General features: G+C 42.0%; 3 protein-coding genes and 1 long non-coding RNA gene across 4 annotated transcripts; 3 read left to right on the top strand and 1 right to left on the bottom strand.

Annotated features, from left to right (window-relative positions):
* The first annotated feature begins 14,321 nt into the window (after positions 1 to 14,321).
* LOC306920098 lies at positions 14,322 to 15,129 on the top strand. Its single transcript, XR_013789615.1, has 2 exons — positions 14,322 to 14,501; positions 14,870 to 15,129. It is a non-coding gene; the product is annotated as an uncharacterized lncRNA (long non-coding RNA).
* A 3,912-nt stretch (positions 15,130 to 19,041) lies between these two features.
* syap1 (synapse associated protein 1) lies at positions 19,042 to 45,111 on the bottom strand. Its single transcript, XM_079497880.1, has 9 exons — positions 44,763 to 45,111; positions 40,760 to 40,878; positions 35,562 to 35,628; positions 33,164 to 33,237; positions 31,927 to 32,066; positions 30,446 to 30,585; positions 28,550 to 28,605; positions 23,052 to 23,208; positions 19,042 to 21,136 (listed from the first exon to the last, which is right to left on the bottom strand). Exons 1-9 carry the CDS (start codon positions 44,956 to 44,958, stop codon positions 21,006 to 21,008), a joined length of 1,080 nt encoding a protein of 359 aa, XP_079354006.1. The 5' UTR covers positions 44,959 to 45,111; the 3' UTR covers positions 19,042 to 21,005.
* Positions 45,112 to 45,650: 539 nt separating this feature from the next.
* LOC306920301 (putative phosphatase phospho2) lies at positions 45,651 to 54,431 on the top strand. The gene is made up of 6 exons (XM_079497012.1): positions 45,651 to 45,725; positions 47,922 to 48,002; positions 49,615 to 49,709; positions 52,370 to 52,533; positions 53,304 to 53,447; positions 54,167 to 54,431. The coding sequence occupies exons 2-6, from the start codon at positions 47,932 to 47,934 to the stop codon at positions 54,422 to 54,424; spliced, it is 732 nt and encodes a 243-aa protein (XP_079353138.1). The 5' UTR covers positions 45,651 to 45,725; positions 47,922 to 47,931; the 3' UTR covers positions 54,425 to 54,431.
* A 6,650-nt stretch (positions 54,432 to 61,081) lies between these two features.
* LOC306919703 (lipoyl synthase, mitochondrial-like) lies at positions 61,082 to 62,152 on the top strand (the record flags this gene model as incomplete). The annotated part of the gene is made up of 1 exon (XM_079496257.1): positions 61,082 to 62,152. The coding sequence occupies one exon, from the start codon at positions 61,082 to 61,084 to the stop codon at positions 62,150 to 62,152; it is 1,071 nt and encodes a 356-aa protein (XP_079352383.1).
* Positions 62,153 to 72,089: the final 9,937 nt, after the last annotated feature.

Below are 72,089 nucleotides of genomic sequence, written 5' to 3'. Positions count from 1 at the left end.
GTCCATCTCTATGGCTCTGAGAGTTTTTGTGAGGGTTCCAATATCGCCGTTCAGAGCCTCAATCTTCTCTTTCATGATCTGACCCTTCTGCAATTCTTCTTCTCTCAGTGCAGCAATGCAGGCCTCCTCTTCCTCCTTTAGAAACTGACGAAGCTTCTTAAACTGTTCCTTAATTTGCCTTTCTGTGTTTTTGGTCTGGACCGTAATGTGTGATTCCGTTTGGTCACAGTTTGCCTTAACTTTATAAAAGACCTTCAATTTATCCTGCAAGAGCTCCTTTAAGACCTTTAGGAAGGTCTGACACAGGTTCTTCAGAGCCATGTTAGAGGGTGGATCACGCATTGAAGATATTTTCTTACAAAGTGGACATTCTCTGTTTCCCTTCTCTCCCCACTGTGCATGTAGACAGGCTTTACAGAAGCTGTGGCTACATAACAGGAGAACAGGCTGTCTAAATATGTCTTTACACACATGACAGGTAAAATCTTCGGAATCCTCAGCAATACTGGTATCCATTTAGGCTGAGCAAAGCTCTGAACACTATTCCTCAAGGCAAGGAGATCCGCGGGTCAAGCCGTCTTAACTGTCCCTTCAATAATCGCGTTTCTTGTTCTTCAGTGTTAAGACAGGGTTCTGTGGCGGGCTTTTTTCGGCTTCTCTAGAAATATACTGGTTTGGAGTGGTGTGAACGTCACAGTGACGTCACCGCGGTTGCGTGCACATTGTGATGCGTGGGTCAGGCCAGGGTTACACCTCTACACCGAGGGCATTTCCATGTGGATTTACACTCCAGTCGGCTGGAGCCATGTGGACCTCCATATTGGGATCATTGTGTCGATGACCTCATATCCACGATATTTGTGTGGAACTCCTTATTTGAGCAAAAGAGTATTCACAATTGCCTACTGGCAGCAGTACACTCAAGAACTTTGGCACTGATTAGCCCCGGAATGACAGACAGACAGACAGACAGACAGACAGACAGACAGACAGACAGACAGACAGACAGACAGACAGACAGACAGACAGACAGACAGACAGACAGACAGACAGACAGACACATGCTATTCTACACAGCTTGTCCCTTATAGCCTAGGTGCCATGTTGTAAAAATGCCAGGATATAGAGGGAAGAAAGGGGAGATCAAACACTTCATCCTCTCATGCGTCGGTTTCTAAACTGCTCAGAGAGGTCCTGTACGCATGGATGAACATTATCTTGATTGACAGATCCCACAGGGGACTCCAGCTGATTTCATTCACCTGTGTGACTGACTCCCATAGCTCACTTGAATTCCTTCACACACAGCTGATAACCAGCACTGTTGGGCTGCTTGTCTGTTGTGAGTCTAAATGAAGATGGCGGCCGGATGGTGCATTGCAAACCTTCCAGTTTTAAACTTAACAGCACACTAAACCAGTGGTTCCCAAAGTGGGGTCCGGGGACCCCCAGGGGTACCTGAGGGAGTTCCAGGGGGTCCCCAGCTAAATGATAGTTTGGAACCGAATGTACCCTTATGGGTCTGTAACTCTGAGAGTGTACAAATAGAACAAAATGGTTCCATTTCTACACTCTCAGAGTTAGATTAACATTGATTTTACAATATAATTTGTTGGTTCCAGAGATAAAGGTTATGAAATGGGGGGTTCGTAGACTAATGCATGTCAAACTGGGGGTCCTTGAAATTAAACGGGTTGAGAATCACTGCTAGAGCTGTGAAAATCTTCTCTTATGGGGGTCCTTGGCGTATGTTTTTCAAATGGGCGGTCCGCGGGCTGATTAGTGTCAATTTGGGGGTCCTTGATATTGTGAATACGTTTGGGAACAAGTGCACTAAACTATGTAGTTGGAAACATTTGAGGTGAGATGGGCAATGAAGTGACAAACACTGCAAACATGCAGTGACGGCACTGCCTCACTTTATTGCAGTGCTAGTGAGTGTGAACCAAGCCCCCAGTAAGGCTATCCAACGTTGAAGCTGCCACTACCTACTGGCGAAATTTGGAATTGCAGCACTTTCATGGAGGTTGACGGACGTTCATGATGTCACGTGCGTAAGGGCTAGGCTAGGCTAATACCTCCGCTCGAGCCATTGAGTTATAATTATACTTCCGGCAGTCTTCTGGGTGCTTCAAAACGCCACTGAGCAACTTCTATTGAAATGAATAGCGGGGGGGTGGGGCCAACGCTCCGGTTCGGTCTCTATCCTTGTATTACTCTATGGTGTGAACGCAAGGCTGTCGTTTTACGTTCCATAGCCCGAGGGGACAACAGACTGAGATTGGCTGCCTGAGACACAACCAGCCTCTGCTTGGCCAGGATTTCACAATAAAGGCTGCCAATGATGTCTTTAAGGCCCCGTTCAGACTGACAGCCCAAATCCAAATCTGATTTGTTTTTTGAGGGGAGCTAGCCCATCCTATGTCCACAAAACATTGTCCTAACACAAACATCTATCGTTTCAGACCCCATTCATTTAAAAATCACACCCGTGAGAAGTGAGGGCCGGCGCTTTGTGTTGCCATAAATTTACGTCATATTTGGCGGACATTTGACCTACAGTAATTTATCTTTCATTGTCAATGGCAAATTGAGACGTGTGGGGACAAAAGCTCTATAGGTTTCCAAAAATAAAAAAAATCACAACCGTGTGAAGTTAGGGGCGCTCTTATCATCATAGGTCATCATACATCATCTAATTCATTTCCGGCCAATCACAGTTCCTCACTTTTGTCTTCAATGTTTGTGTTTACACACTTTTGTCTTCAATGTTCAGCCCCTCCTATATTCAGGTATAGTTTAGATTTTCCTCTTACACAAACCCATTGACAATGCATGGAGAATTCACGTCATAATGTGGACGAGCAAATCGGCTATTATTATACACAAATTCCCATTGACAATGAATGGAAAATTTACGACATATGTGGATGAACAAATCGACAAATTTTGTCCTATACACAAAATTAAAATTCCCATTGACAATGAATGGATGATGTACAATGATAAGAGCGCCCCTCACTTCATGCCCCCTGGCATGAATTGATTTGGAACTTTTAGACAAAACAAAAACGGTCTAAAAAAAATAATTTGTCCGTGGGCTATAGTTGCTGCGAGAGTGATGTCTAGCCAACACCAACTCGGGATTCCTGGATCGCTGCCCTCCACAAATTCCTATCCAACATCAGGTTCTTGAGCTTTGCAGTGTTGTCAGCCAAGCTGTCGCACCGCAGCACGTCTACATACAGTATAGGTGGTACGCTTCTTTCCCCTCCGGGCTTTGCCCTGGGTTGGCTCCCATAGGGTCAATTTACTTGCCTCAAGTTATGGGTGGCTGACACAGTGTCCTGCCAGCCTCATCCTTCTCTCTCTGACTTTGTCTGTGACGCGTGGTAGGTCCCCATAGAGGTCCACATTTCTGATGCGGTCCGTCCATGTGACACCTAGTGCCATTCGTAGCATTCTTGTGTAGACTCCATCCAGGGCTTTTTCCTGTTGTACTGTGAGGGTCCATGTCTCGGCCCCATACAGCAGTACTGACTCCACAGTAGCTACAGTATGAACAGCCGCCTCTTAAGGTCTTCTCCCATGTCTGATTTCCACACTCTCCTCATCCCGTGCAAGGCTTTCCAGGCAAGTGCTCTCCGAACCTTCAGATCCTGTTCAGTTGAGGCAGTCCAGGCCCCGAGGTATACTTGAAGTCCTCGACTCGCTCAAGCACCGTCCCGTCTGCAGTGGCAATGGTTTTGTCCTCGGTGTTGACTGTCATTACCTTTGTTTTCTTGGCATTGAGCTTGAGGCCGATCGTCCTGCACTCCTTTTCTATACTGCCAGTAGTAGCTCCGTTTCTTTCTCGACTGTATCCGAGATTAGGGCGATGTCGTCTGCATAGTCGAGGTCAGTGACCTCGACTAGGTCGCAGGTTTGGACCTTGGCTCGAGTCTGGCTGTAGCTTGACTCTATCATCTGGACCAACTTTTCTGAGTGTCACCCTGTAGGACGCCTGCAAGAATCTCAAATTATTTGATGTCACCGTCGCAGGTTTGGACCTTGGCTCGAGTCTGGCTGTAGCTTGACTCTATCATCTGGACCAACTTTTCTGGAACTCCGTAGGCACATAGAATACTCATGAGTTTCTCAGTAGAGGGTCTAAGATTGGTCTAAGACGATTGAGGATCATCCTGTTAGCAGTCTTGGCAACTTGTGAGTCATCGCCTCACTGTTTGTTTCTTTTAGGTGTGTGTTTAAGTTTGGTTGAAAAGAATGCATGGGTCGTGCCATGATCCACACACAGCCCACAACACAGTCCTATTGAACCCTTTCACTTCTGGTTGATTGGGTTTGAGAGTGGGTGGTGTAAGTGCTTCGACAAAAGCAAAGCATTAGCATTTGTCACGGACCCATGAGTCACACACGCACGCACGCACGCACGCACGCACGCACGCACGCACGCACGCACGCACACACACACACACACACACACACACACACACACAGTGCCACGAGGAATTACAGGCGTCACAAATCACAAAGCCATATAGAAGAGGGCTTTCAAGAATGCTAATTGCATTTTGACACAATAACGGTTCCATAAAAAACCTCCACGCTGACAAGTGAGCGCCTTTAAATGTGCTTCTATTTTCCCCCTGACCTGCCCTGGCTTCAATACTTTCATCTTGCATCCTAAGTGGATTTACGGGGAGAGAATTCTCCGCTAAGTAATAGCCTGATTTGATAAAGCCCAATTATTCTAAATGTGTCTGTGAGAGCAGGGGAGGCCAGCAAGGCTTCTTAGATTCAAGTGGTTCTGGGTGAAGGAGGGATGAGCACTCATAGATCTGAGACTCTGTCCTCAAGTTCATAGAGAGCTTAGAACCAAAAGTAAATCCCTCTCAGAAGCCATTGACAACTATACCAGAGATACTTTATGGTTGAAATTCCAGCTCTGATAAGGCCTCTTTGTACTGGCTTTTTTTAAGAGGCCTAACCAATTACCATTACTGTATATCAGCTACAGTAATTACGCTGGACGTATATGTTAGTCACTCCCTTCCCTAAATAATCCAAGCATTCTAGTCTGCTCCACCTCCTGTAAAATGGTGCATTTGGGTAAATGGTGCATTTATATAGCGCCTTTATCCAAGGTGCTTCACCCATTCACACACACACACATTCACACACCAATGGCGGTAGAAACCATGCAAGGCACCAACCTGCACATCAGGAGCAATTAGGGGTTCAGTGTCTTGCTCCTGTCTCTCGAGAGTGCCGCATTTCGCCTGCAGATCGGCTACTTTCATCACTTGATTTGTCCTAATTTTGATGCTACTGCTAAATAACACTTTAACTCTCTGCCAGACCAAGCGAGGAGGAGCCGATTCAGCTCTCAGTATATCCACATGGGCATGCATGGAACTTGAGGACGTGCACGCATTGTATAGCAATATCATTGCTGTCGGGAGGAAACCACCTAACTCAATTTTCTTTCTATTATTTGTATCCCAGTGTGAATTATCTAATGTAATCCTGGGCTCTACACACCCTCCGCCAACCTGGGGGGGGGGCGGACTGACTGACCTCATGCTTCCTTCTATGCATGAGGAGTCCAAGCTGCTTCTTTTCACCTGACAGGGAGGAGTTTCCCTGGTCAGACTTAGCGGGTGGAAGGAACACGTTATTCCGACCAGTTCCTTTCCCCTCCATCAGGCGCCCCGGCTGGCCAACAGGGGGAGGTAGTTTAGAGACCAGGATTACTGCATGTTTTATGTGAGGGTACCTACCATAAGGGACACGGGGAGAACACAATTTTTGTTTATATTAGTGTAGAATTTCCTTTCACAAACATTAAATTCCACTTCCAATTCCATCAAGACACTGTCTTGTCTGTCACATCACATGCAAAAGCAGAGACATTTCTGTGGCTACCAAGGTGTGGAGGGGGGGTTAACAGGCCCACACGTGCGTTCCTCGGCCACGCGCGTGTGCAGACAGCATTTCATTCACAGAAAACCGCCCAATGATAGATTTCCGATTAACTGTTAACTGTTAAGTTTAATTGAAGAATTTCTTAACGATCGATTCATCGATTAATGATGAACTATTAACATCCCTATACAAGCAATTCACTTTACAGAAAATAGAAGCCCAAAGTCGCTTAGAATATGCAGACATGGCAACTGGCAGTGATCAGCTTGGACGCGGCGCTATATGCACTTGCTGTTGGCCGTGATTGCACAGCTGACCAAAAGAGCATATTGCTCAAAAAAAGTTGAACATTTTCTCAACTTTTGAAAGTGCTCTGCTCAGCCCGAAAAAAAAAGAAGCTGTATAGGGGATATTAAGAAGATTTTTTTCTAAGGTGCCCTCTGAACACAGCCTGAAGGTTTACAACTTACAGAAACTACCTACTATTATTACATTTATTATAGATTGCAGTTGGCTTTTTCACTAGTTAAAACTTGTGTAACTGTGTAGTAGCAGCAGCAGTGCTATACAGCATGGGCGGCATGCCCAGTTCAAGCTGGGGGGCACATGCGGCAGCAGACTGTTGGCTCGCATGACGCCCCTGTGTATTAAATAAAGCTGAACTCTCCGTATGGAGGCACTTTAAAAAGGTGCGAAATCTTTTAGCAAGCAAAATGTCAATAACCGAAGCCTGCAGGCATGTTAGTGTTGTAACAGAGCACCAGAGCACAGCTCCAGCACTTCTCTTTTTTTTTCAGCACTTGCAAAAACGTGTGCAGTATTGTAAAGTAACTTAACTATAGTACACTTGTGTGTTGTATTGTATCTGTAGCTGCATGACGGGTCCTTGTGGTCCAAGACAAATTTCTCCTTCGGGAGACAAAATAAAGAAACCTTGACCTTGACCACTACATTTACTCAGTTACTGTAGGCTACTGCCGTACTTAAAGGACCACTTCACCACTTTTCAACCTATCTTCATATACTAGTCCTCAGTAATAAACATGATAAAATGGCTACCATTTTTTTCTACTCGGTCTGTGTCTCATAGGAGGACTGTGGGCAGTTCAGAAACCCGTCCACCAGTGACATCATCGATGGGGAATCCAAGCTATTAGAAACTGCAGGCTTTCTAGTACTGAAAGTTGCAATGCGAAAATGGAAGCCATCGTTCTCATGATAATACAAATCTAAACATTTTTGTAAAAAAATATTGTTTAAAAAAAACTGCCTAACGATGATGTCACTGGTGGACGGGTTTCTGAACTGCACACAGTCCTGCTATGAGAAGCAGACTGAGTAGAAAAAATGGTGCCATTTTATCATATTAGTGAGGACCAATTATATGAAGATGGGTTGAAAAGTGGTGAAGTGGTCTTTTAAGTAAAATGTATTTTTTGAGGGGCGCTAGCCCCTCCTATACAACTTTTTGTCTTTAACCCATTTTGGGCGGGAACCCCTTTTGGTGTTTTACGTCCTATGTGGACGAGCAAATCGGCTTTACTAAACACTTATTTATATACATAAATTCAGTTGTCATCTTACATGATCATGGTGAAAAGATGAGTTTTTGTAAACATTGCATCATGGTTAAAAGAAAACATAAGTTGACAAATTAATTCCTGAAGAAGTATATATTCATTTATTTTTATTAGATGATGTACGACGACAAGAGCACCCCTCACTTCACATGGGTGTGATTTTTTTTTACTTTACTTAAGTACTACAACTCTGAGGCAAATCTTGTAGGCTACTTTTACTCCACTACTACTAAGTATTTGAAAGCGACACGTTGTGAGCTTGTAGATCCGCTATTTTCAAAAGATTTTGTATAGCCCTTTACGTAAAATGGAACATTCTGCATAATGAGTAGCCTACTTTGGTACTTTGGGTATATTTTGATGCCATTACTTTCTTACTTTTACTCAATTACATTTTTTTAAAGAAGGAAAACAGAAGTTCTTCCACCACTGTCTGCACTTTTATATCAACTAATTGTCAATGAATGCACCAAATCAAAATAACAAACAATGAATATTGTTGCTGTCGGGAGGAAACCTTGCATGTTAAGAACGCTTTTATGTCTTCTTTCAGGAACCTGTGACATAAAATGATGACATATTATGGAGATACAATTGGGTTTTTGCCTGGCAGTGACAATATGTAATTACATTTCTATTAACCATGTGTAATGGATATTTAGAATAGATTGCCAAATATATGCATTATTGTGTAATTCTCTGCCTTCCATTCAGTCTCATTCTCACCAATGTGCTCATTCACTGTAGCTGTCAATCTATCAGCTGACCTGACTCCTCCACGCTGTACTTATTTGTGTGTCGCCCATATCTTTAGCACAGATCCTTCTAAATAAATTCTCAATACTTCACCCTGAAGAACTTCATCTTCATCCTTCATCTTTGGAAGATTATTTAATCTACAACACATGCATTCATCTGTGGGTCTATTTCCTTCAACAACAACCAAACTACTATCCCCCAGCCATTATCAGCCCCAGTGAAATGGCGATGTCTTTGCCCCGAGGTCGTTTAATACTAGAGCAATGACAAAATGTGCCTGGCAAAACTTTATCTCATACCCATAACTGTAGTATATTCATTTTATAGGAGGCTATACTCCACCATTTTGCTTCAGTACTCTGTGGAACTATGCAGCAAATATCTCATGCATGGTATTTATTTAATATATTACTATTATTTTCCTCCAACAAGAAAAATGAAGTAATTTCAATAAAATAAACATACAGTTCTTCCTTGCCTGGGGAAGATGGTAAATGCAGCCGCGAGCTGATGGATTAGCATTACTTTCAAGTCAACAAGTCCAGAACAGCATCCCGCAACTATCTCCCTGGGCCGCTGTGCCGAGCTCTGTCTACAGTGTTTGGAGTGCAGGGATGTGCCCAGTCAGCGTATAAAAGTGAGCGTTTTTTTGGGTACCGTAATAGTTTGTTTACTCTACCTCTTCACCTCAACAGTTCCCCCTGGAAACTATAGCTGTGCATTGTTAAACAATGTGTGTGTGTGTGTGTGTGTGTGTGTGTGTGTGTGTGTGTGTGTGTGTGTGTGTGTGTGTGTGTGTGTGTGTGTGTGTGTGTGTGTGTGTGTGTGTGTGTGTGTGTGCGTGTGTGAGAGAGAGAGAGAGAGAGAGAGAGAGAGAGAGAGAGAGAGAGAGAGAGAGAGAGAGACAGACAAAGTCAATAGCAGTGAAAATAGCAGATTCAGTAGGATTATCTCTAGACCAGTGTTTCCCAACCTTTTTTGTCCCAGGGCACACTTTTCATAGCCTAAAAATCTCAGGGCACACCTAGATATACGGTGTATAGGCCTATCTATATATAATATATACAGTATATATATATATATATATATATATATATATATATATATATATATATATATATATATATATTCATATATTCATATATATATATATATTCATCATTCAATATTTTGAGTAAGTTCATGGTTCCAAAAAACTATTTTAGTTATTTTTCGTTCTTTCTTTTTTTATTACCACAGTACCACAGCCCATAGCCATATAGAACCTCAGACTTTATTGAATAAAAACACTTTGGGGGATTTAATAATACAAAATTAATTCCTTTAAAAAAAATACATTTTGGAGAAAAAATAGCTCATATGCAATGTGAAATGCCACCTAATTCTTAATCCTTTTCCTCGTCTTTATTATGGGCCAACTTGTGAAAGCTGCATTGTGAAGGGTCTCAGTTCTCACAGCCTGCATATTTCCACGTGCTGAAAATAGCTGATCGACAAGCTCACAACGCGTTGCGTCCGCTTGTAAATCAGCCATTTTCAGCATGGAACACGTGTACGACGAAGAATAAATCAGGCATCACTGCGCTTCTGTGGAGGGAGGGAGATATATTGTGTTGGACAGCTATTTTTCGTGGCACATTATGTTTAATCACAACAACGTCACGTTTACTTTACCTCTATGTGTCTGCTGTCTACGTGCATATGCGCGAAATGTAGCGTCTTCTGGATGCATCTCTTTTGCATTGACATTTCAATGGCCGAGGGTCGTTAGAGTCTATTGTTCCGTCGTTATCGCACGTCTAATGGTTAGATGTGTGACAACAACAACGACGCAACAATAGGAAGCCTGCAGCCCAATAGCTATAATATTGCTATCGGGGGAGGGTTAGTGTTATTTTCGGTCAAATCAGGCGGCACACCTGGACACATCAAACGGCACAGTAAAGTGCCGCGGCACACAGGTTGGGAAACACTGCTCTAGACTGTATAATGGTCTTCAGCAGAACACAACTGAAAATACGATATATGTCAAAGAAAAATGGGAAAGAGAAGGGAATTTCACTATAACTGAAGAAGAATGGGAGAAAACTTGCAAAGCGCTATGGGAGTCAACATGTTCAAATACGTGGAGAGAATTTAATTGGAAAAATCATATACGGTATTTTATAACACCCCTGCAAAAAAGATACAGAGGTACAGGAGTAGACTGCTGGAGATCATGCAATCAAAATGCAGCGAACCATTTTCACGTGTTTTGGGAATGCCCAGTTCTATAGATTCATATAAGGAAATTCATGATCATTTAGAAGCGGTGTTTGGGATCAACATCCCCTTTCAGTTTGATATACCGTATACCTAGGAAACCTCCCATATGACTTATTGGATAGTAACGATAAAAAAAATATTCTGACCCTCCTGGTGGCTAGCAAGAAGGCTATCACTAGAAAGTGGCTGCAACCACAAGCACCCACAGTAGAAGAATGGATCAAGATAACTCATGATATATACATGATGGAAAAATTTACATACTCACTCAGATCCCAGGAAGAAAAGTTCTTCTGGATTTGGACTAAATGGACTGAATATATCGCACCTGTCCGATCAGACTTTTGCTGACTAAGGGAAAACAAAGTATTGTGTTGCTATCGCTCATCCCATGCCTCTCTCTACTCTTATTTTAATTTTATTTTAATTTTAATTTTATTCTCCTTTCCTTTCTTTTATTGTATCTTGCTGAATGTATGACCCTGTATTTGTTTTCAAATAAGTGTAATGTAAGTTTGTGAAAGTGTCTCCTTTCCCCCCTTTTCCTTCAGAGCTGCCCAGATGTTCGTCTTTTGTTTTTCTTGTTTGTTTTTGTTTTTCTCCAGAGGAATAAAAAACAAAAGAAAGAAAATGTTGTAACTTGGTCACCATTGAGAACAAATATACCTGTGAGAAACGAGCACAAACGACTGTAATGCACTTGACCACATGATGTAAGGTTGTTCACTATGCTTGTACACAATGACCAAAATAAAAACATAATTTCAAAAAAAGAAAATAGCAGATCTTGTAGATCTGCAATCTTTCCCATTTGTCATTATGTTGATGGCTCACCATACTCCCCACTTTTGAGTTTGGCCAGCCCATCACTTTCTTTGCTTGGTTAGAATTTAGTTACTGTAGGTCTCAGTTTTTCTTCTCCTACCCTATATGGCATGTTAGTACTCTAATGTATGTGCTAATAAAAAACCTATACTTTGATATGTTTACCTGAATTTAAAATAGAATTCATTGCAAGTGAGACCTGATTTTGTCCTGTTATCATGTTATGACCAGTGGTGTTCGAGCCAGGTTTCCTGGCCGTAACAACTAGAGATGTACTGATACCGATACTGGTATCGGTACTTGGGCCCGATATACCACCCTCAAGTATACCAAAACATTCCATTGACACTATAGGCTGAACGAATGCAACGGGAGCAAGTCTGACCCAGTATTTACAACACTGCAGCAAATCGCCAAAAAGAAAACGATCTACAAGCATAAATGAAAATTATTGACAAGTGTAGATCTGTATCTATATTTATATTCGGCAGGCAACACTATCAGATGAATAAATGATGTATTTATTATTTGGATGGTCCTCCCTGACATGAGAGACAGCAACTGCATTGGCACCTGTTATTGTATAAAGCCATTATTGGAGATTGTCCTAAATACATCTCATAATTTCTGAAATGGGACTCTGAACCCTACGACACCCGATCAAGTCATTTCCCCAAATTCAAGGTACCAAAAGTTAACTCTGAACTTGGTAGATCTGCTTTTAGCTTCTGTGGCCCTAATACATGGAATGACCTGCAAACTACATTAAAATTTACCACATCATGGTACCCCTGAGTCTTATACCTTTTGTTTTCCTTTTCCTGATCTTCTGATGTATTGTGATGTTTTTTATATGATATTGTATTACTCGACGACATTGAAAATGAGTTTAATTAAATACAACTTGAAAGAATGAATGAATAAATGTATTGTTTCCCTCAACCATAATGAAACAAAGTCAGCTATAGGCCTACAAGGCAAACATTTTTCCTTGAAAACGATGAAAGGTAGACAATACTAGAATGTGTCTGAATAGAACAAAACGTTTTATTGCTAATAAATTAGATATTTTCTCAAAATCGTTTCAGGCTATTATTGTTGTGGTAACAGTACAAGGCGCAACAATGGAATTAAATTGGAAAAAAGGGGAGACAAATAAATGGTTATTTAACAAAAACAAAAAAGTACAAGTACTATAGTGAAAAAATCTAAGAACAAATCTTATCGGGACATCTCTGGCCGTAACAGTTGTGTTCCTACTATCAACAACACTACATGTTTAAGGTAGTGGTGCTGGAGAGATTAGCTGTCACCTAGCCTTAGCCTAGTGCATACACTTATTTTGGTGTCATTAATTTAGCTAATTCAATGCGATACAACAGAATTGCAGTACAACCTTTGGAATGTCCTTCCTCCAATGGGATAAGTATGCAGTAAAATCCTCAGTGTTGTTCATTTACCCATTGAGGATCATTCTCGCAAGAAAATACTTAATTGGAAAACAACTCATTCTTATTCAAACCTGTGCTTTTGTGGTTCTTGCACTTCATGCTTAAGCATTACAGTTCAATACATGACATTGAAAAGGTGTAGACTGGAAAAAAAAACATTACTGGGCATTACAATGATTTGGCCACAAGATGGCAGTGCAGACTGCAGTGGAAAACATGTTGATGGGACAATTAAGTCAGGGCTGTATTTTCCGTGTCTTAAGTACCAGGTCTTATTACTTAACTTAAGACCTGGAGGCGTGATCAATGCCATTTGGCTATTCTGAAGGCCTATACTTAAGGCCTCCAGGTCTTAAGTTAAGTAATAAGACCTGGTACTTAAGACACGCAAAATACAGCCCTGTTAGTCGCGCTGGAGAATGGACAAAATACAACAGAATGAACAAGCTGGTTGCGAAGGTCAGTCAAATGTTTCATTCATGCTGCCAGCAGCAGCCCAAATCATTCAATCCCTGAGTATTTATTTGTGTATATATTTCTTTTCAAATCCACCAACTGCAACTACATTGTGTTTGTAGACTCAACCACAGAACCAGCATCCATCCCAGGCTATGCGATGTGTATTGGCCATTTCCATATTCCATACAGCTCTTAGCCTCTTATACAATTAAACTATTTACGGTTCCATACCATTTAGTGCAGCACCGGTTCTGAAACGTTTGCATTTCAAGGACCACCATAACAAACTCTGAGTGTAGGCTACAAATGGAACCAAATGGACCCATTTGTAACCTCTGAGTTGCGCACGTGTAAGAGGCTGCCCGTCTGAATGGACATTAACTCTGTTTGCCCCTCGGGGCACAGGTCTCCACCAGGGCAGGTGAGGTTGTGGCCTGGCTAATAAGCCAGACTAATATCACACAACACTGCAGGCATTGTTTTTTGCCAACGGCTGATTCGGTCTGACTTATTAGCCAGGCTAGAGCCATCTAGCTTTCTATCTATGATGTAGGCTACCAATGAAGATAAGCTAATACATGCTCTGTGCTCATCACCTGTGGCCAAGCAAAGAGGAACCTGGTTGTTATGCTGTTTGCACCAAGCACAGATGATTGCGTTTTCTGCTTATAGGCTAGGCCTACTTCATCGCTATTAAACACAGTTGCCGTTTTTGTTTTACTGTGAAATCGATGCTCTGACAATTTGTGTAGTAAATGTGTCTTATTATATTTCAAACAGACACTCTTCAGAAATTAATAAATATGGACAGTTTCTTCACACTTCACACGCAATTCCCTTTTGTGTGTTTTTTGGTGAATGGCTTTTTGGTCAAGCATGAGAAATGTATAAACCCAGTCAAAACATCTAATTCATTCATATCAGCCACCGTCCATTCATGCTCAGGTTTACTGTGGTTTGATTGTGAACCCCAACGAATCAGTGTCAGTGTTGGCCGTGCAGCCAGGTGAAAGCAATCCAGCCTAAATGCACAAAGCTGTTTTAAATGGAACTTGTTCCATTACCTCACTACTACTGCCACTGTCTGTTGCACCGGTTTGATTCAATCCTGCATTTACTGCAGGCTACAAGTGATAGAGTGATGAAGGCCCCTGTTAAAGGAACTAGGAAAATGAAACAGCCACAGAAGCTGAGAACAAGGGCTCACTCCACCATCATCTACAGAGCTCTAAAAGAGGTCAGTATGCTGCGCCATTTTTAACCAAAGATTTGAAAGTTGTTTTAAAATCTATTGCATCTTAACGCATTACATTGTAGATGGGCTATTTTATAAAAAAATATATATAACCGTGAGAATAGAGGGTACAGTATATGCATGCATAAAGTGAGTGGCAAATCAAGCGGCAAAGTGAGTTTAACGTTGTTTAATGCAATCAGATAGGACTTTTCTGTTTGGATGTAATATGGGCTTCAAGGCCAGAAAGCAGTTTTTGCCACTCGGTAGGCGTTCCCACATAACTTCCTGGACACACATACATTTTTTTTATATTTTTGAAAATGGGTTATTTTGTTATAAAAACGATTGTGGAAATGTCTCTTCTGTAGGGCGGTTCTGATGGGACTGGAAGAGTCTCCCTGGCCGGCCAATGTGGCTCATTGATGCCAAAAAGGGTTCTGCTTCAAATGGTGGCTCTGGAGGCTTCCCGTCTGTCTAAGACCAACAGGCACAGAATCATCACTCCACAAGGGATCCATATGGCTGTGACACTGGTGAAACGGAGGCTGACATGCCGGCCTGCAGCATTCTTTTAAAATGTATTTTTATGTAAATGTCATGTGTATTAAAAATGTATTTTAATTAACAATCTGTTTACTCATTACTCTATTAATTCATGGTAAACTATAGGGCTCTTTTAGTGTGTCACTAAAGCAGTGTATTTCTATTTGGCCTTTTGACTCTAAGGCTTTCAGCTTTCGGGAAGAAACCAAAAATACACAGTGAAGAGTGAAATATTTGAATATTATAACCACACCCGGGGGTCTATTAAGAGTAATGTCAACTCCATAGACGCATACAAAACTATGGCACTCCATCTTTAAAGTACCAAAAGGAAATGTACTCATTATGCAAGTTTTCAAATGTATAAAAACATTGCAAAAATGCCAGATCTACAAGCTCACAATGTGCATTGTGAGCTTGTAGATAGGCTATTTTCAAATGGTCAAAATGTAGTGTATGTTTTGTAATAATCAAAGTAACTAAAGTTTTCAGTTTTCAAGCTTGCAAGCGTCGTGGTGTGAGCTTGTGGCTCGGCAGTGGTATACAGCCTACTTCGATTGATGATATAGTGTAAAACTCATTATATACAGTTATAACTACATCTCAACTCATAACAAAAAATAAAGTGGCACGTCAGTACAGTTTATACAATGTAAACATATTTGAAGCATCGCATCCGCATGTAATAAAATAGACCAACTGCAGGTGCCAGGGGGTGTCACAGCTGCCATCTAGTGGGCGAGTAGATGCTTGCACATTAAAGATTATAACATCCTTGTAACATTCCTTGTGCTCGTGGCAGAACGACTGTACCACAGGCCACCAACCCAGTGTCCGGTTCAAATGCACGTCAGTTGCACATCGTAAAATGTATACTTCCCCTGCAGCGTCTTCGTGTCTTGAGGGCTGCACGCGACGACTGACACAGGGTATAATAATAATAATGGATTATATTTATAACACACTTTACATTCCATGGAATCTCAAAGTGCTACAGCAAAATAAAATAAAAGCAGAAGAAACAACACACCATTAAAAACATCTAATAACTGGGCCATGGCTCAGTGGTCCAGGCACCTTGGCTGGCAATCCAGTCTGGCAGTGTGCCGCGGGTTCGGGTTCGGCCTTTACTGCATGTCTTCCCCCCATCTCTCTCCCCATTTCCTGTCAGCCTACTGTCTGTCCCTCCATAAAAAATATAAAATAAAGGCGAAAGCCACAAAAAAAAACATTTAAAAACTTCTAATAAAACAGGAACATTTAAAACATAAGGGCAAGGCTATAAAATGCTTTGGTAAAAAGGAAAGTTTTTAGTCCTCTCTTAAAAGTGTCAACCGACTGTGGGGCTCTCAGGTGGGCGGGGAGAGCGTTCCACAGTTCGGGGGCGACCGAGCAGAAGGCCCGGTCACCCATGGTGCGTAGGTTTGTCTTTATGGGTTTGAGGAGGTTGGTGTTTGAGGAGCGGATGGAGCGGGTAGAGGATTGAACTGTGACAAGTTCCTTGAGGTAGGGGGGGGGGGCATTGCCGTGGATGCACTGGTGGGTTAGCAGGGAAATCTTATATTCAGTCCGGAATGAGATGGGGAGCCAGTGGCCTGGGTCGGCATATTGGTCTGGTGGAGATCTGCACTCCGAGGAGCACACTTTAGTACAAACTGCCATCAGTATAAATTGCCAATTTTGCCATATATCATGTATATAATTTGGATGATTTCACTGACACTGCCAGTGTTTGTACCAATACTGCAGGAAGATGGTGTGAAGCTATTTCAGGTAAAATGATCCACCAAAAATAACACTATTGGGGATGTAATAATTACAATTTGCCTGATTTTTAATGGTACTCCAACTTTCAACCCCTGAATTTACCATGATCCAAAATGTATATGTTAAGAAGCATGTAATGTGTCAAACTAGGGGGTTTTCATGATTCTGAATCCATTCCAAGCATTAGTTTAGCACAAAAACACATTTGGGAGAGTGGTTATGGGCTTATGGCTTAATTTAGCCCAAGGAGTGTTTTTCGTGCCAAACTTGAAAACCCCCTAGTTTGACACATTAAAGCAATTAAAAAAATATATTTTTTTGCCTAATAAGTTTTTAATGGTACTCCAACTTTCAACCCCTGAATTCACCATGATCCATAATGTGTATAATACTCAATTTTTAATGTTATTTGTATGACCCAAAGGATCATAAAGAAACCTTGAACGATTACTATTGCCATTTATTTTGGGTCAGGCCCTTTTATAGCGTAGATTGACTGGCCTACAAGTGAGATCACAGGCTCATTAACCCTTTCAACCCCAGAGCAGCTCAGATCTGCTCAAATTCATTCATTTATCATTAATGAACCCAAATCATTCATGGTTTGTCTATTGATTGATTATGAGATCATTGTTTCCACTTTAAAAATGCCTTCTAAATAGTTGTCATGCTCTCTCCTATCACAAGTTTACAGGTGTGAGTGGGTGAAATCATTTTCCATACAGGCTACTCAAGAATTGCAATTAGTATATGAGGAATATGAAAATATCTAGACGTAGTTAGACAACTCAGCAACAAATATGTATGATTCAAATCTATGGGAATGTTGCATATACAGTGCCATTTGACACACAATCAAGCGAGCATGATTGTGTGCCAACTAACCAAAGACAAACTTGTGTAGCTCAAGAAATCCACTCAGCAATAACATAAGCTTCATTCACTTTGGAATGCTTGTAAGCTACCTGCAAATATAATAGGTACAAGCATTCCTTTGTCCCTCTGTCAATCACACTCCTTAGTCCTTGCAGATGGCAGACAGGTAGGGGTAGGTTTTGAGGAGGTGATGCATGCATGTTCTTCTCCTTTTTGCACTAGGTATGTTGGTGTGTGTGGTATTTAAATGGTGTACGAGTCACGGTGTACCTCTATTGTCTTGTATTGTATTTGTATGCTGTAGTGCGGGTCCTTGGGGCCAAAGACACATTTCTCCTTCAGGAGACATATTAAAGAAACCTTGATGGATTAGTGACTTGAGTTGAATATTTTCTCAACCTGCACATTTCACTCCATTATCATGTCCAAAACTGTGTTTTCAGGATTCAAATTCAAATACAGCTGTAGCAGCTCAGCTACTGTTGATGCTTTGGTGTGACGCTGCCTGCACTATGTTCAAGTAGGGCAGTGGTTTTCAACCCTTTTCATATCAAGGCCCATTATTTTATTCTGCATTTGAGCCACGTTGCCACGGGCCACCATTTGATGAGATTTAGCCTATCAGACCCAAAACTAAAGAACATTTTGTTGTCGGATAAAATGTCCATGCTGTATCTAATAACCATTAGATAACAGGCATACGCTGATCAAAATAACAATTCTTCTACATTCTCTAAAATGGTAAATTGTGCATTTATATAGTGCCTTCATCCAAGCCGCTTTAAATACATTGTGAATGACATTCACCCATTCATACACAGATGGTGGTGGAAACCATGCAAGGCACCAACCAGCACATCAGGAGCAATTTGGGGTTCAGTTCAAACTGGCAACCTTGTGGTTTGGCCACTCTAGCCCTGAGCCACTGCCACCCCTCTAAGTGTGTAGACTTCTTATAAATTAAGTAATGCAGATGTTTAACAATTTAACTCTTGAGAACATACAATGAAGATAAGTGTCCATTTGGTTACCACCTCTCCATTTAGTTGGGGACCACCTGGAACCCCATCAAGGACCACTGGTTGAAAACCACAGAAGTAGGGCGTTTGTTTATGAAGAACATAAAAGTTAGAATATGGAGGCAAGAGTCTCTACCCAACAGTGACAATATCCACCTGTGCAAAACTGTGTAAACTTTGTGTAAACTTCACAATTATGCACCCACAGAATTCTGTCCATAATAAGAAAAGGAATATTTATTAAGAGAAAGTATCAAACAGAAACCTCAAATATGCAGTACACAAACTATCAGGAATCATTCAAATACGTTTTTTTTTCTTTTTTTAAGAGGACATACCTATGCAATTTATGGCAATTTATTTTAGATAATTATGCATTATTGTGCATTGTCACAATCCCCTTTATTTACATACACTTAGCTCTAGTTTCGTCAGTAATTAAACTGTACAAATCACCACTAATAGAAGTTGAAATAAAGATACATTTCCAAGTCTGTCTATGATTTCAGACAGGCCCCTCTCTACCAGAGTAGAACGTCTGGGACTGGTACTAAAGCGCCATCTGCAGGCTTCCCTCTTTAGCACAACGGACTAATGTAAACTAAAGTGCAGTGGTTCTCTTAAACATCTTTTGTCCATTTCAAAGGAACCCCCATACAAATGTATATACCCCTCATGCACAAATGGAACCAAATGGACCCATAAGGAGGTTCAATCTGTACACTCTCAGATTTACAGATCTGTGAGGGTCCATTTGGAAAGCCCTCCACAAACCCAGAGGGTCTCTGGACCCCACTTTGAGAACCACTGCTATAGGGAGAAGCAAAGGACCTTAAGGGCTGCATGGGCAATATATTGATATTATTATTTTAGCTACAGTGACGTTACACCCTAGTATGTCCGAATAGGGAAAAGGAATTGATGTATTGGAGGTGCATAGAAAAGGTAGCTTGGCTACTTTTTGTGGCCTTGCGGAGCTTGGAAAAACAAACATTTGGTTGCCCCATCTTCATTTTTCATGTTGCGCTAGGACAGAAATAAAATATAGCACTGTATTCGGTCCCTAACGATATCTATATCGTTCGTAATAATATTACGAACAATATAGACTTGATATCATCTGGGATATTGTGATATGGCATAAGTGTTGTCTTTTCCTGGTTTTTAATCACATGAATCCTATTTTATGCTTTCTTTTTTCAGAAATAGCATCTAGCTACTGATTGTAGATTAAAAGAAAAAGATCATTATCGCCACAATATCAATATGGAAGTATCTGGTCAAACAACATATATAGTGACATTAGGTTTTTGTCCATATCGCCCAGTCCTAAAGGACACACTCCACCAAACTGTCAACAGCACTGGTCATAACTATTGTATGTCCCAAACCTTCTACACGTCTTCTCTATGCTTATTTACTCGTTTTATTATCTGTTATAGAGCATGGATACAAGTCGACAGGTCACAATCATACAGGAGGGAAAATACTAAACCCCCTTTGCCTCTCTAGAGCGCCGAAGTCTGCCGTCAATATCGCTAGAGGGTGTGAAGTCCACAGTTTTTTTTATTGTGTTATAATCCCCATAGAGGGGATTTTAGATCACCTCTCATAAGAAATGTGTTTTAAAAATAAACAAATCATACCGGCCGTTTCACTCATATGGATTATGAAGAATCAACTGACTGAGAAAACGCTAATGTTACTGCTGCCGAATTAGTTACATTTTCAGTAGAATCAGACTGTATCAAATATAAGTGACTGCATGACTGTCGTAAACGATACAGAGACACCTCCCCGACAATACCGCCGGCACCGTTTGTTTATTCTTGGACCACAATTCTTATATGAGACGATTTTAAGATGACCGCATGTTATTCTCCATAGAGAAAAACACTTCCAAGAAACCCTTGGCACCAATTTTGGTTAGAGGAGCGCCCTTGTTGCCGAAGGGCAGGAAAATCTGGGTGGGGAAGTGATTCACCCAACACCGCTGAAGTGCCCTTGAGCAAGGCACTGAACCCCCAAACTGCTCCAGTGGAGCTGCTTAGTGGCCAACAGTATAAGACTGTGGTTGTACTGGTCAGCTCCCAGGTTTTAATGTGTGTGTCTATGTTGAGGGCGTTGCTGAAAATGAGCACTTGTGATCAGCTACTACCCTGGCGAAAATAAAAGGAAAAAAACAAAAAATAGCAAGTGACGTCAGGACTTGGGCGCTCTCTTCCGGGTCATACTTCATGGGCCTGCTGAGTGAGAAGACGGTGAAGTGAAGAGAAGAGAAGAGAAGAAGGACGGTGGTCTAGCCGTCGTCGGCCTGCAGCATCTTCTCGATCTCCTGGTCCCACTGGTCGTCCCTGTTGTCCGACTCCGTCACCACCTCGTACTCCTGGAGTTCTTGCTGGAGCTCCTTCTCCCAGTCGGCTGCTTCCTCTGAGACGCAGTGGTGGAAAAAGTACTCAATTGTTTTACTTAAGTAAAAGTACCAATACTGCAATGTATAAGTACTTTGTTACAAGTAAAAGTATGGAATTGAAAATGTACTTGAGTAAAAGTACAAAAGTATCAGCATCAAATTGTACTTAAAGTACTAAAAGTACTCATATTGCAGAATGTCCCATTTCACAAGTTCAAAATGTGTACAAAATCTATTGAAAATAGCTGATGTCTCGTTGCGACGCATTGTGAGCTTGTAGATCAGCTATTTTGAAATTGCCAAAATGTATAGTGTTGAAGTGGTTAATGTATGTTTTCTAATCAAAATTAAAATAAACGTACTTAGTTACTTTACACCACTGCTGAGACGGTGGTGAGAAGACAAAAAAAAGTACTGACATTTGTTACTGAACACTTCGGCCTGACTCATACCTTCGCAACAGATTGATGTATGCTTGTTGTATGAGACTTATTGACTGATGCAAGCTCACAATGCATTTCCAATGGGAGTCACATGGTTTGACACAACATTTGTGTTGTATGGGGGGGTGGGGGGCAGTCGAAACACAGCCGAAAGCCGTACAACACAAGTTGTTGTACAACACAAGTTGTTGTACAACACATGTTGTGTCAAACCATGTGACTTCCATTGGAAATGCATTGGGGCAAGATGTAAACAAACCCTTTCATACATCTAGCATGCATCAATGTTGTATGCTAGATGCGAAGGTGTGAGTCGCCCCTTCCTCTGAGACGGTGGTGGGAAGGGAAAAAAAGTACTGACATTTGTTACTGAACACTTCCTCTGACACGGTGGTGGGAAGGGAAGAAAAGTACTGACATTTGTTACTGAACACTTCCTCTGACACGGTGGTGGGAAGGGAAGAAAAGTACTGACATTTGTTACTGAACACTTCCTCTGAGACGGTGGTGGGAAGATTTACAAGTAAAAGTACGGTAAATCAAAATTTACTTGAGAAAAAGTATTAAAGTATTGGTATCAATTTCAAAATGTACATATTAACCGTTTCCGTTCATCCGAAGTGTCCACACGTCCTAGGGAATCCAATCGAGCGGTGCATTGGACGTGTGTACACGTCCTAGCGCATCCTCAATATCATCAGGCGAGGGAGAATATTCTGAATTTTTTCCTTTTTTTAATTTTTCAGTCGGACTCTCGGCCACCGTACTTCGCTCTTCAGTCATATTAGCTTACCGTTCGATTAACTGTTAGCGTGGCAGAAAGAATGCCTCGTATCTGCTCATCTAGGGCGCTCTCCGTGGTTTTGATCTAATGGATATACTAAGCGCTTCATTTCTGACTTCAACATGACTCTCGTTCAAAATATGAACGCTTTGGAGCTTCTAGCGATATAATAGACTCGAGACCAAGGTAAGCTAGCAAAATATTTCAGTTTTTTTTCCTGGTTTGTTTCCGGGGGGTGGTTCAGAGTAAAAGCGGCCATGTCTTCCCGGCACCCCAGAGCTTCTATTTTGAAGGAATCCCGACACTGATTGTGTTAAAGTACCAAAAGTAGAAAGTACTCATTATGCAGAAATTCAAAATACATAAAAAAAAAATCTCTTGAAAATACCTGATCTACAAGCTCACAACCATCAGGGGTGGGGGGCTTCAAGTACCCTATAGCTCTTAGGAAAGTAAGGATTCTGACCATCAGGGGTGCGGGTCTTCAAGTACCCTATAACTCTTAGGAAAGTAAGGATTCTGACCATCAGGGGTGGGGGGGATTCAAGTACCCTATAACTCTTGGGAAAGTAAGGATTCTGACCATCAGGGGTGGGGGTCTTCAAGTACCCTATAACTCTTAGGAAAGTAAGGATTCTGACCATCAGGGGTGGGGGGGGGGGGCTTCAAGTACCCTATAACCCTTAGGAAAGTAAGGATTCTGACCATCAGGGGTGGGGGGGCTGCTCTCCTTTTTGTCCAGAACCAGCTGCTCCATCTCCTTCCTGAAGTCGTCCTGGTCGATGGACGAGGAGTCAAAGGCGTCGCTCACAAATTCGGACACACCAGGGCTGGTGGACATCTCGTCTTCCTCCTGAGGTGGCTGAGAGAGGACAACAACAACTTAACACCCCAATCGCCCAGGACGAAGTTCACCGTCCTTTCTATTAGTAACACCCAGCGCTCAGGACGAAGTTTTATCCAAAAGACGAAGTTTATTGATATGAAAACCGATCGCATCAACTTCACAGCCGTCATCGAAAATGTTCCCCCCCCGTTTAGCCGACGACAACGAGAATCTTAAAACGTTAATAACTCGCAATCTAAATCATCCCGTCCAATTCTAAGAAAAGATCCTGTGTTAGACGGCAACATGGGTTGGAAATGCAACCCATGTTGGAAAAAAAACACACGTGTGTGTGATATGGTATACGTATATCCCAAGACCAATTCTACAAATGCCTTCTCAATCAGTAGTTCTAACACTTTCAAGATATTTCTAAAATGTAAAAGAATAGCAGAATAGCAGCTCACAGAAACAGCCAACGCAAAAATTCTAAAAATGACGCTTTCCCAGTTTTAATGGGATAATTATGTTCTGTTGTAATTTGGCATTCCCCTACCTACTGAGCAAATACATTTCGGAAATTGTGTTTGAAGAGCTAACTAAATCTGCCCCACTCCCAACATTTCCTATATTCAAGGCTGTGAAGAGTGGACGTAGTATTACCTTGCTTAAATTGCACCAAACCAAAAATACTTACACAGTATCTATATAATTACTTTATCAGTATAGACAGGCTATATTTCACAATGTGTCTGTCTCTGTCTTTCATAATATGACAATTTGGTATCAAATAGGCCTTAAGTCATGAAAGTGTAACTTTAGAAATGTGCAGACACCCTGCGGTGTATGCACTTACGTTGGTATGTTGGTTTGTTTACTGTAGAGTGACAAAACAATGTTGCACATTAAGCTAATCATCTGGGGACCCCTCCAAAATAATCTGGGGATCCCAATGTTATAGAACAGTTTGTCGATTATTAATTTTGCCACAGTAATGGACTTTTAAACCGGTATTAGTTTCATTTTAGAATTATTAAAAAGGCCTTATGTAATTGTAGTCTGAGGGAACCAAGAAGTTGAAATTAACATTATGCCAATGTGTACCAATGCAACACCCGCCCCAAACCGGTTCCTCTTGAGTGAGTATAATTAAGAGAAACAAAGCAACAGGGGGAGGGTGACATCCCTCTTGGCACTAACTCACTGGTTCACCACACACACCAGTTTGGTGTTTACACTGAGTAAGCAGTCAGGACAACATCAACCTCCCAGCGACCCCTTTTGCCGGGAGAAGGGGGCTTTGAAGTGCTTAAGCAGGAGATGAGAAGAGATAGGCTGGCACGGAACAAACCGCTTCGACCAAGGAACAGACTCTGCGTCGCCACGCCAGAGTCAACACGCAAACAGACCTGCGTGGCAAAACATCCATAACTACAACATGCAGACACACTGACATGCGCCTGCCTTAAACGATTCTGGGCTGCAAACACTCATGCAACGCTATAAATAAATGTGCAGGACATCTGTCCTCAAATATTATTATTACTGTTGCTCCTCTTTGTTTTATCCATGTTCTAACCACTGCGTTGTGACTAGGCATGCCACGGTATGAGATTTTACAGTACGGTACGGTGCCGGTATTGAAAACCTATACCTCGGTATTCCACGGTATTTATATAAAAAATAAAATAAAATAAAAAGATTGCCCCCCCCCCCCCCCCCCACCTATGTCTAGTGACTACCCCCACCTCCTTATAAGCCCTTCTTTGTTCCCCAACCTGTAGGCCTACATATCTTATTTTTTTATTTTTACCTTTTATGATAATTTCAATTTTGTTATTTGTCATGTGACTTGTCGTGATTATGAATTGATTACCCAGGACCGAATGGAAACAAGACTGCAAGGACTTTTTTCAGTGATCCCTTTGGACATGTGTTTGACTGTACCCTATACTGATTACATTTCTGCCAATAAAGTATTCAATCAATGAATCAATAGCTATTCCCCACTGTATTTCACTGTACTATGGCTCCCCCTAATGGCCGTTTTACCCTGCACGCTGGAGCAGAGGTAGTCTGCGCATGCTCACAACTGCGTGCCTCTGTGTTGTTGACACTTGACAGTTCACACTTTTAGTTTAGTACATGTGGAAATATGGAATATACAATTGGATCTGGGTGTCTTTCAGCAACACTAACTCAAAGGTAGGAAGCAACTTTTCAATCTACTGCAGCTGTGTGGTGAAAATAAATGTTTTGCCTTAGTCTGGGAGTGGAGTTGCACTGCATGCGCGCAGCATGCGCCGCCCACCAACGCTGTATTAAAATACCGTAAGCTCGGAAATCTCACGGTATCAACACCGTGGCTGTTCCTGTCGCGGTATTACCGAAATTCGGTAAACCGCGGCATGCCTAGTTGTGACCAGAGTGAACATGTCCGTCAAATGAGAGGAAATGTGTGTGCGTTGGTGCGCGCGTGTGTGTGTGTGTGTGTATGCGTGCGCACGTGTGTATACTAACACTTGAAGGATCACAAAGCAGGAGATGTAGAGATGGCCAGGCAATAAGAATGAATAATAGACACGCACAGGAAGGGCCTGGGTATCGTAAAAGCTGGAAAAGCAATTCTGTTAAATCCCCAACTAAAACTGGTTCAAACTAGATTTGGAGTAAGAAAAAGTAAAATGCCTAATTTAGTTTCAGACCTTTCCATATAATGAAGTGTCAACTAAGACACAAGGCTCTTTTTACTTGGGACCCCGGCTGGCTGCCACGCACCAGCCAAGCAGGCAGCCGGTGGGCTGCACCGCCGCGAAAACCACATCAGGACTCTTAGAGCAAGTCCCGTTTGCTAACAACTTGTGGGTTTCCATATGAAACGATTTGATCGACTTTTATACTTTATACTTTAACTAAAGAAGGACGAGTAAAGATACACTCGCGTGCAGCGCTGGGAAACTAATTTGTCAACTTTACCCTGGTATCCAGTTTCCAAGCGCCGTTGAGGTTTATCATCAAAAAGGTGGGTCAAAGATGTATTGAGAAAACATTCAAGCTCCCAGAACGACATTTGTTTGATACAAATAGTGTTCAGAACTAATGATAGGGTGAGCTCCCTTTTGATTTAGTTTTGTCACTTAAATCTTAAATTGACGCCAACCATAGAGCCTCTCCTCGCGAGAAGATCATTCTTTTTCCCTCTGTCTTCTTCCTGAAACTATTTGCTATTTCTGCATTGTGCTTGTACATTGAACGGAGCTATAGTTGAAATTGTTGTTTGGTTAAGACTGGACTTTATAACGTTTGCCCTTGGCTATTTTGCACAACTCATGTGCGAATTACCCAGGAGCAATCACCACAGTCTACCAAATATAACTTTTCAACGCGCATGGTTAAGTCCTTATGGCTCATGTCCAATTTGAATTAACCATGACGCGCCCGTTCCTGCTATGTTTTTATTTGAATGTATGACTATATACCGACCAGGTGCAAGTATTTTGTAACCAGTATTTCGATATAATAAATATCACATTTTGCTGGTACAATCTAAACAAATCTCCGGACTATTCTTTGATTCTGTCTGTGTGCATTTGATCTGTTTTACATTGAGGGGAACTGTAACACAGTATTTATCTACCGGTTTCAAGAACTCACGTCTTCAGATAGACGTTTTTATGATAAGATACACAGTATGTACATAGTTTCAACTCGCTTCATTCCGAGTGGAAACTATATATATATTGGCAGGCTAATTACCTCTTAATCAGCCTAATAATTACTACATAATTAAATTGTCACTTTAGAAATGTACAGATTTATACATAATACTGTGTTGGTTTGTTTACTGTTGAGCAAGAATGAGCAAAGACTTAAAAGTCGTCCTATTTTTCCTAAAAGTCGTCCTATTTTTCCTAAAAAGTCATCCTATTTTTCCTAAAAAGTCGTCCTTTTTTTTCCCTAAAAGTCGTCCTATTTTTTCTAAAAGTCGTCATATTTTTCCTAAAAAGTCGACCTTTTTTCCCCTAAAAGTCGTCCTATTTTTTCTAAAAGTCGTCATATTTTTCCTAAAAAGTCGTCCTATTTTTCCTAAAAGTCGTCCTATTTTACTTAAAAGTAGTCCTATTTTTCCTAAAAAGTCGTCCTATTTTTCCTAAAAAGTCGTCCCATTTTACTTAAAAGTCGTCCTATTTTTCCTAAAAAGTCGTCCTATTTTTCCTTGAGGGGGTTCCAGGTGGTCCCCAGCTAAATGATGGAGTTGGTAACCAAATGTTACCAGTTAAATTATTGTTGTCAGCCGACGACAAAACATTGTACGTTTTGGGTATGAGACTAAATTTCATCAAATGGTGGTCCGTGGCTCAAATGCCAAACAAATAATGGGTTGAAAACCACTGCTATAATGCTCGCTTTAAAATGCAGCATCTGTCTAGATACCATATTTGTAAAGATATGTGGTCACTTTAAGAATAGTTTCACTGAGATCCTTGACCCTCAAAACATACCAGTAGGTCTAGACACCTTATTTGTTCATTTAAGTGCAATATTGGCTGAGATATATAGTGAAAATAGATTTTTCGATAATGCACTAATGCGGCACTAATTTGTATAAAAATGGTAGCGGGGACAAAACTTTTTAACATAGTTTATTCAAGTACGAAACAGCAAGAAATATTCCATAATGTGGAGTCAGTTCAAACCCAGTCATTCATTAAAAGTAGGCCTATAGCTGATACTGACTGAATATACAATTTTCACCGATTTGAGGTATAGTGCAGACTTTTGGCTACAGAAAGAGCAATTTTCAAGATAGAAAGGTCATCTTGGTCTTAAATTGAAGCTTAAGGATATGGGAAGTTTTCTACATACAAGTGAGGCAGTGATATTCACCATAATGTGCTGGGAAATAACCATCTTTGTTGTTATTTGTTAAGCGGACAGTATATATTTTTGTGTTTCTGGAGATGATGTAGGTCATATTTAAGAACACAATGGTAGATAGCCCCAAAATCTTATTCTGCTACATACCCATACTGTATGTGTCAGGATACTCCATGCCAAATTTCACACTTCCATGTGTATCCATGTAATTTTAGTGAATTTGTATTTGCCTTTACACAATTTCGCCAGAGACATATACCAATAAAGGGGTTTTGGGGCCCCTGAAACCAAACGGCCCCGAGTTGGGGGTGGTCCCTTCATTTTGAGATGGCCCAAGGTATATGCTAACAGGAAATAATAGTGAAAAAAAGGTAGCAAAAAATAGTATGAGGGCTGGGCCTAGCTCCCGGACTAAATGGAAGACATGCTGGCTTCTATGGAATCCAAATGACTGAGCCGTGGCGACTGAGTATGTCAAACATAAAAAGGTTGCTCTTACCTTCTGCATGATGATGTCACTGATGGAAACAGGTGGGGTTTTTGGTCTGACGGTTTCTGAATGATGAACATACAGCGGTTAGTGTTATAGGTTTCTGAATGATGAACATACATCGGTTAGTTTTATAGGTTTCTGAATGATGAACATACATCGGTTAGTTTTATAGGTTTCTGAATGATGAACATACAGCGGTTAGTGTTATAGGTTTCTGAATGATGAACATACAGCGGTTAGTTTTATAGGTTTCTGAATGATGAACATACAGTAGTTAGTTTTATAGGTTTCTGAATGATGAACATACAGCGGTTAGTGTTATAGGTTTCTGAATGATGAACATACAGCGGTTAGTGTTATAGGTTTCTGAATGATGAACATACAGCGGTTAGTGTTATAGGTTTCTGAATGATGAACATACAGCGGTTAGTGTTATAGGTTTCTGAATGATGAACATACAGTGGTTAGTGTTATAGGTTTCTGAATGATGAACATACAGTGGTTAGTGTTATAGGTTTCTGAATGATGAACATACAGCCGTTAGTTTTATAGGTCAGCCTAGGTTGAAGCACCGGACGTGTGCTTCAACCTAGGCTGACCTAAAAAAAACAACCCCCATTGAGGGCTTATATTAGGGGAAATAGCCATAAATGCACTTTTGCACAAAATAACACCTGGACCTCTTTGGTGGGGACGTAACAACTACAAATAAAGGTAAGAAAGCCTTCTAGTATGAAATTTTCCTTTAAAATAATAACTGAAACTAGCCTATTCTACAAGTAATGCACTGAGAGCCTGTAGTATAGGCTACAGTATCTGCTTCCATAGAAAACATGATGGCTTAGTATATAATAGGTAGGCTAGTGCTATAGTAGTAGGTGGTGGTGGTGGTAGTAGTAGTAGTAGTAGCAGTGTTGTTTTCGTCGACTAATACTATGACGAAAAATGTTCGTCGACTACCTTTTTTCACTGACGAAAACGAAATAGCATGATATAAATGATAACTAAGCTATGATGACTAAAACTGAGACTAAATATACTGACAATTTCGTCAACAAATAGAAACTAGACTAAAATGTTAGGAAGGGACTAGTGGACAAGAGATCCACTATTAGTCATTTTACATTTGGTTGCATGCTGAAAATAGCTGATCTACAAGCTCACAACGCGTCGCAGCGTTGTGAGCTTGTAGATCGGCTATTTTCAGCAAGTGTAAAATCAGCCATTACGACGGCATCAAGGCCCACCAAAATACATATTACTCGACTAAATCAATCGTAGATTTAGTCGACTAAAATGGCATGACATTTTAGTCGACTAAAACTAGAGCAACACTAAAGCATTCCAGGTGACTAAAATGTGACTGAAACTAAATAAACTATTCAAAAGACTATGACTAAAACTAAAATGAAATTTTGCTGCCAAAAACAACACTGAGTAGTAGTATGTTGAATCCATTGTATTGAAATGCAGACCCAGAGATTAAAATAGGGTGCATTTTGCATCCCAAAATGCAGTTTATAGTTAAGGGACGCAATAAAACAACGACCTCTGCATCCACGGGATGCACTAAACTGTACTACTGTACTGTTTTTTATTCCAGTTTATTTTGTTAGCTTTAGTTATAATAATGTTTTTCTTATTCTGTTTTCTACATGAATATAACCACATTATAACCACATAAAATTAAATGGGAGTTAAATGCTGCAATTTGTAAAATGGCAAAATATGACTCCTAATGTCGGTGAAGTGGGACTCATAAAATGTCCCTGGGACTCATCTAAAAGACCATCCCTGCATCCCGGGACTCATTACATTGAAAACCTATTTACATTACTGCAGACCTGGGAGAGGGACATCCTATTCTCTAGTATGTTGAATCCATTGTATTGAAATGCAGACCTGGGAGAGGGACATCCTGTTCTCTGTCTTGTCCATCGTTGTGCATCTGTTGCTGGGCAGCCAGAGCAGTGAGCTGCGCTGACTGCTTGATCAGAGACACCCGGTAGAAATAGTTCCTCCAGAACGCATCCTCCTTCACACTGTAGCAGGCAGGCAGGCAGGCACAGACACAGACACAGACACAGACACACACACACACACACACACACACACACACACACACACACACACACACACACACACACACACACACACACTTTTACGATTTTTCAAAAATAGCAGACCTACAAGCTCATAGACCTACAAGCTCATAGACCTACAATAGACCCCTGTGCCACCCGAGCGCCCAAGCCCAATTTATAGTAGGGCACTTCATGGCCCGGCTCCTAATTACATTTTAGAGTTATTAGCTTATTTAGCTTATAAGCCTGTGTGTGCAGCCTGAGGGCCTCAGGCGGAAAGCTGCTGGTTGTTCCTGAGTCCAGGCTGAAGACAAATGGTGACTGTGTCTTTGCCGTCAGGCCTTCTCCACTCTGGAACGGCCTGCCCGAGGACCTCGGTCCAATAAATCACCGTCTTTTAAATCCCTTCGTAAAACATCATTTTATCCAAAGGCCTTTCCATAATTACAGTGTTGAACTTTAATTGTGTTTGATTCCCTTAAAGTTAACATCCAGAACTAAGTTTAATGAATACAATAATGGTCAATCTGGATGGTAGACACAGCATGTTATGCAATACAACTAGCACACTTGGAGTGGTCTCCCTACTGTTCCACTGATTAATTGGTTTTCAGGCCAGGTCACCTACTGGTCACACTGGGAAAGACATAGGGCTCCATCTTGCGGTTTTCAACCCTTTTCATATCCCATTATTTATTCAGCATTTGAGCAACGGACCACCATTTGATGAAACAAAATTGTGTCCACAATTCCACTGGGTTGACACTGTGTGAAAAAATGGGTTGCAAAATCATGGGATAAAAATGTTCTGTCTATGGGAAGTTGCACATATTTATCTTATCACCTTGCTCGCAAGATGGCCGCGGTCTGAATATCGTCAATTGTAGGCATTCATACATACAGTATCGTCTCTGTTGGGTGGAAACCTTATGCCCAAAACTGTTTTCCGTTCAGGATTCAAATTCAAAAATAGCAGATCTGTTTTGTTTCTTGTTTTTATTGTCTCTTTTCTTTTTACTCCTGGGGAAAAAATGTCAGGAATTTGAGTTTGTCTGTCTTGTCACGTCTTCTAACCTTGTTTTCGTGTGGCGCTGTAGTATGATCAAGTATAGTGCTTTAATTTACGAATAAAACACAAAAAAAATGGATGAGATGTTTCTGCCAGACAGCAACGATATGAATTGCACGCACGCGCACGCGCACGCGCACACGCACACGCACACACACACACACACGCACACGCGCGCGCGCACACACGCACACGCACAGAGAGAGAGAGAGTTGTGCTGGAGGACTGACTGTTTGGGAACGAGGTCGAAGCGCATGCGGTTGAGCAGCTCATCTTCCTCCAGCATCACGGCAGCCAGAGGATACATCTGCTCCAGGTCAAAGTGGAACTGCACGCCTGCAGGAGGGTCGCGCAGGAAGTTCCTCCTGTCCTAAAGTCATGGAATAAAGCAAAAAATAAAATATTAACCTCTTTGCTTTTATGACATTTGTAAGGCCATTCATGTTCATGGAAGATGCTTCTAAACGAGTATTCAATTCCATAGTTTGATCACTTCAAATACCCTTTAATCTTAAAATAACTGATAACCAGAAAAAGCCGATCTACAAGCTCACAACACGTCACACTGCGATGTGTTGTGAGCTTGTAGATCGGCGTGTTGTGAGCTTGGGGGGTACGCACGCACACACAGCTTGGGGAGTTTGGGGGGGTTTGACCGCGGCTGGGTCCCTTTGAGGCCGGGTCCCCCCGAGGGAGACGGAATGCTCACTTTTGCTTTCACTTTTACTGTAACATATAGAGCGCCGAAGTCCTGACGCCACTTGGTACCAAGGGGTTCACGGACGTTAATAACATCGGTCCAAAAATAAACAAACGGCGTCAGTCAGTCAGTCATATTTGATACAGTCTGTTTCTTCTACCGATATTGACGTCAGACTTCGACGCTCTATATATTATATTGTTTATAGTGATGCTACGTTCTTGGATAAAGAGCGTCTGCTAAATGCCTGAATTGTAAATTGTACTCTCTCAGAGTCAACACACTTTAAGAACTTGGGCTCTAGAGACATCTCCTGTGTGATAGGGGCGGAGGCCTGAAAGTGAGTGACAGGTGCATATCTGGTTGCCTGGCAACATGAAGACAGACAGCTCTGCTCTCTGACTGCGCAAAAATAAAGGGCAGTGCCAGTGCACACGCCCCTGTGGTTCTCTGACCGCCATCAGTCCCTGGCTTAATTTTTGGGTATTCCTTCCTTCCTTTTTTGCAATTATTATTTTAAAACATTGTCTAAAAACAAAAAAAAATCGAACCTTTTTCCAAATAAATTTCATAAACAACATAAAAACATCAAAGCTATAAAACATTCTAAGAAGTTGGCTATTTTCACTATTTTTGGTCCTCGGGGGAGACATTTCCCTTTCGGGTCTCCAGCTAAAACGTTTGGGGGTCACTGCCATATATACAGCACAGTTCCACAGGCACATGTTGCCACCACCATATATATATATATGAACTGCAGTACTCACAGCAGACAGAGCCAGGATCTGTTGTTGAATGGTCTCCTCCTCATTGTAACCAACCCAGGGAGGTACTGCCGAGTCTGCGCACGCACGCACACACACGCACACACACGCACACACACACACGCACACCTATTACGTTTCCACAGGTCATAGAGAAATGCCCTTCAGGGAACGAGGAATAAAGAGCTAGTTGTGTTCGCACTAGATGCTGTCAGAGCTTAACTGGCTCTGTGCATAAAACGTGCGTTTTAAAATTGTTCAAAAAACCTATCTATAAGCTCAGAACTTGTCAATGTAGATCGGCTAGTTGTTGAACGATTTTAAAATGTTTTTCAAGATAGTAAAATATGGCAAAGAAGTTTAGGGATAAAGGGTAAGATAGGGACTAACTATAGTTTCTCTTTTCTAGAAAGTGACCACAACCATTCCCAGTCCCGGGTCAGTTTTGCATCATTTGTGACAGTTTCTGACCGAGGCCAAGTGATTCAATGTTTTTTAATGTCATGTGAAAGCAGGGAATCATAGCTTCAAATTGACATATTGGTTGTTCAGTTTGTCCCACCAGTTTTGGAGATATGGCTTATAGAGTAATGTCTTGCAGAAAACAGCGAGTTGAAAGGTTCACTTCTGTGGACTCTAACTAGTCCCCACAGGAATCCGGAGAAAAAGTCTTGATTCCGTGGAGAATATTCCTAATTCCGCAGAAAAAAATCCTTGATTCCGCAGCTTAGTTAACACTTGAATTGCCCGGAACTATTTAATCCATTACATTCATGCGCCCAGTCGATTTATAAACACGGACGCCTTTTCCGGACGGACCGGCCGGAAGTTCATGATGTTGTGTAGCAGCTAACAATAGCCACAGCACTTTAGAATCGATCGACAACAACGGGAGACAAGAATAAATCTATCGAGACTAGCGACTGGACCGCGGAGCGCCGTCTAACACAGGATCTTTTTTCAGAAAAAGACGGGATGATTTAGATCGCGATTTATGAACGTTTTAAGATTTTCGTTTTCATCAGCTAAACAGAGGAGGGAGTTTTTTGATGACGTCTCAGTCTTGCGCGTCACCGAGGAGAGCCCAGCAGGCGCGCCTGGGCTATACAGCCAGGCGATCTGTTCTCGTATCAATAAACTTCGTCTTTAGGACAATACTTCGTCCTGAGCGTCGGGCGTTACTAATAGAAAGGACAAAGAACTTCGTCCTGGGCGATTAATCTGTTAATATAACGCAAAGATTAATTATTTAACCTAAAATGACCATGACAATTAATTGTAATTATGGATGGTGCTAAAGAGAACCAAAGATGGTTGATATAGAAAGATAGAATAAAAAAAAGTATAGCCGCATACTCGTACTGTAGCTGCCAATGCCAAAGATTTTATTGCAGACACAAATACCAACTGTCCGACAGAGACAAGATCATTTCGGACAGTTGGTCTTGTCTCTGTGTCCACAATAAAACTTTTGGCATTGGTAGCTACGAGTGTGCCACTCGCTATACATATTTTGACGGGTGATAGCCCCTCCTATGCACAACTTTGTGTGCGTGTGTGTGACTGTGTGTGTGAGAGAGCACGGAATGGCCCCGGAATGCAGTTTTGTGTGTTTGTGTGTGTATGAGACGGAATTGGCACAGAATGTGATAGATGATGATGTGGGATGATAAGAGCACTCCTCACTTCACACAAGTGATATTTTATTGAGGGGCGCTAGCCCCTCCTATATACAGGTTTAATGTTTGTTAATAGTTCAATGTTTGTTTCAAAAACGCCATTGACAATGAAGGGAAAATTTACGTCATCTTGTCCCTAACACAAACATTAAATCCCATTAACAATAAAGATAATTTAATGTTTGTTTTTAGTTCAAGGTTTGTTTTAAAAAAGCCCTTGACAATGAAGGGAAAATGTAGGTCATCTTGTCCCTAGCATGAGCTAACGCTAGACATTTCTGGCCTAGATGGGAGGGCCGCGGCTCAGATTTGCGCACACCCTGGATTGGTTCACCGATCTGTCCGTCAGCCCCGGTCTCTCGACCAGAAGCAGAAACCACTGGTTGCTGGAGTATACAAAGCCAACTCGGATGGTGACAAATCATGACAACAAACAACTTTTTTTTTTCGCTCCAAATTTACTGGTACTAGATCCCACGAGCGTGTGTTGCTGGGACAGAGAAAGGTTGAGAATAATGTGGATTTCCTTCAGATTTGTCTCTATGCCTGGGTCCAATATTTAGTTCTGTGACCATGGGGGCTAAAGATTGGTCCAGAAGCTGTGTTCACGTTCACTCTTCCGTCGGAAATAATAGGACTCAACCAGGACATCCAGGTGAAAGTGGTGAAGTAACGAGAAGAACACAAAAGGATTAGGACATTTGACGTGCTTTCATTCTTACCTGATTTCTTAGATTTATTTTCCTGGACAAACTTCTCTTGTTCCTTTTGGAAATCTCCCAGGAAAGTCTGGACGGACGGGCACGCAGGCGCGCGAGCGCAAACACACACACACACACACACACACACACACACACACACACACACACACACACACACACACACACACACACACACACACACACACACACACACACACACACACACACACACACACACACACACACACACACACACACACACACACACACACACAATTTAGCAGACACTCTACGTCACATGAGAGGTTGGAGCCTGTCCGAAAAGGTCTCATCTCACACTAAACACACTGCAAAAATAACGATTTCGCCACTCACCAATACTATTTCCCCGGAAGGAAAAATCTGGTCAATGGGGATTTTCTATTGGCAAGATCTGCAGAGGGTGCAGTGGAGTAACAAAAATATATTTTTTCTTCCGCCGAAATATTGTATTTTATGCCCAAAAAGTGCATTTTCTACGTGTGGTTGGGAAAGTACACTTTCAACTCCAAAAAACGACATTGTATTGGTGAGCGTTCTTGTTATTTTTGCAGCAGTCAAAGTCGTACGATTTCATGCGTGCGCAGGAAGTTTAAAGTACCATAGCGTTAAGGAGACGTTCTCCTAATGCTATGGACCAGAGCTAGAGTCATAATAATAATAATCTAATAATAATGACATCTAGTCATAATACCAGTAAAACGCCTTGAGGGCGAGAAGCAACCGCGCCCTAAGGGGTGAAGTTGCGGGAACACATCAGCCTGGGCGAGCGCTGATCAACATATGGAATGAATTATGTACTGGCCATATATGGAGCGTGTCTTGAGTGTACATGGTTTGATGAGATTAGGTCAACATATGGAATGTCAGAACAGGTCAGCTCCATATATGGATATTTTAAGGGTGGCAGCGGGGGCAGTGTCTTGAGTGTACAGGGTTTGATGAGGTCAGATCAACATATGGAATGTCAGAACAGGTCAGCTCCATATATGGAGATCTAAGGGTGGCAGCGGGTCAGTGTATTGAGTGTACAGGGTTTGATGAGGTCAGATCAACATATGGTATGAATTCTGTATTGGCCATATCACGAGGCGTGACGGACGGACAGACTGACTGACAGGCTTTGCAGGTTTTCATAGTAAACATAGTAAACTGTCGCCGTTTCACTGTACAAGCCAATTGTACTTCGACATGCATGGCTTAATATTTGAGACAAGCATATGCTACTAGCAGGATCAACAATGTAGACCTCCTGTTTCCGCCACCAGGTGAGGCGCGGCCGGGCAGGGCTCGACGCTTAGCATTTTTCCAAGTAGCACGTGTGCTACTAAGTTGAAAAATCTAGTAGCACACAAATTATTTTAGGAGCACGATGAAAAGTTATCAAATAATGTGTTTTTGAGGGCCTATATACAGCTTTAGTCCCCACACGTCTCAATATTTGCCATTGACAATGAACGGAGAAATTAGGTAAATTCCGCTAAATATGATGTAAATTAAACATCAAAACATTAAAAGCCATTGACATTGAAAGGACAATTTACGTCATATGTAAACGAGCAAATCAGCTAACCAATCACAGGCAACAGGCATTCTGATTGGCCAGTATGAGATGATTCATGATGATGTATGATGATAAGAGTGCCCCTCACTTCACACAGGTGTGATTTTTCTTTAATAAAGTGATATGACCTATTCAGAAATGATCACAATATTGATATTCATCTGGATATCATTTTTATGTTTGTTTTTATATAATCTATAATCTATATAATCAATTTGTTTTTATGCTGATAGACTATTAGTTTTGTATGCAGATAGATAGATAAATAGATAGATAGATAGATAGATAGATAGATAGATAGATAGATAGATAGATAGATAGATAGATAGATAGATAGATAGATAATCAATTCATTTCATGTTGCTCATGGATGGACAGACAGACTATCCGTTTTTATCCTGCTGTGAGTGTGACATTTAGTGCGAGGCTACTCGATGGTGAATTAGTATTGTAACATTCTCCTTGGCTTTGACTGCTTCAGTTCAGACAGAACATCGGACATATACCCCCTTTCTAAAACCAGCTCCTCGCCACTCGCTCTACACACTTGCCCTCGATATGCGCGTTCACGCGAGGCTGCGCCATATTAAGTGTCGTCCGAAACCAAGCAGCCTTGAGTGGAAGTGGCTTATAAAGCCCTCAAGAGCGAGTCTGTGCCGATCTAGACTCGATTGCCTTGTGCAGCCCTGTTCTCTGTCCGCATGGAAACCGCAACCTACAAATGTAAGTACCACCACAAATAAATGATAAATAAACTCCTCCTAAACAATCTTCATCTGATGCAGAATAGACAACACTCCAACTGATGTTCACAAGGGCTCTTTATTTACCCCACCGTGAAAAAAACTATAAATGAAAAGTTTATAAGAAACAACTTTTAACACAATGATTTATAAACACCATGGATGTATATGACATGTCATTTTTGACAGTCACGCTGTATTTCCTTTTTCCATATTAATGAAATCCACATGTCACAAACATACACGATACAATGCAATATAACTGTACAAACAAAATAACAGGTAACACAATTGCGTGATGGTAACCATGGCAACGGATGGTGTCTGTTTCCTGTTTCTGCACAAGGAGGGCGAGTGTATTTCCAAACAGTTTTTTATACCCAGCACCCTAATCAAGGGAACTTGATTCAGCTGGAGGGGCACTTTCTGACGAGGGAACCTCCCGAGAGCACTTCAAGTCAAGGGACTGGTTTCAGAAAGGGCCATAGGCTACACCTCGGCGTGGTGGAAGGAGGTGGTGGGGGGGATCTTTGCCTTTTTTCCGTTGCTCATTATGCAGGCCACTGACTAGCTCTGGTCCATAGCTCTAGTCTAATGCGTTGCATTTAGAGCTATGGACCTGAGCTAGCCACTGACTAATATGTATCCAGCCAGGTCGGTCATTCGCATTGCGCAGCGCACACGCTTTTGAAAGCGAGGTGCTAAGCAAGGGTTGTTTTGGTATATCAATCAATCCGTCCACTCCATGTGCGTGCGTGCGTGCGCACATGCACGGCTGCACGCTGTTTCCAAACAGTGTTTGGTTAAAAGTTATATCAAGTGATGTTTTAACATTACAAACTTTCCAAATAACTTTAGTATTCAACGTGTCGGGGTCCTAGCAACTCCTTCTGTCTTCTGTGCTACCATGCTATCCGTATTCTGCTAGGTTCGCCCCGCTGCTGACAGGGAAGAGAACTGAGCAGCAACACAGGGAGGGGCGTGCGGTGGGAGCAAAGGGGACAGATCTTCAAATGAACACCGCATTGAGCCTCGACACGTTGTTAGCTTGTAGCTCTGCTCTTTTTGGCGAACGACACCGCCGTTCAGAAATATAAATTTAGGTATAGAACCGCGACTATAGAATGTGCACTTTTTGTAGAGCCTTGTCTTTATCACGATTGAATGGTCAAATTCTGTAGTCGCACCTGTGCTACAAATTTAATTTTACAACTCGCACAGTGCTATTTTTAGTAGCAAATGCAAGCACCTAGTCGCACTGTCGAGCCCTGGGCGCGGGTGAGGTCAGGTGAGGTGCGGTCGCAATTAATTGTGCAATGTCCTGTTCAAAAACAAATACAGAAGGATAAACACCGGCACATGCCAGAGCATGTGAGCGGCACGGAGCGCGAGTGGCGCGGAGCGCGAGTGGCGTTTTATGAAAAATTGTGCTGAAAAATTGGAACATTCATCAACGCGTGATTCGTGTGGCGACCGACCGTGCCAGCAACATACATGATCAAGGCATTTAATCCCTGACGTAACGTTGAAGGAGAAGAGGAGGAAGAGGAGGAGGAACCTGTGCTCTCGCAAAACCAAGTGGACACGGTTACTAATAATGTACAGGCTGTGGTAAACCAGTACTTAACGGTTACTAATAATGTACAGGCTGTGGTAAACCAGTACTTAACGGTTACTAATAATGTACAGGCTGTGGTAAACCAGTACTTAACGGTTACTAATAATGTACAGGCTGTGGTAAACCAGTACTTAACGGTTACTAATAATGTACAGGCTGTGGTAAACCAGTACTTAACGGTTAGGTTACTAATAATGTAGAGGCTGTGGTAAACCAGTACTTAACAGTTACTAATAATGTACAGACTGTGGTAAACCAGTACTTAACGGTTACTAATAATGTACAGGCTGTGGTAAACCAGTACTTAACGGTTACTAATAATGTACAGGCTGTGGTAAACCAGTACTTAACGGTTAGGTTACTAATAATGTACAGGCTGTGGTAAACAAGTACTTAACGGTTATTAATAATGTACAGGCTGTGGTAAACCAGTACTTAACGGTTACTAATAATGTACAGGCTGTGGTAAACCAGTACTTAACGGTTAGGTTACTAATAATGTAGAGGCTGTGGTAAACCAGTACTTAACGGTTACTAATAATGTACAGACTGTGGTAAACCAGTACTTAACGGTTACTAATAATGTACAGGCTGTGGTAAACCAGTACTTAACGGTTACTAATAATGTACAGGCTGTGGTAAACCAGTACTTAACGGTTAGGTTACTAATAATGTACAGGCTGTGGTAAACCAGTACTTAACGGTTATTAATAATGTACAGGCTGTGGTAAACCAGTACTTAACCATGTTCTACGAAGGCCTTCAGGCAATAATGCTGTTTAATTAGCCAATTTCAGGAAAACAGAATTTTCTTTTTTTGTCCCCCGTCATTTTTTGCTGCTGAGCGGAGCGCCCGATGCGCAAATGAAGGTGAGCGCTGAGTGAGCGGAGAGCGGCATGGGGTGGGGGGGGGGGGGATGAACACCAGTGAATGACGAGCGGGACAAAAGCCGTCGAGGGCGAAGAGCCGCTCACGTGCTCTGGCACATGCATGTGAGATTGAAAACCACCTCAAGGCACATTCCAACTGTTCCACTGGCATCATGTTCCACATGTTGCCAGACAAGTCTTTTAACAATATAACTTCAAAGGAATGCAGGCACTTTTCGTCTCAAACAATTGTCTCTTTAGTTTACAGGGTGCCCGGTCCACAGAGTTCCAAATCCAATAACATAAAAAGGATCACCGCCACGCACCCACTTAAAAAAATGTCTTCTAAATCAGTCTCTCTCTCTCTCTCTCAGAATATACATGCCTTGTCAATGATGCCATCGATCTTTCCTTCCTCCACACTCTTCTTGATGGTCTGAGCAGTCCCAGCTACAGACTCAGAGATCTTCTTGGAGGCAGAAGAGGCGAAGGTGAAGATGTAGTCTGCAAACGGAAATGTTTAGTGTTCATATCAATCTATAATTTGAAAATCAGGCTTGGTCGTCACATTACAGGTTTACAGGAGTCCTTCGTTTGTTGTTTACAGCCACGGTTCCCAAAGTGGGGTCCGGGACGCATAGCCAGGGGGTCCGCAAAATAATTCAGATTTGTTTTGTCAACTTTTTTTTTTTTGGGCTAGTGAATTGTACAGTATGTGTGATATGTGAGCTTACCATAATCACAGTAATTCCATCATATTCAAGGGCTTTAGAATAGAAATGAAACAGCAGACACCAGTCACTTTCAGTTAGAACACTGCAGAGGCTGGGTTTCTGTGACCAGCTGTTGCTCATTGGTGCTAGTCAATGCATCAAGGAAGGCAGTTTCTGCACTGTCAAATAGGTCTACATCTATTCTAAGCATCTGATAGGCAATTCACACTGAGAGGGACTGAATCCGTTTCATTGGAACCGTTTCCGAATACGGTTGCCTGGTCCCCGATGGCCATGATTCACATTGCCCGAGATTCAACAGCGCACCCGGGTACACTTGCATAACACACTTTGATCCTCCATATGGCGGTGTGCTTGATGGCTGGTACGCACGGACAATGACCATCAACTCTGCGACATTGTCTCCAATAAATCCAGACACACTACATTGCATTGCCTTTGGCTCTTTGCCATTATACTACTTCACTGTCAGCCTGCCTGCTATTCACTGTGTCGGTCAGTTCTGTGCTCCAGTGTCGTGTTTGATATTAGTTTGCTATGGATTCTACTTTAGCATTATTATTATTTTGTTTTACTTTGGAAACTATGCCAATCAAAGTCCAAGAGCCACGTGCAGTCCGCAGAATAAGATCAGCGCGTACTGCGGTGCTGCGCGTATACGCAGAACAGGAGACGGACGGCGTTGAGAAATGCGCTGGTGTTACGCGTCATGCAGCGTCTGTGTGTTTTTTTTGTTGACGCTTGGCTCGTCAACTAGAGATTATGTCACGTTCTTAAAAAAAACAGTCCACTTCCTTCTTTAGGTACGCATGCATTCACATTGGAACGATCCGTATCTGAATACACTTCAACGGTCCAGAGACCCACCCCCCATGCGGTCTCGGGGACGGTTGTGCGATCCGCTCCCGGGAACGGTACGCATCATTCACACTACCACAAAATCTGCCAAGTGGTCCCGAGTGCGAACCCGGGACCATAGTGTGAATTGCCCCTTAAAATAACAGTTGTGAAAGGGTGGTTGTGACTTTGACTGAAAAGTTTTAATACAAATGGTTTCAATGGCATCTAAATGTAAGATTATGTATATGCTTATCTCCCCCCAAAGGGGTACCTGGGACAAAAAAGTTTGGGAATCCCTGGTTTACAGGAAAGGGGAGAAAGAACAGAGGTCAGAAAGTCCAGTGGTTTTCAAACGTGTCGTGCAAGGCACACTGATGGGTGAATGAAAATCTCAAAGCATGTCTGTGAAAGGAGAAAATTGCCATTTTAAAAAAAATATTTATTAATAAAACAAATCCCACACTCATGTGAAGTAAGTGGTGCAACTCCGTGTGGGGGTCCCCGGGGAGTCGCCCCGCGTCCGAAACGGTCGAGAAATGACAGTTACCTGTACTGTACTGATACACCTGAAATTATCATATATACAGTTATTATGTATGTGTGTGTTAGGCTGCACAACAGTGGCACTTGGTTTTGCAAACCAACCAAATGCAATTTCCGTGCTCAGACCCAGGTAGCCAGGCAGGCAGGCAGGCAGGCAAGCAACCAGGCAGACAGGCAGGCACACACAAAGCTACTTAAGAAAGTGGTTGCACCACTTACAAACACATACATATTTAGTTGACAGAGTCCCCCACAAGTCTACACTAGACCCCTTCCTTTTTACCCCTCTACACATTTTCGCTGAATGTGGAAACGCTTGGGTTCATGTGGTTAAAATTATAATAGTTGCACATGTTACAACATACTGTTCGTAAGGTGTGGTTGTCACAAAATCCCAAGGCACACCTGGACTAGTCTCATGGCAGACCACTGAAACCAGTGTGCCTCATCAGTCACACTGTTTGAGTACGATGATTGATGATGTACAGTATGATCCACAATATGCCTTTTCAGAGATATTGTATATGTGGAGATACAATGAATGTGCATTTCATGACTTGCAGTTCTATACCTTAATTTATACTTTTGTAGAAGTAGTTTTGTTTTGTTAGCCAACATTAATAACTATTTTGATCTAAATGTTCTGTTACTCCTTTTTCTTTTAGTTTGTTACCTTGTAGGTGGTTGCATTGTTAACTTGAACAATAACCCTAAAAAAACGCAAATATTGTGATAATATCATGTATCATGATACTGCTTGAAAAGATATCGTGATATCATATTTTTCCATATCGGCCATCAGTATCACCATGTTTATTGTACAGTAAATCGCTCTGGATTAAGAGCGTCTGCTAAATTGTAAATTGTAGTACATGCATTGCATGTATTGCATACTCCATGTACAGTATGGTAGCTTAGTTTAGTTCAAATGTATAGATAGGGCTGGGCAATGACAAATTCAAATCACAATCACAATATTTTGTGGTAGGGATGACTATCATGGTGCTTCCACAAAAGTATTATTATTATTATTATTATCATCATCATGATTTACACAGAGTTTTGCTTAATAATAGTTATACATATGATAATACCTATATAACTAAGAATAATATAACCTACCATGAGTGGCAAGTTCATAAAATTGCATCACTTTACTGTCTGTATTACTATTCCAAATGAAATCCTTCTAGGTTCAAATTGTATACATTTTTTGTTGGATTTCCATTGCTATAGGCTAGACTGGACAAGTTTATTTCTAGTAGACATACTGCAGTGTTTGTGAATAATCAGTACACAGTAAAAAAAATTACTCGCACAGGTACAGAGTTAAATGGGTTCCACAGGGATAGATGATAAAATAAGTAAATAACACCAAATAAAACAATTCTAGTGGTGTAATTATGTTGCTATAGGAAGTACTAGGAACAGACTAGGTGTCACCAGGTTACCTTGATAGTCTACTCTAACCCACTGGTTCCCAAACTTTTTCATGTCAAGGACCCCAAATTGACACTCATTAGCCCGCAGACCCCCACTTGAAAAGATATGCCAGGGACCCCAATAAGAGAAGATTTGTATGACTCTAGCAGTGATTTTCAACTCGTTTAATTTCAAGGACCCCCAGTTTGACATGCATTAGTCTACGGACCCCCATTTAATAGCATTTCTATCTCTGGGACCCCCAATTTATATTGTAAAATCAATGCTAATTTAACTAACCAACTAACAGGGTCCATTTGGTTCCATTTGTACACTCTCTGAGTTACAGACCCATAAGGGTCCATTTGGTTCCAAATTATCATTTAGCTGGGGACCCCCTGGGAACCACTGGTCTAATTATTCTAAAATATCCCAAGTTCATATCCTGTTAATGCAATGTTTGTGAACACATTAGAATCCTGAGTCTGAGTATGCTGCTGGTTTTATTAATACCACTCAGTCCTTTCTTCTGTTATAGGAATGATCTGACTCTTATCAGTCCAAAACATTCTTACCACTCAGTGCTTTATTCTGTTATAGGATTGATTGATTGATTGCTTGATTGATTGAAGTATTTATTAACAGTTTGGAGAATTACAGTACATTTCAAGCACAACTAACGACACCATAAAATAAAGCATTACACTTGTTTACAACAGGATCCACCATTTTCAATTCATCATAATAACATTTAGAGACGTATACAATATACACTTCTATATAGCCCAGAATGATCTGACTCTAGATCAGTCCTAAGAAAAGTTAACATTCGGGTTTTCTTATTCTTACCACTCAGTCCTTTATTATTCTCCTGCGTGGGATCTGACTCTGGATCAGCTGCTTGCTGTTTGTTGACTTCGTTCTGTGTTTGAACAATCTTCTCCTCCTGACTCTGTGCTGTCTGTTGTTGTTCCTCCACAGACACCACGGACCCCTTGTTGTGGTGGTCATCCAGGCCCAGCCACGCCCCCCAGCCCTTCAACATCCTGACAATGAGCAACCGTTGTTGTGTTTTCTGACTATAAACTCGATGAAAACGTAACGTAAATAAAGAGCTAAACAATGATCCGCACTACACACTGACTGACTCGATGTTTTTCTAGATGTGATGTGACGTAACCAGGAAGTTTGGTGATGAGGGGTTATTCTTCTTCTTCTTAGCTTTTTTTCTGCATACCTATAGCTGTCCTGCTCTTGTGAGTTATCATCGCCATCTGGTGTTGCTTTGGATGTAATGCATCTCCTCGTTTGTAAAATAATGATTCCTCCTGTCATCTGCAGGATGATGATGTTATGTATGATTGATTGATTGATTGATTGATTGATTGATTGATTGATTGATTGATTATCTCTCTCTCTCTCTCTCTCTCGCTCTCTCTCTCTCTCTCTCTCTCTCTCTCTCTCTCTCTCTTTCTCCTGTCCTCTCTCTCTCTCTCGCTCTCTCTCTCTCTCTCTCTCTCTCTCATTATATATGACTTGTATACATTTAAAAATGAACAATGTGAGTGTAGTGTGTGTGTGTGTGTGTGTGTGTGTGTGTGTGTGTGTGTGTGTGTGTGTGTGTGTGTGTGTGTGTGTGTGTGTGTGCGTGCGTGCACGCGTTGCCCGTCCACTAGGTGGCAGTGATGAGCTCTATTTGTTTTTGTTGCATTGCTTTCATGAAGAGATCCGTGAAGTGAAGAAGAAGAAAAACAGAAAGACCAACAACAGTGCCGGTGTTTTCAGCTCAGTCAGACAGACAACACACTCAGGGTACAGAGCGCTTTATTCATCAATAATAACCTTAAAATTAGTCTTCATGTTTCTTCATGCTTCTGTCGAGACTGATTTCGAGACTGATTTCAGCATTAAAGCTGTTGTGTGGTAGACATAATTAATGAGTCTATTATGTAATGAATATATATGAGTTTTGACAGATGCGTATGACGGTGTCGACCAGTGGTTCCCAAAGTGGGGTCCAGGGACCCCCAACCTCAGGGGTCATTGAGGGAGTTCCAGGGGGTCCCCAGCTAAAAGATAGTTAATATTAGGAACCAAATGGACCCTTGTGGGTATGTAACTTAGAGAGTGTACAAATGGAACCAAACGGGTCCTTTTGGTTCCATTGTATACTCTCAGAGTTAAACTAACAGTGATGATTTTACAATATAAATTGGGGGTCCCAGAGATATAAATACCATTAAATGGGGATCCGTACACTAATGCATTTCATACTGGGGGTCCTTGAAATTAAACAGGTTGAGAATCTCTGCTAAAAATCTTCTCTTATGGGGGTCCCTGGCATATATTTTCAAACTGGGGGTCTGCGGGCTAGGTATAGTGTCAGTTTGGGGGTCCTTGACATGAAAACGTTTGGAAACCACTGGTCTAGACTCTATAACAACAGCTAGCATAAATACATGAAGCTTCATTGGTTGATTGAATGCTTTATTAACAGTTTGCAAATACAGTGGTAATTCAACAATCCATGCAGGCTTGTTTCCAATGTGGTCCTATTATACAAATATGTGATTATTAACTTGTTTGATGATTGTGCATGGAGGGGTGTGCTCAGTGGTTCTCCCTATCCCCAGCTAAATGATTAATAGTTAGGAACCAAATGGACACTTATAGAGTTATAGTATACCCTAGCCCCTTTCAGGACCCTCGGTTAGCTTTTCTGAATGTTGGACGTCGCTACCCTAGGGTCCCTGACAGCTTATTCCACCCTCCATAGGATGCAGATGTACATACTCTCTGTTCACGGAGAGCCACTGCACCGCTTGAGTGTTGGTGAGATGTTTCAAAGATGCATAACACAGCTATAGGAGATCGCAACAACGTGTACGAAATGGCATTAACCGCCGATGCCGTTAAGTATTTTTTGAAGTATTCTTTTGAAGTATTCCTTCGCTGAACTACTTCCTTATTGACTTCCCATTGTACCGCCTCCCGAGTGGCGACTGGCTAGCTGCACGTCCTAGTTACTGCCTCTGATTGGCCGACCGCGTACATGCAGGATGTTTATAATGCTGTTGTGTCGTGGGAGGCGGGACATGGGAAGTGAGGAAGAGAACATTTCAGAGAAGCCAAAACTTTAAAAAAATACTTAACGGCATCGGCGGTTAATGCCATTTCGTACACGTTGTGGCGATCTCCTATAGCTGTGTTATGCATCAACGCTCCACACGTCCCAAACTCTTCTCTCTTCTGGCCCCAAAACTGTGGAATGCACTTCCCGTTGCAATCAGAACTGCAGCATCACTCCCGATCTTCCGCCGTAGTCTGAAAACCCACCTTTTCAGACTCCATCATGGCCCATAGCACTTACCCTACCCCCCTTAGACAGCACTTCTTAGACTTATATAGCATTTGAAACAGACTTATAGCATGTCATGTAGCACAATAAGTGCATTGTATGTAGTCATAGCACTTCATAGTATATATGTACACCATAGTATAGCATATATGTATAGTTTATATGTATAGTGTCATTATATAGATATGTTCTAGTTATAGTTTATATGTATAGTGTCATTATATAGATATGTTCTAGTCACGTTCTTAGCTTACGCATGTTTCACGATAAATGCATTTTACATATGTGATGTATTCCCATGCTTTTTGTTCTTGCTTAATGTAAGTCGCTCTGGGTTAAGAGCGTCTGCTAAATGCCTAAATTGTAATTGTAAATTTTATGTACATCTTCATCCTATATGGAGGGTGGAGGGTGGAATAAGCTGTCAGGGACCCTAGGGTAGCGACGTCCAAAATTCAGAAAAGCTAACCAAGGGTACCGAAAGGGGCTAAGTATACCCTAGCTTGGATCAAGAGTTCAAGACTATCATAGATCATTTTATCGAGTCTGACTTTTACTTGAGATACAAAAGCAAAAGTCAGACTCGATTGAGTCTATATAGCATAGAGTTATAGCATTCTCTGACCCAAAATTCTTTCTTCCCGTTTCAGGTGAAGAACGATGAAGACCCTGGTCGTGTTTGATTTTGACTACACCGTGGTTAACGACAACAGTGACACCTGGGTGATTAGGTGATTAATCAGCTCACTATTGTTTTATTTATTATTATTATTATTATTATTATTGGTAGTAGTAGTATTATTATAATGATGACGTGATATGTAACTGAGTGTGTTTATTAGTAATAGCACATTTCAAAAACAGCGTTATATAAAACATTACATACACAGAGCATCCATCAATCTGCAACCGCTTGTCCGCAGTCGGGTCACGAAGGCAACAGCTAAGCAAAGCAAAGCAAAGTTCTTTGTTTACCCAGGGTGAATGGACTAAGCTCGAGATGCTTGTTTACAGCCAGACCCTGCTCATAGAACATTTCATGGTAGGGGTTCAATGCCTTGCTCAAGGGCACTTCAGCGGTGGTAATTTTAACGTGCCGGTCCGGGGATTCGAACTGGCGACCTTCCGATAACAAGACCGCTCCGCAAACCGTTCGGCCACCGCTCCACTAGAGAGCTCCAGACTTCCCTCTCCAGAGCATCATTAGTGACTTCCTCCTGGGGGATCCCGAGGCGTTCCAAGGCCAGTGAGTCGATGTGTTTCCTCCAACTGCGCCTTGGTCTGCCCCGGGGTCTCCTCCCAGTGGGACGTGCCTCGAGGACCTCCCTAGGGAGACGCCCGAGAGGCATCCTGACCTGATGCCCGAACCACCTGAACTGGCTTCTTTTCAGGCGAAGAAGCAGCGACTCTACTCTGAGTCTCTCTCGCTTGACTGAACTTCTTACCCTATCTCTAAGGGAGATGCCAGCCACCCGACGAAGAAAATTAATTTTGGCCGCTTGTATTGACGACCTTATTATTTCGGTCATGACCCACACTTCATGACCATAGGTGAGAGTAGGAACGAAGATTGCTGACAGACACAGAGCATTAAGACATGAAACATGTGCTAAAAGGACGGACAGAGAAAACATGATGTCCGATCAGTTGTTGGGGTATTTGCACACAGAGTTCACCCTCTGCATTTAACACATCCTAACTGTTAGGAGCAGTGGATGCCATTAATACAGCACCTATATGTTAACCATTATGTTATACTTTGGGTATTCAAAAATAGCAGATATACAAGCACATAGATATAGCTTCCTTGACATGAAAATGTTTGGAGCTTAGAAGACACTTTTAGACCTCAGGTCTTAATGGAAACAACAGAAACAAATTATGTCTCAATGTAGCACAATTAGGGTTGTATGTGAAGGAGATGATGCATATTGTGTCTTGTGTTATTGTTTACGATCACAATAAATCAAAGGCCAAGCACTTGATATTCTGCTAATATTCAATTCAATTCATAATGGTGCAATAATGAGGTTCTTACTCCAGTGTGCTATCAATCAAAGACAGACTCGAGCAGAGGTGTCTCGTGACAAATAACAGATCTACAAGATATAATTTTCCACAGTGCAACGTGCACTGCACTATACTTTGTCACTGAATTGTCCATATAGTTTCTAACATTATACTCTTGCTGTTTCCTTCATTTAACGTAGTCCTGTGTGTGTGTGTGTGTGTGTGTGTGTGTGTGTGTGTGTGTGTGTGTGTGTGTGTGTGTGTGTGTGTGTGTGTGTGTGTGTGTGTGTGCGGGTGCGTGTGCGTGTGCGCGTGTGTGTTGCCTCTCACTAGATGTCTCCCAGATCAATCCCTTCCTGATTCCCTGACACAATCCTATCAGAAAGGCCAGTGGACAGCATACATGGGCAGAGTAATGTCCTACATTGGTGAGCATTTTGTTATGCTGTTGTATAATGCCATTATGGGCTCTTTGCTAAACTGAAGGTGGCATACCTATTTTATGTTTAATGTATTATTTTTCAATAGCTTTGTTTGATTGACTTGGCAGACGATTTGATCCGAAAACACGTATTTTGATTGATTGAAATAAGTATTAACAGTTTGCAGAATTACAATACATTATTTCTGTATTGAGTGGACGACCCAATAAAGCATTACACTTGTTTACAAGAGGGTCCACCTTGTTCAATTCATCAAAACATTTAGAGACACACAAATAGACACTTCTATATAGCCAAAGAACAGAACAGGAATTCATCATAAAGGAGGTAAAAAAGGAAAAGAAACGTATACACTACAGTGAGGGGGATGAAGGAAGGTTGTATGAAGGTATGAAGGAAGGTGTCATATCGTATGCGTTTAATCCTATTTCAGCCTAAATAAGTGTGACTATCACACCTGGATTATGAGCCCGTCTTGTACTGTGGCTTGTACTATATGCTATTTTCAGCAAAGAGATTTGGTGTAGAGGGAGGGGAAAAGGAGGAGGCCAAGTACAGACCCCTGGGGGACGCCGAACAAAGTATTAGAGGGGTTACGTGGTTAATAAGGATTATTCTATTCTATCCTATCTATGATTTGGGTTCCTTAACATTCCCTTTAACGATTCCTATATATACCTCACTGGTTCTCTAAGTGAGGTACAGGGACCCTTTGTGGTACTTGAGGGGGTCCCAAATGGACCCTTGAAGGTCTGTAACTCTGGTTGTTGAAATGAAAACGTTTTGAGAACCCCTGGTATTGTAATTGTATAGCAGATGGTATGTCCACATACCAGCTCTGACTCTGAGGTCCCTTTTCTACCGGTTGAACCGGTTCGGTTATTTTTTCCTGCCAGTGTTTCCACTGAAAATGAATTGGTTCCAAATCCTAACAGTTGGTTCAGAACGGACCAAAAACACGGTTCTGTGAAAGAACCAAGTTTCCAAGAATCTAGAACGGAAACCGTTCTAGAACCAAAGTTGAAAAGGGGTCTGAGAGTGTGAGTCTGGAATTGGTTCCAAATGTGATTGGATCCGGTTCCTCCGATTCCGGATCCCAACCCCAACCCTAAATCCTCTATCCTGTCCGGTCCAAGCAGGAGACCAGGCACGTGCACACATCAAAGGGTGATTCAGCCCCGGCCCTTTTACCGTCTGTAAAACAACTGCCCTCTCCAGACCACGAATGCAGCATACCTTTTACTAATGTTGAACCAAGGCAGCATTCAGGAGAATTGCTTTTTTCCGAAGTCTCCTGAACTTGAACGCAACATTTTGCGTTGAACTATAATTAGTTTCAAATTAAAATCCATGTCATACACCTCCAGTAGATAAAGAGTACTGGGTTGCGCCGCAACGCGTAGATCTGCTATTTTCACAATTTTTGTCCAAAAGTGCCCTCTTATGGCTCGTACACACTGCCCGATATTTGCTCCGATTATGCTGTCTGGGAGCATTTTTGGCGCTCGCCGACAAAACCCCCGATCTGACGTAAAATCGGGCTTTGATCGGCGAGGTTTTGCTCGCTGTGTGTGAAAGGAGCTGCGAGAACATCCAGCGCCGATAAAAGCGCTCGCCGACGCCTCCCCGACCATTTCTGAACATCTAGCACGTTTGATATTTGACTCTGTCGCCGACTGGATATCATACAGTATGAACTGGGTTGCGACTGCGCCCCGATAAGGCCTGTATTACAACCAATGAGAGCACACTGCTCACAGCACTGCTGTCTATCTGTCTGTCTGTCTGTCGACTGTATATAGATGATCAGATATATATACTGTACCTATATATAACCTTCATTCCGTCTGTAAATCCCTGTAGGCTACCCACATATTGGTAGCCTATATTAGCCAAATATTGCCGTTACGCATTTCACTTGAATAATGTTGATAAAACTGCATCGGATTCGGAATCAACAGTGCAGAGCAAACTTTTGTTTTGGACCTCGTGAGCTGTGTGTGTGTGTGTGTGTGTGTGTGTGTGTGTGTGTGTGTGTGTGTGTGTGTGTGTGTGTGTGTGTGTGTGTGTGTGTGTGTGTGTGTGTGTGTGTGTGTGTGTGTGTGTGTGTGTGTGTGTGTGTGTGTGTGTGTGTGTGTGTGTGTGTGTGTGTGTGTGTGAAACTAATGAAACTCAAGATTATAACGTCCTGTCTCGCTATAGCGCTATCACAAACATGCTGCCCTGTGTGTAGCTTGCATGGCTATTCCTGTGTGTGTGTGGCGTGTCGTGCACAGAGAGAGAGAGAAAGAGAGAGAGAGAGAGATGCGCCCTGTGTGGGTCTTGCGCTTGTATCACCGCATCCTGCACGTGCATGTCAAAATGAATTGGAATAAAAAAACAAATGATGTAGCCACTGCCTATATGTATCAGGTCTGGAATTCTGGATTGCATCTTGGGGAACTCTTGCAGTGTGTGATCCCTGGTCGGCGATCAATCGTTTAGTGTGAAAGCCACAAAGATATAATCACAGCCGATTTTTTTTAAAAGACTCCTGCAGTGTGAAATGCACAACGATCTGATGACTCGCCGACAACTTTAAAACTCCTACAGTGTGTAGGGGCCATTACAGGGTTTCAGCCCCTACTCTCTGCACCTCCCTACAGGAGACCAGGCCGTGAGTCCAGCCAGCGTCCGCAGTGTGATGGAGACCATCCCGTTCACCGACGGAATGACCGAACTGTTGACGTTCATATCGGAGCACAAGAGCACCATCGACTGCATCGTCATCTCAGACTCCAACACTATCTTCATCGACTGGATCCTCCAGGTTAGGATCCATCACGGTGGATCATGATGTTTTTATTGATGGTCAATTGTAAATTGCTCAAATAAGTGTGTGATTAACGATTGAATTGCGTGTCTGTCATTGAATGTTTAGATTAAAAAAGAAAATCTGTATGGCTTTTAGGGTTTGTAAACATAAGGTGCACAGTGCAGATCTAACAAATAACTTTAATATACTTTAAAACATGAATACTGGCAATTGTCGATCTAAACTAATTGAAACCGCGTCACATTGTGACGTGTTTGGAGCTTGTAGATCGGCTATTAATGTCCACCAGTAGCCATCCAGGTGGTCCCCAGCTAAATGATAGAGCGTTGGTAACCAAATGGACCCTTACAGATATTTAACTCTTGAGAGCGTAAAATGAAACCAAATGGACCCTTACGAGTCAATTTAGTTTAATTTTACGCTCTCAAGAGTTACATTATTGTTAAACATCTACATTACTTAATTGAAAAGGAGTCTACACAATCAGAGAATGTAGAAGAACTGTTATTGTGATGATCAATGTTTGCCTGTCATCTCTCCTATTGGTACCAACGTGAACACAGCATGGAATGTAGTGTGGACAAAATCTTATCCTAGGACAACAAAAATATTTTTTAGTGTTGCCTCTGAGAGTCTAAATCTCATCAAATGGTGGTCCGTGGCTCAAATGCCAAATAAATGATGGACCAGACTTGATTGATAGGAAAAGGGTTGAAAACCACTGATGTCAATAATTGTGACGACCACTATACTGTTACCTCCAGGCCGCAGGCGTCCAGGCGGCCGTCGACCACGTCTTCACCAACCCGGCGCGGTTCGACGAGCGCGGCTACATGGAGGTGCAGCGTCACCACCTGCACGACTGCACGCGCTGCCCCGTCAACCTCTGCAAGCGGAAGGTCCTGGAGGTATGTAGGGGTGGGCGATACGGTGATAAATATCGTATTGTGATACGTCTCCACCATATATGCCTTTTCAGAGATATCGTATGTCGTGATACAGTGAATGCGCAATCTGTGATGTGCAGTTCTTATACCTTTAATTTATACTTTTGTAGAACGACGGTTTCGTTTCTAAATGTTCCGTTACTCCTTTTTCTCTTAGTTTCTGTTGTCTTGTAGGTGGTTGTACGATTAAGTAACTTGAACAATAACCCTAAAAAAAACGCATGGGAAAATATCGTGTATCGTGATTGTTGTGATTTTTTGGCGACCATCTATAAGGCCTCTAGAAGTCTCCATCTAAACCTTGGAGTGGTGGGTGAAGATCCGTTGAGTCGTAGGCGCGGAGAACATATAGGCCAACACAGCGATGTATTACACCTTCTGAAGTTTATTACACACACAGAGAAATATATACAGTGAGAACAGTGGATCTATGATGTCCCTATAGCAGATTATGGAAACCATGATAAGAACAGAATGAGCAGGAACAAGCATGCATCTCATATCATATATTGCATGTACAGTCAGTTCCTCTGATACAGTAGTGGCCGTCTTATGGTTATCAATATGCTGCTTATGCAGATAAAATGTTTTGTAACTGAGTCAGGCAGCTGAGGCCAAATATCATAACAGTGATACTGCTTGATATTATATATTTCTTTCCATATCCCCCCTCCCTGGAGGTGTACCTGGCGGAGCGGCGGGCGGAGCGAGGCGTCGAGTACCGCTGCACGTTCTACGTGGGCGACGGCGGTAACGACCTGTGCCCGACGTCGTGTCTCCGCGGCAGCGACGTGGTGATGCCCCGGAAGGGTTTCACCCTGGAGAAGCTGCTGGTCAAACTGAAGGACAACGACCTCGTCTCCCTGAAGGCCAGAGTGGTCGCCTGGAGCAGCGGCTCCGAGATCCTGCACGAACTGAAGACGAGTGTCAGCGCGTAGTTTTTTTTTTTTTTTTTGGACCGGTGGTTTTCAAACATTTTTTTTAGCCCCAAGGCACACCTGCATTCATTGTGGGAAATGGCGGATCTACAAGCTCACAATGTGTCGATTGGCTATTTTCTGAATTATGCCATTCAGGGCGGGAACCCCTTTTGGTGTCTTAAGCATTATGTTATACTTTAGCTATTGAAAAATAGCAGGTCTACAAGGTCGTAGCGCGGCACCGAGTGCCGCACTACGAGCTTGAAGATCTGCTATATTTGAATAATCTTGAAAATGTGGTGCAAATCTTTGAATATATATATTCTTTCAGAGTGAAATCTTTGCTTCGGTGGTGTCCCTGGAACAACATATTTTCAGATGGGGGTCGGCAGCCAATTTCATATAATTTCTGGGGTCCTTAATGGAATAGTTTGAGGATCACTGACATAGAAACATAGGTTTTCAGAAAACTGTCGAACTGTAGAATCAACCTCAAGTCTAAATGGGTTATTAAAAATAATTAATTATTAGGGGTTTGGGTTATGTTGACTATAATTAGGTTAGAAGTGTTTTATCATATCATTTATTATAGACTTTGGGCCCTATTTTCACCACTGCCTTATCCCTTATCCCTAAACTTATTTCCCTTTTCTTTTTTCTTTTCTTTTTTACTATTTTGAAAAATATTTTTAAATAGTTCACGTGTCGATCGGATAGTTGAAAAATAGTAAAAATAGTAAAAAAGGCAAAATAAGTTTATGGATAAGGGGTGACAAATTGTGTCTCGTTATTGGGAAATTAGTGTGCACAAAGTAAGGCTTACCGATATTGTAAATTGTAAATCAAAATGCATAACCTTTTCTTTTTTTTAAGTTCTGTTTATTGAATAGCACTTAATGACATTCAACAGTATAGTCAACATAGTCAACATTTTCTTTTTTTTTTACATTTGTGCCTTTTTTTTTTTATAGATCCCCCCTTGCCCTCCCCCCACCCCTTCCAAGATCTGTCCATCTGTGGGCAATGTCTTGTTGCCAGTACATATTCACAGTATGTTGTGAGTGGCCTAATTCGGCATCATACTGGCCAGTATTTGAATGTATACAGAAAAAAAAACAGTAAAGAAGAAAAAAAGAAAAACAAATCACAACGACAAAAAGAGAAAGACAACAACAACCATCTTAATTAATTGCAGTACAATATGGTTTGGTCGTGACATGGTTTTGTCGTGGCATGGTCGGGCCTCCGAGAGATTGAACAGGCAAAAGGACAGGCGATTTTACGTGCACTGCAATGTGCACTGCATATTGTTTTGTTTTTGTTCAGGTTTTTTTTGTTGTTTGTTTTTTTAGATTTTTTCTGCTGTGCTTTTATCTACATACATACATACATACATACATACATACATACAAACATACATACATACATACATACATACATACATACATACATACATACATACATACATACATACATTTTTTTCCAGCTTCCGGTGTGCATCCGAATTGTGGATATATGCTATACTGTCTGTCCATGACTTCCGAAATTCCTTCTCCAATGTCCTCTTCCCAGGCCAGTTTAGTTCTTGTCCAGGAAATAGGCTCAATCTGGTGTATTGCTGAGTATGTTTTGGAGATTAGGCCTTTTTTGTGTGGGTTGAGTCTCAATATATAAAGTAATGGGTCATTTGGAGGGAAATTGGGAAAAGAAGGAAACTGTCTGTTGGCAAAGCTACGAATTTGGAGGTATCTGAAAAAACGTGATCTTGGGATATTATTGTTATTGCATATATGATTGAATGTGACAAAAGTGTTGTTAGACCGTTCCTGTGCCATCTTGAATGCAGAGCCAATTTGTGATGGTAGAAAAAGATGATTATGTGTTAAGGGAAGGAGTGGATTCTCTAAGGCTGAAGTGGGTTCTGAATTGGTTCCAGATTCGGATTGAATTTTTAACTATTGGGTTTTTAATGTATTTACTTGGGTTAAGGGGGAGTTGGGATGACAACAGCAAAATAGGGGAGATTGGAGCCTCATTCTGGATATATGTGACTAAATTGGGCCGTCTCTCTTAGAGAAAGTGTTGAGCCAATAGGGAAATTTAACTAAGTTTGCTGCCCAATAGTAGTATAAGAAGAAGTTTGGTAATCCTAACCCTCCCTCTGTCTTCGAACGTTCTAAATATATCTTTTTCATGCGTGGATTGGTATTGTTCCATATAAAAGTAGAAATGATTTGGTCCAATTGATTAAAGAATGATTTTTGTAGGAAGATGGGTAGCATTTGAAATAGATATATAAATCTTGGTAGTATGTTCATTTTAATAGTTAGCTCGACCTGCAAGTGAAATGGGAAGATTTGACCAGTGTGTTAGCTCAATTTGGTGCGAATTATGAGTGGAGAAAAGTTAAGATTGGAGAGTGCGGAGATTTTACGCGTTACGTTTATACCCAAATATACAAAACTCTCCTTTTCCACTTTAAATGGGAACGAGTCATATGCTACCTGTTCTTACTGGGGAAGATTAGACTTTTGTTTAAATTAAGTTTGTATCCTGAGAATTTTCCAAATTGTTCAAATGTGTCTAGGACATGAGGTAGCGAGCTTTCTGGATTAGAGATATAGAGAAGATCATCTGCGTATAGTGAAACTTTGTGTGTCGTATCGTTTCTAATAACACCCTGAATGTTTTTGTTATTGCGTAACGCTATTGCAAGAGGTTCTATGGCCAAATTAAAAAGAAATGTAGATAAACAGCAACCTTGCCTGGTCCCTCTATATAGAGGAAAATAACTGGAAGTGATATCATTGGTATCTACTGAGGCTTTTGGGGCGGAGTATAGAATTCTTATCCATTTACAGAATGTCTGACCGAAACCACATTTTGCCAATGTTGCGAAAAGGTAGCCCCACTCTACCCTGTCAAACGCCTTTTCCGCATCCAGGGCGATAATAATTTTAGGCTGTATATTGGAGTGATCTGAGTATAAGATGTTAAAGAGGCGTCTCATGTTGAAGAAAGATTGCCTTCCCGAAATAAATCCGGTTTGATCCGGATGAATAATTGTTGCAGTAACAGATTCTAGACGATGAGCTAGGATTTTTGTTAGGATCTTGTATGACAACAGAGCAAACTGATTGGACGGTAGGAGCCACACTGTAATGGGTCTTTGTCCTTTTTCAATAGTAAAGAGATTGTAGCCTGTGTAAATGTTTCCGGTAGCATTCCTTTTGTGAGAATCTTGTGAAATACTGATTTAAGGAGGGGGGTAATGTTGTGGAAGAAGGTTGCATAAAATTCAATGGGGAATCCATCTGGACCTGGGGCTTTGCCTTTTGCATAGATTTTATTGCTTCATTTATTTCCATCTCCGTTATTGGGTTATCCATGTATTCTTGTTGCTCTTGGCTGATGTTTGGTATAGTCAGTTTATCTAAAAATGTTTGCGTGAGGGAGTTGTCAGCCGGAGCCTCAGAAGAGTATAGGGTGGCATAACATTTTTTAAACTGGGTAAAATGCATAACTTTTTGTATGGTTGTATGTATACAGTATATATTGTAATAATAATGTGGTTGTCACACCTAGACTTGTCTCACGGCACAGCGTTTGGGAACCACTGGTTTGGACAAAACGTTTGTGTTGGACGCTACTTGACTTTGACCTTTAACAGTCTTAACACAAATAACATGTTCATTTATGTGTGCACTGACTTGTACCCAATCAGGTATTTTTATTTGAATTAAATCTGTCCAAATGGCTTGTTTGTCCATATGAAATGTGATTCATAAACTATCATAACAAATTGCGCACTGTCACGAATTTCCAAAGTATCAGGGGATCAGCCAGAGACTGAAAAAAAAAGTGTTTCAACTGGTCAGCCAAATGAGATATTGGCAAATAAGTGATATTACACTAATTGTAAATATGTTCCTGAGGAAATACTAATTGTTTATCCCCCAAAATCACGAAGGCTAATTTGGCCCTTGGGAAACACAAATAATGTCCAAAAACCTAGTGCACTTTTGGCTTTGTAGGGCACTGCGGCTGATCCATGAAATGTTTATTATTAAATGTGTTGAACTCATCCTTCCTTCATGCCTGAGTGTCCAAATTGCTCCTTTACACCTGACAGGGGGGAGTTTCCCTGGTTGGACGTAGCGCGTGGAAGGAACACGTTATTCCAACCAGTTCCTTTCCCCTCCATCAGGCGCCCCGGCTGGCCAGGGGGAGGCAGTTTAGAGACCAGGATTACTGCATGTTTTTTGTGAGGGTACCTACCCTAGGGGACACGGGGAGAACATGCAAACTCCACACAGAAAGGCCCTTTCGCCAACCCCGCCTCGGGTATGGGCACTGATGACGCGGAGGAGGAAACACGCCACCAGCACCCACAGCGTCCCGAGCGGGAATCGAACCCAGGACCTTCTAGCTGTGAGGTGACAGCACTACCAACTGTGCCACCGTGCCCCTTTTAACATATATTTTAACACAAATCTAATGTTTTTTTGTAAAAACACATTTGTAAATCATGGAACATGATACTATAAATACTATCGAGACAAAATTCTCCCCATAGTAAACACACACGCGTGTGCGCTCGCAAGCCCACACACGCGTATTATTCACGTATTATGTTGTACCTGAACACGTTCAAAGAACGATAGTTCACGAACGATAGTTCACGAACGCGTTCTCATTTGGGCTGAACATGAACTGAACGTACTGTAGCCTATTTCTGCCTGATGGACGTCATTGTGAACACGTTCATTTCTGGCGTGTGTGAACATCACTTTCTCTCGTTCAACTTCGTTCAAGAGTGGGGGGGGGGTTACAGACGTTCGTATCCTGCCACGACATTATGCTCCTTTCACACGGGCAGATGCAACAGATGCAAAGCTACACTAGTACACCTAGTCACAAACAGTGTCGTCATTAAGCAGCAGTCCAGCCTAGGATCCCACTAGCAGCAGCTGTCCGTTTATCATTAGCACAACCACGAACATCCAACACATATACAATGAATTACTCACCTAATGCTGCCTGCAGGTTCCATGTTTAATTCCAGCGGTGTGTAAAGCAAAGCAAAGCAAAGTTACTATATTTACCCAGGGTAACTGGACTAAGCATCAGATACTTGTTTACAGCCATGCCCTGCTCATAGAACATTTCATGGTAGTGGTTCAATGCCTTGCTCAAGGGCACTTCAGCGGTGGTAATTTTAACGTGTCGGTCCAGGGATACGAACTGGCGACCTTCCGGTATCAAGACCGCTCCGCAAACCGTTCGGCCACCGCTGCCACACTAACCAACATGTAACCAACATTGTCTAAGTGACAGTTTTCATATTGTAAATATGGTCACTAACGTGGTTTAGCGACTAGTACTTTGACAGCTCATCCATCGTAGCTTGTTTACAAGTCAAACGGACTTCCTGTGCAGAAACTGCCTCATCAAAATAAGAGCAACTTGTATTGATTAGTCAACACTAGTTTTTTTTCTAAGTCTACTTACAGGACGTTACCATCTCATTTGAGTGCCTGTCAGCATTCTATAAATCCCTGTCTCTCAGCTGTTGCAAATGGCTATAGGCTGTGACAATAATAAAATAAAAATAAAAAAACGAAAAAGAACTAAAATCGTTCATTTTTTGGAACCTTGAACTTTAGTTCAAAATGTTGAATTATGAACTATGAACTGAATTAGTTCCTTTTTAAATTTCGAAACTGTGAACTGAACTAGTTCATAAAATAAATGAACTTTCCCAACACTGTATACACGTATTTGCGTATTATTTGCGCATTCGCGTATTATACGCGTATTATACGCATATTATTCGCGTATTTGCATATTATTCGCGTATTTGCATATTATTCGCGTATTATATGCGTATTTGCATATTATTCGCGTATTATATGCGTATTTGCGTATTATTCGTGTATTATATGCGTATTCCCGTATTTTACGTGTATTCGTGTATTATTTGCGTATTCGCAAATAATTTGCGGATTATACGGGTATTCACGTATTATACACGTATTATACGCGTATTCACATATTATATGCGTATTCGCATATTATTCGCTTATTATACGCGTATTTGCGTATTATTTGCGTATTATACGTGTATTATTCGCGTATTATACGTGTATTATTCGCGTATTATTCACGTATTATTCACGTATTATTCGCGTATTTGTGTATTATTCGCGTATTTTACTCGTATTTGCGTATTATTCGCGTATTCATGTATTATTTGCGTATTTGTGTATTATTCGCGTATTTTACTCGTATTCGCATATTATTCGCGTATTATTTGCGTATTTTACCAACACAACATTTACGCGTATCCGCGTATTATTTGCGTATTTGCGTATTATTCGCGTATTACACACGTATTTGCGGATTATTTGCGGATTATACGCGGATTATACCCGGATTATACTCAAATCTGACATCATTGACTCTCCTGGAACCCCCATATATGGAGATAACCAAAACATCCAAGTCTGACGTCATAGATGCTATTTAGTACTAGTCCCCAGGTTAGTTCCCACAGACATCAACTACGGAGACCGTATCATGCAGTTGGTCAAACAAACCTGTTTTATTTCTGGTCATTTCAATCATCGTTTGTGGTCGAGCTCCAAATGCAGCAGATATGTGTACGCCAGTGGCATGATCACAGTGGACAAATATTCCACGGCAGCAAGAGACGTCTGGAAGGATTCATCGAGAGATGATGGGCCTGACCTGCAAGATTTCATTTCTGGGCAACTTTCAGAAAAGAGCAAGTGGGGTGAATACAGAGGCAACCTAAAGAGAGAGAAAGGAGAGAGGCTTAGGCTTCCTCCTTGGCTGAAGACAGAGATTCCAATTGGCAAGAACTACAACAAGTTGAAGAATACACTGAGAGATCTTAACCTGCACACCGTGTGTGAGGAGGCCAGGTGTCCAAATATCGGGGAGTGCTGGGGAGGAGGAGAGTATGCCACAGCCACGGCTACCATAATGCTGATGGGAGATACATGCACCCGAGGGTGCAGGTTCTGCTCGGTGAAGACGGCCCGCCGGCCGCCTCCTCTAGACCCAAACGAGCCCTACAACACCGCTAAGGCCATCGCTGCCTGGGGGTTGGACTATGTGGTACTGACCTCTGTAGACAGAGATGACATTGCTGATGGTGGCTCGGAGCATTTTGCCAAGACTGTCGCTCAGCTGAAGGAAAGGAGTCCTCGGATCCTGGTGGAATGTCTCGCCCCTGATTTCCGTGGTGACCTGGCAGCGGTGGAGAAACTCGCCCTGTCAGGGTTGGACGTTTACACACACAACGTGGAGACGGTCCGCGAGCTGCAAAGGCACGTCCGCGATCCGAGAGCGAACTTCGATCAGTCACTAAGCGTGCTGAGACATGCGAAAAACGTCAAGCCCACCTTGCTCACCAAGACCTCGATAATGCTGGGACTGGGGGAGACCGACCAGCAGATTCTCAATACACTGACAGAGCTGCGGGAGGCAGGGGTGGACTGTCTGACCCTGGGCCAGTACATGCAGCCCAGCAAGCGCCACCTCAAGGTGGAAGAGTATGTGACCCCCGGGAGGTTTGCCCACTGGGAGAAAGTTGGGAATGAAATGGGCTTTGTCTACACGGCCAGTGGGCCCCTGGTGCGATCGTCTTATAAAGCAGGAGAGTTCTTCCTGAAGAACGTGCTGGAGAAGAGGAAATCAGAAGCCACCATTGCAGAGTGAAAACATGCAGTTGCCAGGTTTAGTGTCCCCGCCTTCATTGTATCTCCTCGAGTCCTTAATATTTGTTCGGTTATTTGGCGATGTTGTGCCTGGCTCCGACCAGCCCATGCAACAGGCAGAGTAACAGTGACTAACACGCACAGGGTGAACTAAATGCTCCAATAATAGCTTATATTTGATGAACTCAAACGTGCATTTTATAGGGTTTTTATTAATTCATGTTAATCATAAACACTTACAATCATACATTCACACGTTCTGTTCACACTTCCCCCCAACACAAGATGATCTCAGTATCCCGGAACTCTGTCCTATTGGTCTGGTTCTATCCTGCTCTGTCGGTAGGAATTCTTGCTATCATTTTACACTCTAAAACTGTCCCAGATCATGGTAAAGCTTAGCTTGTCATTGATGACTCTCAGACTTAGTTCAGTGATAAGTGTATCACTAATTATGTGTCACTAAGTGACACTATGTGGTTTTAAATCTTCATTATCATGAATTCAACGTCATTAATAAATGATCGGGACAAAAGAAACACAAGAACACTTGGTTACAATCTAACATCATATCACATCAATTATGAATAATGCACAATTATATATCGCATAATAATACATACCGCTGGTGTCTGCCTGCTACATGCATCACGTTCGGTGGTATTGGTGAATCTGGTCTATCATTGCTTTTGTCAGTATATTAAAGCAAGCTCTATGACTGATGTCACACCTCCATGCTAAACACTTTCAACCAATCAGAAACAGACCATCCTGTCTTTCTCCTCTGAGAGGCTGTTTGTGGTGCAGTCAGCTTCCTGCCTGCACCGCTGACCTTAGCTGTTAGACTATCACATATTTATTATTTAGGCTTTTTACCAACCCAATATATAATAGGTTATTTAGAACACATTACACAATTGAAAGGAATTAAAGATAGAAGTTACTTATTCCCCCTTGCCAAGTTCTACTTGTGTGAGTTGACACTGCTCTGGGAGGTGGCATAATGGCCTGTCTTACAACAGGAAGAGGTCGTAAAACCCCCGAAACCACCGGTCTGTCTGTAGAATGGAATGTGGGGACCTGAAGCTCTCCCACTTTAGAGAGCTGCTTATATCTCCAATCAATCTGACCCAATATATAATTTCTCATTATGAGTACAAATCTCGCACACCCATAAATAACAAGACAATATTCAATAACAGCAAAGCAAGTAACTGCTCATTTTACTTTGAGTAATTTGGGCTGCAGGGCGGACTGGTTGCGTCATTTCCTAGTGTTTCAAATTAGATATTCCTCTAAATCTGGTTAGAAATGTAAAAGTAAAAAAAGGTGCCTTTTCGAATTCCAGCCCCTGCCCTTCAAATTCCCTCTGCACGTCCCTGCCCCCTCCCCCTCTCTCTCTCCAAAGCAATTGAATGGACTGGACTTGCTGGGTGTTGAAAAGCCAGTCGTTAGGCTACTTTTTGTTTTCGTGGGCCTCGGGTGGACAGGCGAGCCGTTGTTTTTTTGTTTTTTTTGCGGGCCAGGTTGGTGCGGCGGGACGGGTGGGTTATCTTGGGATTGTTTTCATGGACCTGGTTGCTTATTTCTCTCACACAATCTGGCAGAATGGAGGCAGATAGGCAGTAGAGAGAAAGCAGAGGGAAAACTAGTGTGTGTGTGATGTTTGGCAAAATGTTTAGGAGCAATATAAACGTGTGTGTGTGTGTGACGCGGCTTGGCCTGTTGTAGTGCCACCATGAGGCTGATTTGAAAACTGTCAAGTGGCATTTCTTCCAAAGCCTAGTGGGAATATGCATGCACAGTTTCACCACAATCGGACTCTGCGTTGAGTAGTTGTGGCGATTTGTACAAAACGGGTACAAAGCGGGCTACTCCTGAAAAGTTTAGAAGCCAATCGTAGCCAATGAGGGTGGATTATGATAAATCAAACAAACCCGTCTTGATCACATGACTATGAAGAGCATGTGTATTGTGTACCGATTTGCGTGAAATTTGGATAAAATCTGAAGGAGTAATATTAGAAAATGTGTTTACATAGGTCGGCCTCCTGGTGGCGCTATAAAGAGCAGATGTAAAAAATTCCAGGCAAAGGTTTTTCCTTGGCCTCTAGGGAGTTGGCATACAAAGTTATCCACAGATCCGTGCAGTTAGAGGTAAAACACTTTTCGGCCAGTTATAGCGCCACCATGAGGCTGAGTTGAAAACTTTCATGTGGCATTTCTTCCTCGGCCTAGTGGTAATGTGCGTGCACAATTTCACTGAAATCACACAATGTGTTCATGATTTGCAGCATTTCGTTTGAAACTGAGCACTCCTGCGAACTTTGGAAGCCAATCTTAGCCAATCAGGATGGTGTCTGAGAAATGTGAAAGACCCGTTTCGTTGAATGGCTCTAGAGAGACTGTGTACCAATTTGCGTGATGTTTGGACAAAATCTGTAGGTGTACTGTCCAAAAACTTGTTTTGCACAAAGAGGCCTCCTGGTGGCACTATAACAGGCCATTCTGGAAAAGTGTGTGTGCAAAATTTGGCATCGACCGGGTTAACGGTGCCGAAGATTAGCTGTTCACACACGGACGGACACACACACGGACGGACACACACACGGACGGACACACACACGGACGGACGGAGTGCAAAACATACTCTCTCCCCATGCCTTCGGCCTGGTGGAGACAACAATGGACGAATTTGAGGAAGTGTTGGCCATGGAGGGTAGGAGATATGAGCACGGTGGTGATAGACGGTCACCTCACCACCAGATCGGTGGTCATCACCACCAAAAATCCAAACTATATGAATAGGCCTTTATTGTATAGCATTTCACGTGTTACTGTTGTAGTACGAGTAGTACGAGCAGACAGCTATAAGCCTATTTCCGTCACCTCGCGCTAATGAAACGCCTAGGGATTATAATGCCAACATTCAACATTCAAGCTAACCCTGTAAAGTAATGTGCCACTCTGAAAGTTTAACTAAAGTTCTAACATAATTTGTGATACAGACATAGCCTTGGATCAAGACGGTCATCAGGCTAATCTTTTTTTATCTGGAAATCAGACACATCTGCCAGAGCAAAAAACAATTGCCCTTGGTAGATTTGGTCTGAAAGTCAGAAAGAGTATGAGGTAAAGAAGACAGCTCAAGGTAGGGACTTATTTTTTAGGGGGCGCTAGCCCCAGCTTTGAGTGTTTGTGTAAACACAAACATAGAAGATAAAAGTGTGTAAACACAAACATTGTGTAAACACAAACATAGAAGATAAAAGTGTGTAAACACAAACACTGAGTAAACACAAACATAGAAGACAAAGGTGTGTAAACACAAACATTGAGGACAAAAGTGAGGACGCAAATTGTGATTGGCCGGCGTGATTGGGTGTGAGATGTGCCATTGGTTGAGAATGAGATGATGCTCTCACTTCACGCGGGTGTGATTTTTATGTGCCTGACTAATACTGCTAATATAATATAATACTGATTCAGGCTGTTGCTGTATTGCAAACCTGCTTCTGCAGAAAAAAATATATTTCAGTTATATTTTGTCCGGTGAATATTATTCATCAAATGTCCCTCCTGTGTCTCTCTTTGAAGTTTGAACAGTCCACTTCTCGCCATTCTCTGAAATCTAGGCATTGATTCTGACCTGCAGCCCACCTGCTGTGACCCCACTGACCTTGAGGAGAGCATCATGAGCGTTCTCTCTCTCTCTCTCTCTCTCTCTCTCTCTCTCTCTCTCTGATCACACGCATGCACGCACTCACTTCTCACAGGAATCTGAACATCTCTAGTGTCGGCCTTTGTTCTAGTCCTATGTAAATGTCTCTTGTTGTTCAAAGCCAACATGCGTCCTGCTTTGAGAGCAGGGTAGTGATGTGTGCTCACACACCCACGCACTCACGCACACCCCTAACCCCGTCTCCACCCCCCAGGAGGAACTCTGATTTATTTTACATCGAGCAACCATAATCCTGCTGTTCCTTACTGCATAGTGCACATAATGCTCGCTCTCTTTCTCTCTCTCTCTCTCTCTCTCTCTCTCTCTCTCTCTCTCTCTCTCTTTCTCTCTCACACACGTATATTTATTTTATTTTCTTCGAAATGTTTGAATAATGTTGCTTTTTTACATAAATCTTCTCTTCTGTGGGTCCCTGGCACAAGCCGTTTTTTCACATATCAATTTGGCGGTCCTTGGCACGAAGACGTGACAACTACTGTTCTATAATAGTCAAAAGCAGATGAGTGGGTGATATTGTTGAGGTGTTCACACATCATAGAGATGTCCTTCTGGGCTATTAAGATGGATGTTCCTTTCTGTCCACCAGAGGGCAATGTCTACCCAGTTAACAATATGCTATTGTTACTGTCTCAATTATTCTGTCTCTCTCTCTCTCTCTCTCTCTCTCGTTGGTCACTGTCTGTCTGTCTGTCTGTCTGTCTGTCTGTCTGTCTGTCTGTCTGTCTGTCTGTCTGTCTCACACTGTCTCCACGCATCTGCCTTCCTCCTCCCCGTAATCTCAAACCACATTTCAAATGCAAATTACAAACAACAACTCAAACAAAACTACAGTACAGCAACATTAATCACAGGCACCACTAAAACTGCAAATGCCTTAAAATATGTTATAGGCTACTCTAAAATAAAAAGGGAATACACGCAAAGTCTATAGATATTGACTTTGCTGACCGTTGTTTTCCCCCCTATCAAGTTAAACATAATTTACTCAGCATAACTTTGCCTTGACAGTTGTCATTGCACTATTCAGCACACAGACACTCATATATTATTGATGAACCACAGCGCGTATACAGTATGGCCACAGGGAATATACACTGGCAAAACATGGGCAGAAACCTCTTATGTCCAGATTTCAATTATGTTGCCCTACTTTGTCATACTACAGGGATACCGGAGAACTCGCCGCTTTACCAGCGAAAATCCTTCATCAATGTCTTCATCTTTATGCTAGCATGCTGTCTTCATCAGTGTAGTATGTCAAACCCACAGATGTTATAGTTCATTTCCTTTCGTTTTCAGACTTTTGGTGAGAATGCTGAGCCAGCGAAGCTTGTATTTTTGTTCTTATTGTATTACTATCGTGTGTGTGCAGATGTTCTCTAATGCACCTATAATATTTGTGTCCTTTGTGTCCTTTGTGTGAATGCATATCCTCTGTGTGGACATAAATAAATGGTTAAAATGTGTGTGTGTGTGTGTGTGTGTGTGTGTGTGTGTGTGTGTGTGTGTGTGTGTGTGTGTGTGTGTGTGTGTGTGTGTGTGTGTGCGCGCGTGCGTGCACGTGTGTGTGTGCGTGCGCGCGCATGTGTGTGTGTATTAAGGGATGTGCCGAAGAGACATTTTTTGCCGATAATAATGAATTGCTGTTATGATCGATAACTGATATTTCCGATGTCGAAAATTCGCATTCTATATTAAAAAAATTATAATAATTTTGTCAATTCTGAAAAATACATGTAACAGGGTATCTGCAAAGCAGGCTTAGGCAAGTCAGATTTAACTTTAATACCTTATATGTAATATTGTGATAGAATAGATATATCTGTTCAAGCTGTTACTTTGGGCTTGTTTATCTGTAAAGACAATCGGACCGATGCAGATAAATATATATACCGATATATATATAGCCCCTAGTGGATAAAATGACGAATAGGTAAATGTAAGTCACGCTTGATTTCGGTGCGGCAGTGATCGCTGTAGTAAATGGAGTTCTCTCAAGCGTGTTTAGGGCGATGCTGAATTACAAATAACCAAGGGGGGGGGGGGGGGGGGGGGGGGGCGCGGGGGGTGGGTGCATTGTGATGCCGCAACCCTGCAAGGTCGGAACTGTTGCCATTCATTTTCTCAGTTTTTTTTGCAAGCCTAGCAACAAAGTGTTGTTTGGACATGGAGGGGGGGTATAGCATAGGGGGGGGGGGGGATGTGTTACACAAGATGTTCTCCTTCACGCGGGGAAAACAACCAGGCAGCGAGTTTGTAGGTAATTGGCCAAGGTTAGAAACCCAGATAAATCAAAGGCGCTACTATAGCATGGTACTTGAAGCAAGGACACCACCACAGAAGCATCATTACGGCAGATACTTTATTTCAGACTAGTTTACAGACGTCCTCATACATAATAGCTGCATGTGCTCTCTCTCTGCACCTCTCTGGCCAAACGACCTCCTGCGACCTGTACACAGCAGACCATGAGCGGAATACATAAACCAGTGGTACGGGTGGTCCTTGAGGGAGTTCCAGGGGGTCCCCAGCTAAATAGTTTGGAACCAAATGGACCCTTATGGGTCTGTAACTCTGAGAGTGTATACAAATGGAACCAAATGGACGCATTAGGGTCCATTTGGTTCCATTTGTACACTCTCAGAGTCAAATTAACATTGATTCAATTCAGGCTTTTTTTGTCTGGAGTTGGACTTATTTTATGTGATTCCCGGCTACCCTATCAGACATATTAACCCGAGGCTAAATGGAGAGTGCGGTTTCCAAAGGTGCTTTCAGGCGATGGTTTGGTGTCCTGTACTGTTTTGGCCAGCCTAATTCATCCGTCTCTCTGCACCACGGTGTACTGTGACTCTGCACACAGCTCAATCCTTTCGGGTTAATGGACTGGGGGGGGGGGGGGGGGGTCATCGTGGGAGCCATTGTTACCGATGCACGCCGTGGCACACAATAACACCAATCTGGTGGAATAGCTATAAGTGGGGCTCAAAACAATACTGAACATGTAGACTTGGGTGCGATTCATACTCCTATTTTAGAGCCGAATAAAAGTCGGTTCGGCTCTGTAGAGCCTACAACGTGACGTCATTTGAGGTTCGGGGGGGCGGGTACCGTCCTAAAGTCGGCTCTTCGGTGCTACTGAAAATTTCTGACGAGCCGAAATCATTTCGGCACTACAGCGGTAAAATAGGAGTATGAATCGGCCCTTGCAAGTGTGACACCTACAGAACACAATACTTGACTGTATACAGTACTGTAGCTATACTGAAAGACAAATTGGGGTGCATGCATGCATTAATGAGTGTGAGCATGTACCAATGGAACCAAATGGGCCTGTAAATGTCCCATTGCTGCTTTAATTTGTACTCTCCCAAGACTTAAAGGGGAAAACCACTCATTTTCAACATTGAACTATGTCATTAGTTAGAGTTGTTGTGTAGAAGTAATACAAAAAAACGTCTTCGCTTCTGTTCAGCCTGGAGGTCTAGAACCCTGCAGGCCAAACTTTTTGGCCTGCAGAGTACATCTTTGTGATGTCACTGATCACATGACCTCAAGTTCTAGACCTCCAGTTCTAGGCTAAACAGAAGGACTTGTATTACTTCTACACAACAACTCAACTTATGACAGTTCAATTTTGAAAATGAGTGCGTTTTCCCCTTTAAATCAACAAGAATGTGCTGTGTTTTATACGTAGCCTACTATACTGTGTAATTTGATAATTTGCCTAAGTATAGCTACGACATCAGAACATTTAAAAGATGTGTTTGTACTTTAATTCACTATGGATTATACACCAGGAAGAGATGGAACGATGCGGAAACGTAACAGAGGAGTTTCACAGCTACTTTTACCTTCTAAACGGCTCGGAATGTAAACACATTTATTTTGGGTCGGCGGCGATTCAAGCCTTGTTAACAGCAAACCTGAATCGCAAGAACAAACCCCCCAGTGGCAAAATGGATCGCAAAACTGAGATTATTCTTTGCCTGCATTTTAACCCAGGACCGGTTACTCGCTTAGATGCGAGACTCCAGCAAATGCTTCCGCAAACATCGGCCGTTACCATCGCAACGCGCCACGGCTCCCAGGGCACCGAAGCCACCACGGAACCGAACGCAACTACGAGATCAGACCGGGAAAGCTCTCCCCCATTGCAGACATCCAACGGCAGCGGACCCCCATCAACCAGAGCAGCCGTCATGTTTGCCGAAGCCACCGCTGCCGAGATCATCCCAGACTCAACGGTGCCACCCCCCTCCGCGCACCTGCCTCGAGACCCGTCTCAATCGATCCGACTCTCGAATACTTTTCAACTGCTGACATCAACAGCTCAATCCTCAACACCAAGGGTATTCATTTTTTTCATCTGAATGTTAACAGCCTCTATCCCAAACTGGACGATATTAGAGAAATATTTCTAAACGTTAAGGCTAATGTGATGCTCACTAAAGTGATAGTATTATTTGTAACCAGTGTTTTCCTTTCAAAACCCAGTTTGTGTTTTCATGTAATTTTCCAACAAAACCACTATAACCGGGTCAATAGGTGGCAGTGTAGGACCACAGGTAAAAGCTGTGTCTTTCCAGAGCGTAGTGTCTTCAGCGCATGCATCACCGTCTCCCTCCATAACTCAGAGGAAATGGTGAACGAACGCTACACAGGTTGATGATTACCGTTTGTTTATGCACAGTTGGAGATTACTTTGGACGTTGCGTGTTGTCATTTAAGAGTAAAACAAGTACTTTGGCAGTTTCTCAGTGTTTGTAATGTGGGCCACACACATGAGTCAAGATGGCGTCAGCCACGTTGGGAATGTTCCATCGTGTGTTACAATAATTAAGTGTCTGAGTATTTAAAGTGGTAATGCAGAAAAGAATGACACAGATGTGAAATGGTGTTTATTTGAATGTATTGAACAAACAAATGACAAAAGATAATGTTTATTGTATTTTGTTTTGAATTCTGAATGTAATTTGGAATGTTCTATGGACAACAACGTAAATGTGAACACATGTGAATGTACTTTATATAGGAAATGTGAATGTACAGTATATGGTATACAGTATGTCTAGACAGACAGTAAGAAAATGAACAGTATTGTTTATGTTGAGTAGAATATGCAGTATTATAAATGCTGGGTAAATATAACTAAATGGACAGTGCAGCATGTAGTCAGGGAATTATTGTAAATGTTTATTGTGAATTGTGAATAAATGATAACTCAGAGGAAATGGTGAACGAACGCTACACAGGTTTCACTGTCTCCATTCTTATACATCTTTATCCTGTTTTACAGGAAACATATATCTGTTAATTGGTGTCAGAATCCTGATACCTGTTACACTAACATATTGAGTTTCAGTGAAACCAAGCTCGACTAATTAATCAAGGACCCTGAGATTGAAATTGAAGATTACTCCATAGTCAGAAATGATAGAAACAGAAATGGAGGAGGTGTGTGCATGTATGTTCACAAAGATACTGAATACATTACTCATACTGACTTGCAGCACGATGGAATTTAAACTGTGTGGGTTTAATTCATTTTCAAAAATTCTAAATCAGTACTAGTCGGCACAGTCTACAGACCTCCTGACCAGCAAGGCTTCTATGATATACTTGAGGGATGCTTAGCTGAGGAGGAGGGTGCAAAGAAAATCCTGAAGGCTCCATCCTGGAGGCAAATCTTTCCAGTGATAAAATGGCAACGTAATCAAAAAAGTCAACCAAAGAACAAGATTCCTATACAGGATCTCCTCACTGGTCGACAAAAACACCTTGAAGATCCTAACAGGAGCCCTCGTACAAGGTGTCTTCGACTACGCATGCACCTCTTGGTACCACAGCACCTCAAAGGCCCAAAGGCTCCAGACATCCCAAAACAAACTGGTCAGGCTACTACTTGGCCTCACTCCCCTGCCCACTTTGACAGGCTGGAATAGCTTAGGGTTGACGACAGAGTACAGCATCTTGCAATGGGTCTGGTCCACAAGATTTGATACACCACCAAGATACCCAGGTACCTGTCTAGATACTTTCTTAATGTCAACGAAGTCCACACCCACAACATCAGAGGGAGCTCAACAAATCATGTGCAACACAGATTTGGCACAAACAAGGGACTAAATTAATTTCGCTCCAATGCCACCAAAATGTGGCACGCCCTACCAACGGTCATTAAGACATGCGAAACC

Source organism: Electrona antarctica (assembly GCF_951216825.1).
Source record: "Electrona antarctica genome assembly, chromosome: 3".
Classification (NCBI taxonomy): Eukaryota; Metazoa; Chordata; class Actinopteri; order Myctophiformes; family Myctophidae; genus Electrona; species Electrona antarctica.
The sequence above is the reverse complement of the archived record's forward strand: the minus strand, read 5'-3'. Positions and strand labels throughout refer to the sequence as shown.

Coding starts and splice junctions, on each gene's coding strand:
- syap1 (XM_079497880.1), bottom strand. CDS start 44,958: ATGTTGAAGGGCTGGGGGGCGTGGCTGGGCCTGGATGACCACCACAAC. Junction 40,879..44,762: donor GAATAATAAAGGACTGAGTG/GTAAGAATAAGA, acceptor TTCCGTTTGCAG/ACTACATCTTCACCTTCGCC. Junction 23,209..28,549: donor GTGACATCATCATGCAGAAG/GTAAGAGCAACC, acceptor GTCCTCTCTCAG/CCACCTCAGGAGGAAGACGA.
- LOC306920301 (XM_079497012.1), top strand. CDS start 47,932: ATGAAGACCCTGGTCGTGTTTGATTTTGACTACACCGTGGTTAACGAC. Junction 49,710..52,369: donor CAGAGTAATGTCCTACATTG/GTGAGCATTTTG, acceptor ACCTCCCTACAG/GAGACCAGGCCGTGAGTCCA. Junction 53,448..54,166: donor GCAAGCGGAAGGTCCTGGAG/GTATGTAGGGGT, acceptor CCCTCCCTGGAG/GTGTACCTGGCGGAGCGGCG.